This window comes from Ruditapes philippinarum, unplaced genomic scaffold (assembly GCF_026571515.1).
Source record: "Ruditapes philippinarum isolate M1 unplaced genomic scaffold, ASM2657151v2 ctg6104_1_1_1_1, whole genome shotgun sequence".
Taxonomy (NCBI): domain Eukaryota; kingdom Metazoa; phylum Mollusca; class Bivalvia; order Venerida; family Veneridae; genus Ruditapes; species Ruditapes philippinarum.
The window spans coordinates 1-52,732 of record NW_026855481.1 but is presented as its reverse complement, the minus strand read 5'-3'; the positions used below and the strand labels follow the sequence as shown (position 1 = coordinate 52,732).

The window sequence follows — 52,732 nt, the reverse complement described above, 5'->3', positions numbered from 1 at the left end:
GCTAGTATCTTCACTTTCCTCCTCCTATCATATATAAAGCTTTATCAATATTCATTTACATTTTCTTATGAAAAGAACCACACTCTAAGAAAAGTAATAAACAGACTCTGAAATTTTGTTATACAAAAACAAAACAATGATGTTTCTTGCAAAAATATGTGAAAATGTAGTAATATTTTTAGTAAAACTTGAATTATCAAACATTTTTATTGAATCATTTTGCAGTCATATGCAATAAGTATAAAAGTAACATTCTTGCTTTAGACTTTAAGTTATTAAATGAGTTAAATGTCATTAATATTATATTACATTCTGTAACCAGGTAACCATGGCATAGATATTTAGCAATATGAATTTCTCATTTACAGTGACATTGTATATTTCTACTTCCTAAATACAGAACAAATTGTAAAATTATAAAACAGACCTATTCATTTTAAAAATGTCACAAAAAACAAGATAAGTTTAGTATAAAATCTACACTCATTCAATAGCCTCTATGTACATGTTTACTCATATAAGAGTAATAATAATAACAACTTAATTCAAATGCAACATTCTTTCAAAACACAAAAAATGTGATGATGACTTTAGAATTAGAAACTTTGATGTAACTTATGTTCTATTCAATAAACTACAGGAGGATTGAACTGACCCCCTGACCTTACAAAAAAATTTTTTTCACAAGAACGTTCACATTACTATAACAATCCTTAATATTCTTAGTGTTCATTTTATTTTTATTATCCAAATTAACACAAATTTACATGCATGTTAATTACCTTCACACTGAAATCACAAACAAAAATTACAAAACACAGATAATTCATCCTCTTTTTGTCCATATAAGATTTACAAAAGTTATGACAGGCTTCTCCTACATGTACATGTATACAGCCAGGCCAGCCAGCAAATTTTCTAGTTCTCTTGTCACACTATACTGTCGGGAGCTCAAAGTTTGTATTTTAAGATTGAAATCTTTTACATTTACCATAACAAATGGATATTTCCATATTCCATAAACAGGAGTACGTATCCCATTACACAAATTTAACAACAATATTGGTTAACAACATATAAATGTAGTTAGCAATTTGGAAGATAACTTGAAGTATATTTATTCTATGAACAAAATAGATTGTCAGTCCAAGAAATTATTGAATATAATATGTTAGCTGGACTATCTATAATTATGATAAAATTATTCATAAAATCACAGAAAATTTATGCGAAGTCAGTGTAAAGTAGTATTGTTACTTAAGTGTATTAAAAGATGTTTTGTTTTCTTTTAGACACAAGTTTTCTATTTTTAGACATGAAAAAGATACATGCAGTTGTCAGAATTCAATACCTACCACTTCTTCTAACTCATGTAGTGTTCTCATCTGAATAATTGTAGGATTTGATGAGTTACAGTTAATTAACCTTTTTTCTTTCAATGTCATTAACTAAGCCTTAAGAGTTAACAGAACAGAACATATACTATATTTCTGACTTGGGCTCACCAACATTTAATAATAAGGCTAACCAAATTTCTACATAATATTATAAGGCTAACCAAATTTCTACATAGTAAGATAAAGGTAAAGTGTTATTAAAATGTTTCCAGTTCATTAACTGAGAGTGATTTATTATAAACACTGTTTCCAAGTAATGAACTGGTGGTAAACTGTTAATAAAAATTGTTTCCAAGTCACAGACTGTAGGAAAATTGTTATTAACATAATTTTCAAATCATAATCTGAGAACAAATTATTATTACCACAATGTTTCCTAAGTCATAAAATGAAATTGATTTATTAACATTGCTTCTAAATCATAAACTTAAGGTAAATTGTTTTAACATTGCTTCCAAATCATAAACTGAAGGTAAAGTTTCCAAATCATAAACTGTAGGCAAATTGTTAACAACATTACTTCCAAATCATAAATTGAAGGTAAGTTGTTATTAACATTACTTCCAAATCAAATTAACATTGCTTCCAAATCATAAACTAAAGATAAATTGTTATTCATATTGCCTCCAAATCATAAATTGAAGGTAAATTGTTAGTAACATTGCTTCCAAATCACAAATTAAAGGTTATTTGTTCCCAAATCATAAACTGACGGTAAACTGTTATTAACATTGTTCCCAAATCATAAACTGACGGTAAACTGTTATTAACATTGTTTCCAAATCATAAACTGAAGGTAAATTGTTATTAACATTGTTCCCAAGTTATAAACTGAGGATGATTTATTTTCCATCAATTGAAATGAAAACTATTATATTATATAATAAACTAACACAGAAAATATACCAATATGTCATTTGAAGGCTATCAATTTGTTCATAGGATTTAACATCGCTTGGTCAAGTGTTAACTATATAAAATAGTTACACCATTCCAAATTAATAGATTTGCAACTTAAGTGTTGAATTTTAGATAAAAAAAGATTAACTAATTTGCATGATTGACTACATTCTAAAGAATTGATATTTTGTCATATATGAGGGATTAAACTAATAGTAAGTTTAACAAAATAGCTAGCAAAGGTGTTTAACATAGTATGCAAAGAGAAACTGGATCTAAGAACCATATAAAATGTTGTACAAATTTATTGATAAAACTAGTAACAAAATTGAATGCTAAACAATATTGACTGCATTAGATACTCTTCATCCTATACAAACTAATCTAGTAGATGTGTAAAGTTGTAACTACTATATACAAGTGCTATATACATGTATTGGCATTTTAACTATGACCTACATGTCTCATTATCCATATACATGTAATATGTATATTTTTTAACCAATTAACCTGCTGGAACTGAAAATAATTTGCCATTGCCACCAGTATAGAGCCAGGTCAGTCTAACCAGACTCTAGATTTTTAAAAATTGGTAGGGCAAACCCCTTTATGAAAACCCGAGGTAAGGGCAACACATTCCCATTACCTCATAGAAAGTTTTAAAAGGCCTTTTTTCCCGTGTAATAGTGGTTTTCATCCCCTGCAAAAATTTTAGTTTTGTCTCCCTTTTTAACCCCCTTAGTTCTTTAGACACAGAATTCTCCCCTGCTGTACCCAAGCCTAAATTTTAGTAAAAATTTTATATATATCCCCAAATCTTTTGAATTTTGGCAACACATTTTTCATAATAAAATTTTTACATAAACCCCAGAATGTAAAAACATTTTAAAAACTAGATGCCCAAGGGGAACTTGTCAAGCCAACCCGTCACATCTGACCTTTAAAATTTACCAACAAAAATTCAGGATCGAAAAATTTGTGCAGGTTTTTGAAACAAGCAATTATCATAGTATTGCAAGCAATCCATAAGTCCCCTACCGGTTAGAACCCCATCAACATTCTGAAGGGCCATTGGCCATTCACTTATGTTTCAATTTTTCTCTATATTTTAAGTAAACTTTATTGGAAAAGTTCTTTTTAAAGTGATCACAGGAAACAGTTTTTATGAACAGACAGACAGACGGACTGAAGGACACTCTAAAGTTAATATTTGAAACATCCCTGTTACCAAAAATAACATTTTAAAAGCAGAATTCTTAAAGAGGAGATAACTCTTGAATTAAAGATGCAATTTCATAAAAATTTTCAGCTCTTTTTGACTATTCATAAATATTGTTATATTTGCCATGTTTTAAGCCTATTTGTTGCCAAGGCAACTGATATTTTTTCAAAATAGGAAGAACAGATAAGACATGCATAATCTCAACACTGCTATCTACCCATATGTCAAGTTTCATAAAAATATTTCCAGTACTTTTAGAGTTATCACTGGATTCAGTTTATGTGTAAAATTTGCCATATTTTCAGTCTATGTGTTGCCATAGCAACCAGACTTTTCAACATAGGAAGAAAAAAAAAAGACGTGCATAATCTCAAGACTGCCATCTACCCATATGTCAAGTTTCATAAAAATATTTCCAGTACTTTTTGCTTTATCACTGGATCCAGTTTATGTGTAAATTTTGCCATATTTTCAGCCTATTTGTTGTCATAGCAACCAGAATTTTCAACATAGGAAGAAAAGAAAAAAACATGCATAATTCCAAGACTGCCATCTACCCATATGTCAAGTTTCATAAAAATATTTTCAGTACTTTTTGCTTTTATCACTGGATCCAGATTATGTGTAAAATTTGCCATATTTTCAGCCAATTTGTTGCCATAGGCAACTAGAATTTTCAACATAGGAAGAAAAGAAAAAGACGTGCATAATTCCAAGACTGCCATCTACCCATATGTCAAGTTTCATAAAAATATTTCCAGAACTTTTTGAGTTATCACTGGATCCAGTTTATGTGTAAAATTTGCCATATTTTTAGCCTATTTGTTGCCATAGCAACCAGAATTTTCAACATAGGAAGAAAAGAAAAAGACGTGCGTAATCTCCATACTGCCATCTATCCATATACCAAGTTTCATAAAAATATTTTCAGTACTTTTCAAGTTATCGCGGGATCCAGTTTTGTGGACGGACGGACTGACGGACTGACAGACAGACGGACGGACGGACGGACAGACGGACGGACAGACGGACGGAGGGTAAACCTAAAGTCCCCTCCTGTAAACCGGTAGGGGACTAATTACACCAGCTTGTGCTAAGAGTTTTGGTGCTAGTAGTGTAATAATAGTGTGATATGGCATCATTTACATTTTATATAAATATAGCAATAAAGTGCACTGATGTCTAAGCATTACACTTTACAGGTGTCAATCAATAATGACTCTTTAACTGTATAAGGACATTCTTATTACATACATGTGCTAAATAGAATATTATATTCTGTAGAATCAATGCTAAATTTATTGAACTCGTTGAATGAAACAATAAGATTTTATTCAACTCATCAAATAAATATAGAATTAATCTACATTCATTCAAAACCCTCTATGTGTTACATATAAGGATGCCAAAAAGGTAAACAGTTCTTTCTCTGGATATGCAATAACAACAAACTACATCTGTGTAGCTTCATTACAAAAGGTATTGGAATCACTTAAAAAATCAAATAAAACAAAGCTGGCCAGAGGTTCACATGCTATTATTTCATTCAACTCATTCAATAAATTCATTATTGAACCTTCACACATTCCATATCATTTCTGAACTTCCCTACTTACATACTTATTTTATTTTTCATACACATGTCTGTCTAAAACTCAGAAGTTTCCACTAAAAATGTGATAATTTACTTATACCATTAACATATCTTACCTTTCTTTCCTCTCCTTGGCCAGCTGTTCCCTGTACTCTTCCACTTGTTTATTCAGTTGAGCCATTACAGCCCTGAAAAATAAAACAATAAAAGATCAAATGTTTGGCCAACTAAAATTGAAATTAGGTCCAAATGAAAAGTATATACGTTACATTATAGCAGGCTCAAAGTGTGCTAAATTTAAATGAAAATTCACTGACATTAATGAGTATATAATTGAGCATATATCATTATTTTAAAAAAAGCATCCTCAGTAGAATAAATACTATAGTAAACAAATTTTTACACAGAAAACAGAAAAGTAACAAAATTTGCAGTTCAATTTTTTTTTGGTTTACAGTGTTACAATTGGTAATTAAATTAATTACAAAGCTAATATTCTGACTAATTATAATTTACACCCAATCTATGTTATAACACTGACAATAATTTATAGAAAACACAAAATAATAATTTCTCATTAAAATATGATACATGTTTCAAAAAACAGTTTTTAAAACTATTTTCGGAACAGGTAACATACATGAACCTTGTCTAAACATTAACGCATTACTGGAAGTTACTAAAGAAGTAAAAGATAAAAAAAAAATAAGATTTTAATGCAAACAACAACAGTTGATCATACACCTACTATAACCCGAAAATTTATTTCAATAAAGCTTTTGCTGAAAAGCAAAGTATGAATATTGATGTTTAAGCATATTCAGCTAATGATGATGTTTTCAAAACAAGTGAACACAAATATCGCATGTAATGAAACTTTTTTATCTTCATTTATCCTAAGCTTGTGACTCACACTAAACAATTGTTTTTTGTGCTTGCCCATAATGTAATTTTTTCAGTGGCAAGGGTAAACAAATCTAAACATAACCACACACAATTGATTTTTACATAATCTTGAAAAGGGGGTAAACTTTGAAAAAAATATTTATCTTAGATATGTACCCAAGCCAGTTCTATTATAGTTACACATATTTCACAGCATATCTTCTCATACACCTAATTCAAACACAATATTGATTGGTTAAATTTACACATTACATATACATATGTTATGACATATAATCACACAACTACACGTAGATTCTCACGCCCTCTCTTCATCATCCATAAGTTCCAGGGCGGCCTTTTGCTCCTCTGTTAAACCCGGTGGTGATGGAGATCGAATACTTGCACGATGTTTTAATTCATTCTCCAGTCCCCTATTTTATTTTAACCATTAAAATAAATGTTAAATCTGGTATGTGACATGTATTTGTCCATATTTACCAAACTTGCCACATAAAAACACAGAAACAATTTATTAGAAATATGATAACTGAAGTGGAGGTCTACTCAACTTAGATTTATTTTTCAAATTGTGAGCATACTGATTTGAACTAACCTTAATTAAGGGTAAAAAAAAGGTGAAAAATAAACATGAATGTGTTTTGTTCCCTAACTGGTAAAGCAAATTTACTCAACTTCAAAAAAATAAATTTATAATGATAATCTCTTAAACAAGACCTGTCCACAGGCAGCCGCTCCACTTTTTTCAATGCCGGATAGTCAATAAGCAACAAAGAAAAGGGGGATTATTCTGAAAACATGTTTATCAGACTAACCTACCCTTGATAGCAAATATTTCAAGTTTGAAGCAAATACCTTCGACAGTTATTGAGAAAAATTGTGAATATTCTATGTCAAAAAAGGGAAATAACTGAACAAAGATTGCTTTCAGGACCATTAGCAATGCATTTCAAATTTGAAAGTGAACACGTTTTCTCATAGTTTGAAGTGAATATATATCATACTTTTTTTTCAAATAATTTTTTTAAACTCTCTCAAAATTGTAAAACTGATAGTAACATAATCATTGATATTTTCGGGGAAAATTGCTTGAACAAAAAAATAAAAATTTTTTAAAAAAGGGGAAACTTTAAAGTAAAAAAAATTTTTAGATTTATCGGAAAAAATTTTTTTTTTACAAATATAAACAAAAAGGGGAATTTAAAATCATACAAAAAAGCCCAACAAAAAAAACACAAACCCAAAATTTCTGTAACACACATATAAAAGCTTTAAATTTTAAAACATAAAAGTGTGCAAAGATGCAAAAAAAAAAAAAAAAGGGCTGAAATGTTTTTTTACTGACATTGTACAGCTACAAAACAGGGGCTCTTTCCTTTTTTGGGATCTTTTTAAATGAAGCCATCGAAAAAAACCCACGATAAAACAAGGCTGAAAAAAGGTAAAAAACAATTTTAAAAAAAAATAAATGCTTTTTTTTAAAAAATCAAAGAATGTCATGCCCAAAAACTTTTTTCTCACAGTTGGGTGCTTTTTCATAAGAATACCCCTAAAATAGTTGCTAAATTTTTACCAAATATAAAGGGGGGTTTTCCTTACGAGGAAACACTTTTTAAAGTGTTTTCCCTACCAAAGTAGATGCTCCCCATTTAACCGGCAAACGGGGAAACCTCCTTTTTGGACAACACAAAAACACAAAACTTTTTAAAAACCCAAATAATCACATTTTTATTATTGTGTCGGCATCGACAAGGTGCTGGCCCCCATCGAAATGTGAATGAGCCCCAAAAGTGTGGAGCCCAAAACATCATTTATTTTTTGGGTAAAGAATGTAACTGTTTATCTTATCTGATAACATATACAATTTCATATGCATCTTATCACTGGGGTGACATATTGAAATAAAAATACGCGATTTGATTATTCGAATTCATTAAAATTGAAGTAATACAGGTCACTTGTGTGCACAATTGAAAAATGTGATAGTCCACCATTCTGCACAAAGAAAGACAGAACGGACTACATACGGAAAAAAACACAATGTCAATAAGCTGAATAGTGGGAATTGTGAGAAAATTTTGCTTATGAACGCAACTTAAACTGACACCTCCAAAGATGCGTAAAAAGTATAAAGAAGAACCACACATGCAAGTATTGTACCAAACAGTTCTGTAGTCCAGAGGCATGTTTGCCGTATGTGGTCCATCCTGTCTTCCTTTGTGCAGAATGGACTATTGCATTCTTCAATCGTGTATGTACACGTTAAACGTGCCTTTTAACCTTTTCCCTCATGAGCATATTGTGAAAAATGGTAGTTTTCATTGAAAAGCCTCCTGTTACAAGTTCAAACTGTTATAAAACTGTAAAAAAATGCTTCAATACTAATCAAACTTGGCACAAATATTGACTGAACCATTGCCTTTGTAACAACATGCTCAGTCTTAAATTTCCTGTTACCAGGGCAACAAGGGGACATCTCAAAATTGTCAAAATCACTATTTTGCCTTGATTTTTTCCATCAAAATTTATTTCAAAGTGCTGCATCTTCTTAAGGGATTGAGATAGAGTCAAAGGCTTTTCGGCGTTGGTTACACGTTACCTTATAATCGACTTGAGGTCATTTTTAGCCTCTCACAAGTCCAAAATTTTCTTGGCAATGATGGGGACTACAGCCCACCTTCAAACCCCCTAAACAGAAGGGGGCACATCCCCCTTCTAGCAACCCCCTGATGTGTCTCTTGGATGGGGGAGGGCGCCGAAAAAGTGCTCACATTTTTTAGCAGCATTTCCCAAATGAAAACATTTGTAAGGGGCCCATTTAGGACATTTTTTCACTATTTGAGGCCTAAAAGAGGGGGGTCGAAAGTGGGTTGTTTCGCGCATATATGAGGTAAAGGGTTAAGAGAAGATGGTGTTGCGTATCCCCCATCACATTTACCGCATAATGTACTGGTCGCCGCCTGCTCATGATAGTTTTTTTTTTTAATGAAAATTAACCCTGGCCTTATTTCCGTACGTCTTTCCACAGACATCACATTGAAAATCGTTTTTGTATCCCCTTAATTCATGTCGAATTTCCACCTGAAATTTAAATATATTTTAAAATTAAAAACTGAAACTAAAAGTATAAAACTATTTTTGTATGCCTAGTCTGTTAATATTTTGTACATAGATGTTTTACTTCAATTTTAATGAATTCCAAAAATCAAATCGCGTATTTTATTTTAATATGTCATCCCGGTGATACGATGCATATGAAATTGTATATGTTAATCAGTTTATAGGTATAATAACAATTACACTCCATCATATTATTACAAAATGAATGATAGTGTTGGCTTCATCACATTTTCGAGGGCTCATTCACATTGCCAATGGTGCCAGCACCTTGTCAATGGCTCGATCACAATAATAAAAATGTGATTATTTGGTTTTCAACTAAGTTCTGTAAGTTATTTTTTGTGTTTGTCCAAAGAGGAGGTTGCCATAATGCTATTTGCACGATTAAATGGGCCAGCATCTACTTTACGGTAGGGAAATCACTCAAAATGTGTTTCCTCGTAAAGGAAAACCCACGATGTTATATTTGGTAAAAGTTCTAGCAACGTCATTTTAGTAGTGGTGCAACGATATACCGGTATACCGGTATATTGCAATACAGTCTCGGGTCGATACGTACCGCGGTGCAGCTGCCCTGTATTGCGGTTTTTTCTTTAATATTTATGCCGAAATAACATGAATGTAGAAACTTCAATTTTGAATCAGTAAGCAACGATTTACGACATCAAAAACAAAACATCAATGAAACATGAAAAGATTGCCGACACTAGTCGATCCCTGTGATGTATAAAGAAACGCCGCCGCGAACTTTTCCTGACGAAGCTCTTTGATCTTACCGCGCGAGTAGCAGAATCGTGTGACGTCATTTTCAGAGTGCGGCTTTGATCATGCTTTATTAAATTACACACAGTTACGCAATTTAAGTTAGGACTGATTAAAATTGTTGATTGACTGAAATAAAAAAATGGAAAAAGAAGATTTTGAACTAATTGAAAATGAGAAAGCTAAAAGTAAAATATGGGTGGAATTCAACTTAAAAAAAAGAAAATCTACAGGAAAAATTGAGGACGGCATAGCCGTTTGTAAAAAATGTAAGATGGATATTCGCTATAGCGGAGGGACCACAAATCTAAATACACATTTAACTAGACACCACAAAATCAATCTGCAACAAGGTGCATGCAAGTCTGGTACTAGTTTGATCGCGGCAACAGCGTCAACCGTAAAGCAGCCGACAATAATGAGTTCTTTTGGGCAGACTTCCAAATACAAGCCTACAAGTCAGCGGTATAAGGACATAACGCAAGCCGTCGGAAAATTCATTGTTAATGATCTTCGACCGTTTAGTGTTGTCTCAAATGATGGATTTAAGGATATGATTCGTGTTTTAGACCCTAGATACGACCTACCGTCACGTACGTACTTTTCTGAAACTGTTTATACCGAACATGTACAATGAACGCGTTGGATATGTTAAGTCATGCTTGAAAGAATCTACAGTCGCACTAACGACGGACGGCTGGACTAGTAGGTCCACCCAGTCCTACATCACAGTGACATGCTCTCAAATAACGAAGGACTGGGAATTGAAATCATTTGTCTTGCAAACGAGAGAGCTGCCCGAGAGTCACACTGGTGTAAACATAGCGAAAGTGTTGACGGACGCAGTTTCTGAGTGGGGTGTTAAACCTTCACCACCCCTTGTAAAACAGACAACGCTGCAGAACATGGTAATAGCAGCCAAAGAGGCAGGATGCACACCTCACATCGGTTGCTTTGCCCACACTCTCAACTTGGCTGCTCAGAAAGCCCTTAAGGTAACGACGGTGTCACGCATTTTGGGGAGAGTTCGTCGCGTAGTATCATTTTTCCACGAAGCACCACAGCCACTGCCTTATTGAAAGTGAAAACACAACAGTTAGGACTTAAAAAAAAACTTAAAGCTTTATGAATGATGTCCCGACTAGATGGAATTCTGCAGCAGACATGTTGCAGAGATTCTTGAAATTGCAACCTGCAGTAATATGCATCACTCATTGACAATCTGTTTGTGCCAATGCCGGGGATAATATCTACACTGTCGGACGCTGATATTACTATAGCAGAACAGATCATGACCTGCCTCTTGCCTCTAAAAAGCCATAACAACTGTACTTTGTTCTGAGACGATGCCAACTGTATCCATCATACTCCCTCTGCAGACAAAATTACTCTCGCACGATTTGATTGTAAAGGAAGGAGACATGGAAGTTATCAAAGCAGAATGAAGCAGGCTATGCGTAATGACTTGAACAGCAGGTAAGTTTTTATTTTTATTAACTTACACCGTTTACCCCATGTATATTATATACTTTTTATTGCTGAAATATTAAATTATTAATTGTGATGTATATCACAGTATGGACTTTGTAATGTAAATTATCAAGTAGCCTAGGTAACATAAAACCCATGAATTTTAGTTCTCGCAACATCAATTGTTTTGTAATGCAAGTAAAATAAATAATATTATTATCTGAAAAGATCCTGTAGAAGCATAGATTGGCAATCAGCATGTGGCATTTGAAAAAAAGTAGTAATTGCTTTTAAATTTCCGTTGTTGGTTAATTTAAACTGTACCTTAAAAATATTGATTTGTATTTCAGATACAACAGCATTAACGAGTTTTTACAGGAGTGTACAGTACTGGATCCTCGGTTTAAGGCTTCATGCCTTACACAACAGGAAGCCTTTGACACATACCACAGAATCTGTTCACTGGGCAGCCAACACAAGACCAGCGAAGGTTTAAGGTAGAACAGAGGCAGACGTGGTCACGAGAGAGGCATCTCATACACCCCCACTTCCAGTCATGCCAGATAATGACACTTCTTTGCAGGTAGTTAATTTGGCAGATTTTTTTAACCATCTATGACTGTTCAATTTCATCACTTTGTCTACATTTTGTTAGTATCTAAACACAATTATTTTTTTAGGTTTCCCCGGCTTGTTAAACTTGTTATACAGTTTGAGCATATCTAGTTGTGATGTACATTTGCTAGCTGACAACACTTGACCATATTTCATTTCAGATGTTAAGCCAGCAGTTCCCTCCTGTGAGTGAAATCAGAGCTTCAATTACTGGGACCCAGTCAGCTCCCAGTGAAAGTGGTGGTTAGCGTCTATCCTAGGAGATGTTATTTTGTGTGAGAGAGGACAGAACACAAATTAAAATCTGATATGGAACGTGCAAATGCTGAAATTGAAAACTTAAAACTGAACCACTTGTTCCAATGTCATCCGATCCATTTAGTGTGGTGGAAGAATAATGAATGGCAGTTCCCTTGTATCAAGCTTGGTACGTCAAAGACTGTGTATCCCTGCTACATCTGTCCCCTTCAGAACGTGTCTTTAGTACTGCTGGGGATATTGTAACTGCCCCAGAGGGCAGCTTTAAGTCCAGAAGTTGTTGACATGTTGATATTTCTTAAGAAAAACATTTAAAAGCCTCAAGGACACAGGGTACTTATTCATTATATAGATACATGTATGTGTTCTAAAAGAATAATAAGAAGAGTTGAAATATAGCATATGTTTTTCTGTTTTCTTTAATTATTTTAGTATACACTGTACCACAATACGTATCGCAATACAGGCTGTCTATATCGCAATATATCGCAATACGGGTTTGGCTGTATCGTTGCACCCCTACATTTTAGGGTATTTCTTATTGAAACTGCACCCAACATGATGAGAAAAATGTTCTACATGGCATGGCATTCTTCGATTTTTGAAAAACAAGCATGATCTTTTAAAATTGATATTTTTACTAAAATTTCTTACCTTTTTCAGCCTTGTTTTCATCGAGGGCTCTGCAACGGAAGTGTCAATGGCTCTCATTTAAACAGATCACCAAAATGTGAAAGAGCCACCGTTTAGTAGGCGTGTTGTAATGCAAATTTTCTTGCCTTCACTTGAAAATAGTATGTCTTTGTTAACTTAAATGTCGGAATATTGTCAAATTTCACTGTTGGAAAATCCTTGTACAGTCAGTTAAGTCTTGTACTTGTGTAAGAAGGCAGAGCTAATTTGAAAATGCTATGTATGGACAGAAAGCCAGACAGATATGCCAGGTAGTGGGTGGGAAAATATCTAAACTTATATGTAACACTTATTTTTTTCAGATATCAATTGTTGAATCCCTCTTAACAAATCTGTGCTTACACACATTTGTCAATGTTTAGATTAAGCATTAATATATTTTATAGTAAATTTATAAGTGAGGTGCAATATAAAATCAAACCTTGAAAAGGAGGTGAAAGGGGTGTGTTGTAAAAAATTATAGAGAGGCTTAGAAATCACAAATGAGGACATCAAATACATACTTGTGTGTTTCTCCAAGAGTTTTTTATATCTTTAACATTTAGAGTTTTACCTTTTCATTTCACCTATTCCTTGCCTTTGATGACAATTATTTTTTCTGCTTTTAATCTGAGTGAAAAAAAAACACCCTAAAAATTGTTTTAAAATAATTTAAATTTAAGGCAGTGTTATTGTAATGCTTTCACCGAAAAGAAAATCTAACATTAGCCAATATCATAGCAAATCAGTTATTTCTGGGTCATTATTTTTTATTAGATTATTTACAATGGCTTATCCTTCATCACATATGTCCTAAATTCCATTTATGAATAGTTAAAAACTATTAAATACAGAAGATTGTCAAAAATAACATTCCAGAAAAAACAGATTTATTACGATATGGGCCAATGATAGAAATTGACAGGAAAGCATTACAGTAAGACTACCTTAACTACAGTAGGAAAATCATAAGAATGCATAGTTTTGTGTGCTTTAAAGAGATTAATATCAAAGAATTTATGTTGTGTAGCAAACAGTATAGTCTAATGAGACTGTGAAAATGTGAACAATGATACACTAGTAGCTCTATACTATTGGTATAGGCCAATCATTTATTGCCCATTGTATGCTGAAGTGTTACCATAAAGAAAGAATCCTATGATAATCTCCCATGTCTACTGACCTCCGCTTTGTGAGTTCAAAAAGATTGCATGATACAGTTAACTAAGTAATTAGTCAGAAAAATACAGCATGTACAAAGCCATTCCTTTTTAACCCCTTAACCTGCTGAAATTTGTGTACTGGATTTGTCTTGATTTGAATTTGGAACAGTCCATTTTAAGATAACGGGATTTCAATATAAAAATACAAAAATAATGCACTACCAACAGTTCACAAGACTAGTCTGACTACATGCACAAGCAGGCTGGCCTGGCTTTATACTGGTGGCAAAGACTAATCAAGACTAATCATTTTCGATTCCAGTAGGAAAGGGTTTAATCTCTATCTTAGGTAATAAATAGGAAGCAGTCATCCATAAAATATTGCTTTAACATTGCTATAGTTTATATAAGTATTAGTTCATATAAGTATATCAATATGTGCTTTATCAATAATCAGCAAAACTTCTAGAATAAGGTTACAGGTTCAAACACTTACTGAGCATCAAGGTCTGCTACCCTCTCGGCATCATCACTCCTGACAATCATCATCTGTTCCAACTCTGAAATGGTAACATAGTATACAATAATTGAGATGTGTCTTCACAAAACCAACATAGTGGGTTTGCCACCAGCATGGATCCAGACCAGCCTGCGCATCCACGCAGTCTGGTCAGGAGCCATGCTGTTTGCTATCAGTTTCTCTACTTGTAATAGGGTTCGAAAACGAACAGCATGGATCCTGATCATTTGTTTGTTTGTTTGTTTGTTTCATTTTACGCCTTTTCCAACAGTATTTCAGTCATATAGGCAGGTAGTTTCCTAACCATCGTTCCTGGAGAGTTACACCAGTACTAGACTACCTTCCTCCGCGCCAAACTACCAAAGCATCTCCCGGGGATCAAACCCACAGAGTGTGCTGATGTGCAGGCTGGTCTGGATCTATGCTGGTTGCAAACCCATTATGTTGGTTTTGTCATGACGCGGATCAGTCATGTAATAAATGAAATTGAAAGAGTTTCTGTACAACATTAAAGGAACTCATCTGAGGTCCTAAAGCCTCAAACATAAAATTTGAATTTATTACACAGGTCAGCAAAAGCATCCAAAACAGAAATATAGATAAAAAGATAATAAGGAAATATACTCAGGATTAAATTTAAAACTGTAGTTTTGTGATATTCTTAGCCAGATTTGAGTGAAATGGGTTGCAATGCTTTTTTTATTTGGTAAAGTTTCACAATTAGAGTAATTATTCCAGAAAAACAAAATGAGATATCTGAAATCATGCACCAAGTTTGGTCTGTCAAATTTTTTTTTAAGTTTGATCATGTTAAAAAACCGTCAATGGAGTCCTTTTAATTAATACTGCTGATTATGTTGAGTTATGGGTCAATAAATAATTTGACCTTTGAAACAAGTGACAAGTTTCATAAGAATACTGTTCAAACTATGTGCATGTATTATGCTCACAATAACCCTAATGCCAGCGGCATTATTCTTCAAATATTCAACCTAACATAACAAGAAAATACAGTACAGAAATATCTCTGTCAAAAAAGAGACAGTCAAAAAAGAGACAAAAAATCCATTGTAAAATTTAATATCCAAGGTGTTTTAAAGCTTATTTCAAATTTTTATCATATGCTACGTAATGCTGGCATTGTGATACTTCAATTTTACTGGTAGAGTTAGATCTCAGGCACATCCAGGCACCTGAGTATTTTGTAAAATGGTAAGTTTTTGAGATTGAATTTCATTTGTCAAATTCTGTGGTATATTTGATTTATTTAATCCACAACAACTTGTCATATAGTACATTGTAACACTATTTCATTAAATCATTGTATCATATTTGCTCTTCATATTCAAATTTCAACCACCAAGAAAGTTAGTGTTCATTAAGTCAGCATTAATTTCATTAAATCTATCACTCATCACCCTTGTTTGACAGGCAAGACTGTTTCAATTTTATCAATGTTGAATAACAAATACTTATCTATCTTAATAATCTATACAAATTGTCATATAAAACTAAATAATAAAGTGTTTCTTAAATGTCTTATTGTTAACCAATACATACCTTCTGCTAAACCTTCCCTTTCTAAGTCAAGTTCATAAAACTTTTCTTCTTCTCTCACAATCTCATTTTCCATCTGATAAAGAAACAGTTATTTAATCATATCTTTTTATATAGCATTTAGTAATTTAATAAGCAGTTTGCACCCTTTTATTATATTTTAAAAAACATTTAAAATATAATAATAGGGATAGTGCAGTTTATTATCATTTTTGTTGGTATGCTATGAATACAGACACGATGGGAAAATGTTTCAAATTTGCAAAATTATTGCACACAGTGTGAATCTAAAATGGCCTTAATGTGTGTATCATGTCATAAGAATACAAATTTACAGTTAAACTCATTTAAACTTTATGTGAATTAAAGTTTACAGCAACAGAAATATTCTGATAATAACATAGAAGTCAGTAATATATGAAGTACAGATATAAAGTAGAATCCTACCCTTTTTAGTTTACTTGTTAGTTGTTTCTCATTTTCTATAAATTCTTTCTGTAATCTAGCGTCTTCAGCTAAAATTGATGCTCTGAAATTGAAAATATGAGGAAAAAAAAATAAGAAATTTTCATACAAGTCAAGAGTATCACAGCAATAATCTATACAGAATACTGGTTCACAGTATACTTTTGAACAATTTAATTTTTATTTGGTATCAAATGTTTATGGTTTGTAATCAATTGCTAAAATAAGTTTGGCTAACTTTGTCACTGTCAATTGTTAATTTATGGAATTTCAAGAATATTAAAATGTTTAACATTAATCCTTGCCTTTTTGGAAATGAAAGTGATTAGATATTGCAAACTGTATAGAGCTAGTTTTGCCTGCAGATCTGTACAGTCTGACCAATGTCTGAGGTTATGAAGAAATTATCTAAGCTCAAACTCAAAACTCAAGTATTTGATTGGTCTAAAGCTTGCAAAAGAATTGTACACTGACCAATAAAAATCCTGAGAATGTTTTATTTCCTCCAGCCAAGGCTCCATTCTGCTGATTTATTAACTTACAACTATCCAAGTGATAATGGAGAGTTCCAAAAATGGATACTGGATACATCTTCTTCAGAAGTTCAAGTTATAAAACTTTTATTCTGAGTTCTGTCTCAAATCTTAGGATTTTCATTGGTTATTGTACATTCCCTGGCAGTTTCTGACCAATCAAATACCTGAGATCAGAGTTTTACCTGGGAATAATAATAACTGTCATATGTTGCCGAGGGATGGATATTCCGATCCAAACCGCAAACATATGTAAGATATTTTTTCTTGCATATTCTGCCATTAATTTCATATTTGAAATATTTTACCTCAATAACATATTTGTTCATGGAAATTAAAGTCATTTCGTCCATAACTATTTTCTTACAATATCGTATGAATTTACAATTAATAACAACAGTGAAATGATGTCATCCTAAGCACATAGTTCCCTTCTAAAATGACAACGGTGAAATGATGTCATCCTACATACATAGTTCCCTTCTAAAATGACATCATATTAACCCGGTTCATTCATAAAATGCGCTAAAATGACGTTGTTGTAAGATACGCAACTCATCTGGCACCCCCATGCCAATGAAATTTAGGGCATGGTTAAAACTCACAGAAACGCCAGTCTGCAATGCAAGAAAATTTCTTTATTACCTCGGGCCCTGGTTAAGGATTTAAGCATACTAGAGTGAAGATTTCTGGTCAGACTATTGTTAGAATATAACAGTTAATACTTATTATCATGGATAACAATTAAAGAATTTAGTAAATACCCTTTCTGTCTTAATTCTTCATTTTGTTTGAGTTGTTTCTGTAATTGTGCAGTCAAAGCTCTTTCCTGACCTTCAAGCTTGGCTTTTGATGTCTCAAATCTACGTAAACTCTGTAATGTATAATGTTAAAAAATGATATACATGTACAGAAACAGCTGTAAAACTTTTATCTTGTTGATTTAGGGGGAAATGTTAATTAAGTTTGGATCATTTCTATAAGCTGATAATGAAAAGTTGTTTATTTGCAGGAGGAAGACTTTCATGTAGTTTAAAGGACTTCACTTTCGTGTTGTAATAAAAATTATATATTTAGAAAATAAGAACTTATACCTTTATCAGTTTTAATTAAAATTTAGCAATGAATAGGCAATAGAAGCTGATAATATTAGAGGGTTCATTCATTTCAATAATATTATAAATCCCACATCACTTTGGGTCTGTCAGCAATAATTTAAAGATCTTTGTGAATCAAAATCTAATACTTTTATGTTCTAAATATTTATTTACTTAAGCTATTTACCTTTCTCAAGGCATCAAGTTTTCCTTCACTATCTACTAACTTTTCATGCAATGCATCTAAATCTCTGTCAAAAAAGTACAGCAGATATGATTATGCAAATCAATAATATGATAAATCATATTATAGTTATATATTTCATTAAACAATTAAGAATATATTTGAATAAAAAATTGATCCTCCATTCAACAGCCACCTGTTTTAAGCAGCCAAAATGGCTGCTTCCCTTAGCTGGCTGATTTAGACAGCTTTGACTGAACATGACTCTACGGTCTACAGATCACAAAGACTTTCAATCTTATGGTCAACACATTTCAGCATCTGAATCCCAAAGAATGATATACTGCTAGCTCAAAGTAGATGGCTTTTCTAAAGTGCCTACATAGAGCATTGTCAGGTGAACTATGTAATAAGGTAAGAATGTCATGTTAATGTTATCTTCCACAACTAGTAAAGCTATTCACTTGCCACAGTCATAATCTTGTACCATCAGTTAAAATAAAAAAAAATACATTACTTAAATGTGTTTTCTAATCAAAATCTATATAAGCAAAGAGATCCATGGGATGGGGTCATTTTTCACTATAGAGACATGATTATAAATAATCACAAAGTATATAACTTATAAAAATTAATCTATAGAAATAAAAGTTAAATAGATTATACATTTGTAATAAATAAAACTTACTTTTTCTTTTCAACATTTAAAAGTTTTTGTTCCTTTGTTTTGTCTGTTGTACTTGCCTGAAATTAAAACAAGACCTTAATGCACTAAAAAGGCTATTATCTATATACAGAATATTATAATCAGTTTAAATTTACAAATTTTACAGTTTTATTTTCACTATCTAGTTTTATTTTCACTATCTAGTTTTATTTTCACTATCTGTTTCAAACATTTGTTCACTTATCTGCAGTACTTTTATTCTCTGTAGATTAAATGCAAATATTGCAATCAAAATACTTCTTCTACGTACCACAGCCTTCTTCAACTGTCTTTTCTCTGATCTTGCCTCCCCTCTTTCGTGTATTAAATCTTCCTTGAGTTGAAGAATACCATCTTCTAAATCTACAATCTGGGAATATACAAAATGATAAAGTTACAACTGTAATAAAACATTATTTTTCCAGGCATGGTAAATAACAGCAATTATGATACAGGAATTACCTTTAAATATGATATGAAAAATGATGTGTACAAAGTGTCTAGCAAATTAATCATTTTACCAGATGTTTATAGAGTATATAGATAATTGTAAATAAATCAGCATTCAAAATCTAAATAAGAATCTTTACACATACAGGCACTAACAAAAATTAGATATGAAAAATATCTCCACTGATGCAAGAAAATATCACAACTATCATAATGAGAATGAAAGTATTTCATGTTGTTAAAGGTGGGAGACAACATATTTATAATAATGGTCATTAGCTGCCCCGGTACAACATTAGACTCAACCTGGTTCTTGAACATTTTGAAATGCCAGAATTTAAATCATCTCTAGTTGGATTGTTCATATTTAAAGTATATTTATTGCATCTGTGTAGTTTTTTGTTTGTTATATGATCATTAAAAAGTTGTTTTTTATGTATTCTCCAGAGCGGAAGGATGAAAGATATACTACCCTCCAGGAGACAGGAGTTTTTAAAGAGGGCAAATTAAACAGTGTCCCAACAGAATGAAGATTTTTGAAAAAGGTATATGGGTATATTTTGGGCCTCATTTGAGTGGAATAGTATTGATGTTTAAAGTTGAAGACAGTGTATAATTCATCATGACTGATTTACTACAGAACATAGAGTACAAAATTTGACTATGCTGAGACCATGACCTGAAGTAACTTACATCTTGATTTGTCTGTCTAACTTGGTCTCTAGTCTCATTCAGGTGAATCTGCATGCTGCAATAGATACAGGAAGCTTATTTCATATTACAATTATACCGCAACATCAAATTAATTAAAACAACATGATTATTATTATCTAGGGATGGCAACGAGTAACCGGTTAAGCGAGTACTCCATCGAACGTCCGAATATCGATTAACAAAAATGATATTCGATTACTCGGAAAAAAATATTTATTTTCTACTTTTTTGCGATTTAGAAAGATTAGTTCAGAAATTCGGAAATGTACACGTATTATATAAATACTTGTTAAATGCAATCAAAACATCCTTGCAGAGGTGTGAAAATGATATCTTAAATTTAACGAGGCGATCAGTAGTTTGACACGCGTATGGGATTGAACACAGTCCTGCATCGTTTACGTTATTCGGCCTCTTATTATATTTAATCACATTTAATATTAGACAGTTGTAGCCGAAACTTGTAAATTATAAAAACGTAAATATCAATCGAGTACTCGATCGGAAAAATGACCGAGTACTCGAGTATTGATTTTGGTATTCGTTGCCATCCCTATTATTATCATTCAAATACTGTGTATGCTTTGACCTAACCCCTTTTCAAAGTTCAAAAAAAATACCAGGATGAACCCAGATTTTCCGCAAATATCACACATGCAAAAGGGGATATAATTCTGCCTAAATGGTAGTTTATGCCAAACTACATACCTTCATATACCAGTCTTTAATCAAGACAAAGTTTCTCATTGAAAATCTTGCTTAATAATATCATTGATATCATGTATGAATTTATTCATGTGTTCCTTGGAGATATCATGATTCAAACAATAACAAAATTTCAGGACGTACGGACATACGGACGGACGTACCAACTTTTGACATTTATGAGGCAAATCAGCTCATAAACACCACCTGGACCAACGTCCATAAGCAAAATTAGCTCATAAAAACAAAAAAATAGCTCTTAATTTGAATTTTATGAGTTTTTGTTCTTTATTTAACTACGGAATGAAGCTCATAAATATCAAATGTTTGCTCGGATGGACAGACGTACGGCATGACGGACACTCGGACGGACAAGTGCAACACTATATGCTCCCACTCTGTGGGGGCATAAAAACAATAGTATGGATGAATACCAAAGGAGTAGAAAAGGAAGATTTATATTGGAATAAAGTGAAGAAATTTTATTGAAAATGAATTCTGGAAATGCTCAATAATATAATAATTAAAAGACATTGGTACCTGGCTTTCTCGGCCATTCTTTGGTTAAGCTGTGAGATGATCTCCTCATGTTGTTGTCTAACTTGTTCTCTCTCCGGACTGAAATAATTATCATGATGATGTAAAGTTTTGTAAATCTTTGACAAATCACACAAAATATATAACACTTAAGAAATAAAAACATGTAATAACAAGTCATAAAACATCATTTATTGCATTTTAAAGGTAAGTAAATGTATTAGTATTGAATGGATGTTTATCATTAATCATCAAATTATACTAAATTAACAGGAGCAAGGCTTAATTCTTGAGTCATCCTAAACTGTGATTATAATTTCTCAGGTAAAATAATACAAATATAAATAAATATGTTTTTTTTTTACATTTACTAACTGAAACTATTTACACACACAAAAAATCAGAGGTACGTCAGTTTTAATAAGGGAATTTAAGAGGCTGGACATTTTGTCTTGCATCCTACATAACACAGCAAACCACACAAACACTCGAAAAAAGAAGATTCTAAATGGCCCTTTTTAAAGTTCAAATCTTGTAAAAACTAAAATCTTTCAAAAAATAAAGAAATGCAAATTAGTCATATTTTAATTCAGTAATCAGCCCTTATCATGCTTAATAAGTATATATAGGACTTGTCTTGCTTTGAACTTGAATTGACCATTTTCCATGCATAATAGTATAGAATTACTCATTGTAGGGGCAAATGTGTACAAGTGGCCCACTTGCTGAGACAGTAGAGCTGCAGAATGGTAATTATTGATGGTACAGACACAGGCTGTGTATTGTTCCCACCCTTTGACCCAAACATAAGGAGGAATTCTCATATCATAACACTAAAATTCGAAAGCCAACATAAAGTATACAGTAGGGTCTATTTGCAAGGGCATTCAGACTGGTCTAGCAGTACGTACAGGTGGTATATACTCTCAAAACTGAACTGGCTTTTAGATTTTCATGAGGTTGAGGTATCTTGATGGAATCAACTTTAAATATTCAGTTCTTAAATCCTTAAAACAAGTTTTTTGTTTGTTTGTAAGGTTTTGCATCACACCAACACAGAATGGGTCGTATGTTGACTTTCCAGTTTTACTGGTAAAGGAACACCTTAGGTGCACAACCATGTATTATGTCAGGCACAAGTGGGCACCTAAGCTGAACCACTTTTCCAGAACCTAGCTGGATAGCTTCCTCACAAAAAAAGAAATAAAACGTTAAGAAATTGTCAACAAAAATACCAGCAAAACACTCTTAACATAAGGTAATAGCCACACAATATCCTGGCATATTTCCTGTAACAGCTATAACATTTGCTCAGGAAACTCTAACTACTAAGAATGATAAATTTTAAGTAGATGGGCAGGAAGTAAAATCAACATTTAAGCCACTGAAAATTTTATACAGCATATTAAATTGTCTATTTGAGACATCCTGCAATATTCATTAAATGCAAGAATTTTAATTAAATTAGACTATCACTAAATGTGATTAACCCTTTCCCCCATGAGCATATTGTGAAAAATGGCCGTTTTCACTGAAAAGCCTCCTGTTACAAGTTCAAACTGCTATGAAACTATGAAAAATGCTTCAATACTAATCAAACTTGGCACCAATGTTGACTGGACCATTGCCTTTGTAACAACATGCTCAGTCTTAAATTTCCTGTTACCATGGCAACGAGGGGACATCTCAAAATTGCCAAAAATCACTATTTTGCCTCGATTTTTCCATCAAAATTTATTTCAAAGTGCTGTAACTGCTCAAGGGATTGAGATAGAGTCAAAGGCTTTTCAGCGTTGGTTAAACGTTACATTATGATCCACCTGGGGTCATTTTTAGCCTCTCACAAGTCCAAAATTTTCTTGGCGATGAGGGGGACTCCGCCCCCCTTCCAACCCCCCTAACAGAAGGGGGCACATCCCCCTTCTGGCAACCCCCTGATGTATCTTTTGGATGGGGGGCGGCGCCGAAAAAGTGCTCAATTTTTTTAGCAACATTTCTCAAACAAAAACTTATGTTGGGGGCCCAAATAGGACATTTTTTCACTATTTGAGGCCTAAAAAGGGGGGGGGGGGGTCGAAAGTGCGTTGTTTCGCGTATATATGTGGTAAAGGGTTAATACCCCCACAAGACTGCTTCAGAAATGAGGATGTTACTAGTAACAAAATAGAATTGAAATATAGAGTTATGGTTGTGGGCAATTAAACATAGTTGTGGTTCTTGTATGTTGCATTTCCTTTCAATGTGGTTGGCCATTGATAAATTTTATTGAATTACTCTGTAATAAGTCCAGAAAGACAAGGAAAAGAAACAAAGGGCAATAACTCTATAAGTACTGAAGATGGACTTATAGTTCTTGTGCACTGCACTTCCTGTTATTATGCTTGACCATTGTATGAAGTTGTTTTGAATTCCAACCAGTACTTTTTAAGTTATGCTCTGGACAAGGAAAACTATCAATGGGCAGTAACTCTGTATTTTGTCAAAATGGAGTTATGGCTCTTGTGCACTGCACTTCCTTTTAATGTCCTTGACAACTGTATGAAGTTGTACTGAATTCCAAACAGTAGTTTTCAAGTCATGCTATGGACAAGGAAAAGTAACAAAGGGCAGTAACTCTGTAATAAGTCAAGATGGAGTTAGGGTTCTTAAGCACTGCACTTTCTCTCTATGTGCTTGACCATTATATGTAGTTATATTGAATTCCAACCATTAGTCTTCAAGTTATGGTCCGTACAAAAGAAAGGAATGGAAAAGTAACAAAGGGCAATAACTTTGTAATTTCTTTAGATAGAGTTATGGTTCTTGTGCACTGCATTTCCCCTTATTGTGTTTGACAATTGTATGAAATTGTTTTGAATTCAACAAGTAGTTTTCAAGTTATGCCCCGGACAAGGGAAAGTAACAAAGGGCAATAACTCTGTAATTAGTCAAGATAGAGTTATGGTTCTTGTCCACTGCACTTCCTCTCAATGTGCTTGACCATTGTATGTAGTTATATTGAATTCCAACCGTTCGTCTTCAAGTTATGCTCGGGACAAAAAAGCAATGGAAAAGTTACAAAGGGCAATAACTCTGTAATTATTTTAGATAGAGTTATGGTTCTTGTGCACTGCACTTCCCTTTATTGTGTTTGACAATTGTATGAAGTTGTTTTGAATTCCAACCAGTAGTTTTCAAGTTATGCCCCAGATAAGGAAAAGTTACAAAGGGCAATAACTCTGTAATTAGTCAAGATAGAGTTATGGTTATTGTCCACTGCACTTCCTCTCAATGTGCTTGACCATTGTATGTAGTTATATTGAATTCCAACCATTAGTCTTCAAGTTATGCTCCAGACAAAAAAAGCAATGGAAAAGTAACAAAGGGCAATAACTCTGTAATTATTTTAGATAGAGTTATGGTTCTTGTGCACTGCACTTCCCTTTATTGTGTTTGACAATTGTATGAAGTTGTTTTGAATTCCAACCAGTAGTTTTCGAGTTATGCCCCGGACAAGAAAAAGTAACAAAGGGCAATAACTCTGTAATTAGGCAAGATAGAGTTATGGTTCTTGTGCACTGCACTTCCTCTCAATAAGCTTGGCCATTGTATGTAGTTATATTGAATTCCAACCATTAGTCTCCAAGTTATGCTCCGGACAAAAAAAGCAATGGAAAAGTAACAAAGGGCAATAACTCTGTAATTACTTAAGATAGAGTTATGGTTCTTGTGCACCGCACTTCCCTTTATTGTGTTTGACAATAGTATGAAGTTGTTTTGATTTCCAACCAGTAGTTTTCAAGTTATGCCCCGGACAAGGAAAAGTAACAAAGGGCAATAACTCTGTAATAAGTCAAGATAGAGTTATGGTTCTTGTGCACTGCACTTCCTCTCAATGTGCTTGACAATTGTGTGTAGTTATATTGAATTCCAATCATCAGTCTTCAAGTTATGCTCTTGACAAGGAAAATGCAACGGACGTCTGGACCCACCGACCGCCCGACCGACCAACCGACCACCGGGTGACTCCCATATACCCCCAAACTTCGTTTTTGGGGGTATAAAAAGGTGATAGAAGAAACAGCTAGCAAATAACTACATGAATTTATCGATTTCAAATAAATAGACCAATGTCTTTTCTACATTGTTTTGAAACTATAGTCTAAATGTCTTTAGCTACAGGAACTCAATATACCATTGTCTGAATAAAGAAAAAAGATCAAGATATTTTAAATTACACCAATAAAGACTGTATAATCTAACAAACTTTTAATCAAGTCAATTAAAAATGTAAACTTACAACCAAAGTAAAATATATATTTTTTATTTTAGAACAAGCCATATAAATCTTATTGATAAAGACAACCTTAAAAATCAAAATCCATTCAATTAAACTCTAATACAATACATTAATAAATTTGTATGATGAACATCTACGACTTTGCATACAACAGATTTGGCTATTGTTATTTAGAAGGTTTAAAGTACAGAAAAAAAACCACCTAAAATTAACAAACAACATCATAAAGTCTTGTTATATATCACAGATGTGCTGGCTGGCCTGACCTGTATATAACAATACTAGTATTTATAGAATTAAGGAAGAAAATAATGATAACTTTAAATATAAATGTTTTGTTGTAATTAAAAGATAAATTTACATTTTATAATAGATTCAGAGTACATGTACTTTATGTACTTTACTTTTTTTAGTAAGTCATTCAGTAAATCCATCCTGATTCAGAAATGGAAACAAATGAAGAGTTATGCCCCCTAATGTGCCTAATTAGTTAAAATAATCAGTTTCCAGAACCATGAAGAAAAAAAGGTTGTAGAAATATGCAAAGAATGGCTTACTGTAGTTGTGCATTTTCCTCATCAAGCTGTTTCTGGTAACCCTCGAGGTAAACTATGTTTTTGTTGACTTTTACTAATTGATTCTTCAAGTATTCTATGGCATCAGCATTTGATTTTTTGGCAGAGTTAATAGCATCTGTATGATAAAAATTATCATGTAAATTATTTTCCTAAGAGTGTGATTAAAAATGTTTAAATGCTAGTATAAAAAGCTTTTTTTCAAAGTTAACAAATTAGTAGGGACGGTTATTTAAAATCTAAAATTAAAAAAAGGTTTTATTTGCTGCTATAACCATGTAAAATGATGATGATACCTTCCATCAAAATGTTACTAGATTTTAATTTCCCAGGACACATTTATTCAGCAAGTGATGCAAAATAAAATCAAGGAGTAGTAGTAAGAAAACAGTTTGATTACATTCATAATATCAGGTTCAAATATTAATATTAAAAAAATCCAGTTGTTGATTTTGTTGTTGTTTTTTAAGGTACCTGTGATTTCCTGGGTGATCCGTCCTGGTAGAAACTGCAGTGTATGTCTCTGTATACTGGCACGGATAGTCTCCGCTTCCAACCTGTCGTGTGCCTCAGACCGTAATATTTCCTACATATACAGAATAAACTTTATAAGACAGAGAAATCAGTTTTTTATTTGAATCCATGTTCCTATACAACTGTTGAACAGATATACTGGTATATTGAAACATGCAGAATTTAGTCTGTATTCCAAGCATAGTTTCTTAGCATAAATCAATCTTAAGAAGCACCCTTGAATATTACGGCTTATTAAAACTGTGTGACATAAATATAGATATAGATATATAAGATTTCTAAATATAAGATGCAAACAATAATAAAAATGTTATTAAGTCAATACCTGATATCTATTGTAAGATCATAAATAAGTTGGTTCAATATAAAGTGTTTTTTTTCACCAAAATATTCGGCGAAATTCAGCCCCATTCCGCCCTCAAAATAGTATGTTTCCCCCCCCATAAAGCCAAAAAATTTCCCCCTATAATATGACAGCCCAAATTTGCCTGCAATGAATATCATATTTTTAGAAAATGCTTTATTTTATGCCTGTAAGACTTACTGTTAAGCAAGGTTGTTTACAAATCTTTCACATATGGGTAAGGGGACTTGCCCAAAATTGACCGAACCCCTTCCCCTAAAATTGAGAAAAAAACAGTGATATATTTTTGTAAATAAACCTACCAGTTCCTTAAGCGCTTCAATCACTTGATCTATATTACACACATCTGTCTCACTAAAACCAAAATCATGTCTCATCCGATCACCTGCAAAAACATTATAAATTAAGTTAAGAAATACATAAATAGAATGTAATGCCTATCTACGTATAGTGGAACCCCATTGTATCGTGCTATTCATTGTATCAATCTATTTACAAATCTTTAGATTTTTTGCAAAATACGTCACCTACTGATTGTTAACATTTACAACAGTGTCACGAAAATCTTTCGCATTTATTTTTGTGCAGTAAAATGATCAAAAACATGTTTCCAGTACCGTAAGATGTTGTAGATAATAAATAGACTTATAAATAATGTGTTCTTATTAAAAGTACATTTGCTGTCTGTTAAAAGTTCCTAAATTTATGCTGACATTTTAAAACAGACATCTATGTAACTATGTTATTAATTGACTAATTTATCTAACATAAAGATGGTTAATGTTTCCCAAACTTTGACTAACTGAGCGATTCTCACAATGCATCGATATAATGGCGTGACCTAATTCTTCAACCTGTTTGACATGTCTGTAAATATCCGTATATTCCAAAGCTAAAAACTATATATCAGTGATGTTTGCCATGTAAATATTATGGCAAAAGGATCAAAATAAATGATACAAAATAAATATTCAGGGAGATTTGAATTTTTTAAATGCAGTTGTGATTTATGGGTTAATAGATCGATACAACGGGGTTCCAGGCTATACAGAACCAAAAATGTAGAATAACTTATCACTTATTAGGGGAAGTCAAAGGCAATAGCAAAGCTATTGTTTTCCTGATAACATCCAACAATTAATCATGTAAGGCATTCCTGCAAGTGTTTTCGTTAATATACCATGTGACTTTATCCAATTTAGATGGTGTGAAGAAACTTTTAAAAGACCTAAACCCAAATAAAGCTTCTGGTCCTGACCAAATATCCCCTAGGTTATTAAAAGAGCTCCATCAAGAGGTTACTCCCATATACTGACCCACATCTTCCAGATCTCACTAAAAACAGATATTGTCCCAGAAGACTGGAAGCATGCTATAATTGCGCCAGTTTACAAAAAAGGCCCAAAATGCAAACCCAGCAATTATAGACCTCTCTCCCCGATATGTATAGCGTCCAAATTAATGGAGCACATCTTAGTGTCCAATATTATGTCCTTTTATGATAAACACAACATCCTTAGCCCCTATCAACATGGCTTCAGGTCAAAACGGAGTTGTGAGTCCCAGCTAGTAAGCTTCTCCCTGGAAATTCATGACAATCTTGAAAGTGGCCAACAAACTGATGTCATAGTCATGGATTTCAGTAAGGCATTTGATAAGGTGGACCATCACAAACTTGTGAGTAAACTAGAAAGATTGGGTATAAGTTATGAGGTTACAAATTGGGTCCATTCCTTCCTTAAGTCACGCTCCCAGCAAGTTGTAGTTGAAGGTCAAAAATCAGGAATTCTACCAGTTCTCTCAGGTGTCCCCAAGGGCTCGGTATTAGGTCCCTGTCTTTTCCTTTCTTACATCAATGACCTCCCAGATAGTGTCAAAGGTAAGGTTAGACTCTTTTCAGATGATACTGTTGTCTACCTAACCATCAGATCTAAACAAGATGCCCAAACCCTCCAAGATGACCTTCATGCTTTAGAAAAATGGGAAAAAGACTGGTCCATGGAATTCAACCCTGACAAATGTGAAGTTCTCAGGATAACAAGAAAAAGAAACCCTGTAATATTTCCTTATACCCTCCATAACATCCAACTTAACTCAACTCAAGAAGCGAAATACTTAGGAGTCACTATTAGTCAAGACCTTTCATGGACCAAACATATAAACAACATCACATCAAAAGCAAATAACTCCCTCAGATTCATTAGAAGAAATGTTAAAACCAATAAAAAGATAAAAGAAACTGCATATAAGACCTATGTTAGACCTCAGGTTGAATATTGCTCCATAGTTTGGCATCCTTGGCAGAAATACTTAATTTATAAGATAGAGCAAGTACAAAGATCAGCTGCTAGATACATTTTTAATGATTATGACTATACAAGTAGTGTCTCAAAAATGAAAAATGATCTTAATTGGCAAACCCTTGAACAGCGTCGAAACATCAGTGCTGTAACCTACTTGTATAAAATCCAAAACAACATTGTTTTTGTTGACCACCAACACCTTACCCAAACAAGAAATCTGAACTACCTGATACCCTACTCGAGGACACAATATCATCAAAATTCTTTCTTTCCTAGGAGCATACGTCTTTGGAATAGCCTTCCCCTAACTGTTCAGTCCAGCCCCAGTTTAAACATCTTTACTGAGAGGCTTGACCCATTCTATAAATTCTAAACTGCACACTATGTTTTTAAATTAATAGCGAGCTCGACGAGCTGGCCCAAAGGGCCTGCTCGCAAAGCGAGCTTTACGGTAACGCGAGTACCTGCTAAGTGATGGTTTTGAAAACTTTCGTCCAAAGTAACGAATTTGACACATCGCAACCTTTCGAATTGAAAGATAACGATAAAAACTGAGGAATTCTGACTGAAAACGGATGTGTAGACTGGTCACCCGCGCACGTCTATGGGAACCATAATTGGACAGGGAACCAGAATAACGGAAGCTGTGTATAAAAAATGAAAATCGAAGGCGCCATTTTGTTTGAAAAATCTGATAAATAAAAACATTTTTTTTGTCAAATTTTGTTGTGAAAACTATCTAGAATGAAAGAAAATGGTCTAACTAAGAAAATGAATCCGAACACCAATATCTTTTATTCAGTCGTTAACGCTGTACAGACGTTTAAAGTATTGTTTACGTGACGTCACAGCGTAGCGCCAAACAGCACGTGCAAAACAAACAAATCAAGTACACTAATTTAATGTCGCAAACGTGTTAAGTATTACATTTATTTCACTTAAAAAAATCTTTATTTCGCTTGAAAAATTATAGAATGAAATAAAATAAACAAAGTTTTATCAACGTTTTCAAAACTCGTTATTCATTTCACGACAGGGGCGGAGCCATATTTAACACAGTACGTGTGACGTCACACGCACTCGTCACTGCATTTGAAATAAAAATGAGCTTTCATACAAGTACATCAAGCTCGCTTTGAGTTTGAGGCTTTGCCTTTTTCATATTAGTCTTGTAGAACTTTTATTCTTTTAACTTTTTAATTTGCATATAAATAAATTCTTTTATTAACAGTTCCCTGACAACGCGCCTGCTAGTCATAATCAGAATTGATTGTTAAGCAGTATGATGTAGATGTAGATGTAGAATTTAGTCAGACATATCAGGCCGCTTTGAATTTAGGTTGTGAATGAAAATTGGTTCCTATAGTCTTTACCCTACTTTTTCGTTCATTTCAAAAATAAATCAATACCTAGCTCTTGTAAATGTTCGACAGCATTATTTACACCAGTAGTCTCTACTTGCGATGACATTTTTCCTAATATACTGATAAATTAGCTGGCCTGCGCTCATCTCACTTTCGACGCCATTTGTAAACAATTTACTTGATATACTTCGGTTATTTCCGTTGATTTGTTGCAACCTAGGTTGGTTCCTAGCTTCATGTTAAAACCCGTTTTGATTCCCGTTTTTTTTACCGTTTATCCGGTGTCACCAAGGTACGGAACTAGTTCTGGTCGGTGATTTTGTCCCTATCTGTCTATTTCTGGATACTGCCAACCCCTCTTACGAGTGTTAAAGGCAGGAATTAAGTGCACGTCGGATTGTTAGTAAAAGGTGAAAAGAAAAGCTAAAAAAGAAAAGTCCAAACATTGACATGCTTGGAAGGTGAGACTGAAAATGTCTTCTAGTCATGGTTAAAATGTTAATAGTGAAACAAGATGATAAGAGATAAAATAGTTTAAAAAACTGGGAGTAAGACTAGTACTAGTCCCCGCCTTTTCGAAGAAAAAAGAGGGATATAGAAATAGGCTCCGTCCGTCTGTCCGTTCGTCCGTCTGTCACATTTCGTGTCCGGTCCATAACTTTGTAATTTATCAAAGGAATTTGAAATTACTTTGCACGAATGTAAGGTCCGAAACAGGTACGTATATTTATATATATACGTACCTGGTCCTATTAAGTTTATTTTTTGTTTTTGTTGAAAAATATTAGATCTACTTTTTTCAAAAGTTCTTGTAGAATATATCCACGAAATGTCGGCGGTAACTCGGTCAAATACGGTTAACAGTGTCTCGCTTTAATTAAATATATTCTATGCCCGCGGTGTGTGCATGCTCTTAGCTGCCATAAACATGTGTGTATATGTAACTAATCGCGTGATATTTTGTCAAATATAGAAATGCATACAGTATAATATGCACAGCTAAAATATACACCTTCATTTCCTTTTCCGTTGTACAAAGTTTTGAAGCGGGAACATTTGAAATTCATCTTTTAATATCTACGTTGATTCAAGCGATCTGTACTCATGGAAAACAGATTAACTTATCTTAATCATACATATTAACACATGCCTAAGTTAAACATTCGAAAACGGCTTAACATGTGTTTTAATAAGAAGTCGTTTTAGACAGTTTTTTTAAACCATGGAACGCCATTACCACTTTTTTAATTGCGACGAATTAAGTACAATGAATTCTGAATACTTTCATGTTTTATTGTTAAATGAGTCTTCTAGGTTTTTCTTTCTTATTTTTTAATAGTTTATTTTAATTGTTTTGCATATATGTAATGATATTATTATTTCAGGGGTACGGCGTTAACTTCATTTTGATTTTGAAAAGATGTTGTCATAAAGCCAAAATCCAATTAACAATATGTACACTAAATAAGTAAGTTTGCTTACCTCTGCTTATATTTGCATTATTTTTACATAATTATATGACACAACTATTTGTTTCCACATTATTTTTACCAGTTTTAATGAATATTGTATATGGACGAAATAGATGGTCTTCTGCTTTTAGCATAATTTTATAATTCTGAAATTATTTTCACTTTTTAATATACACTCAACAAAAATAGAAACCTGACAGTGTATATTTTATTACTATTTTCAAGAAATCGATGACGGAAATGTAAAAACGAATGTTGGGCATGAAAAAGAGATGCATGCACAACATTGATATGCATTTTGTTGTTTATTAATTATGTTTAAGTTAGTTAAATTATGCTAGTTCTAAGGAAAGGGTCAAATTCAATTTATCAATTTTGTGGCTATAGCGTTCTGACTACGTGTAGATAGGTTTTAGTCATTTCATTAACATGCATGCGATTTTTTCCTTTTAATTTAATTCAATATCGGTTGTGGCCCTCTCTGGCTTTCATTAGTGTGTCAACGCGTCGACGAATAGAATTGACGTAACGTTGAACAAGGTTATTTGGAAGATTGTTCAATTCCGCTATCAATGCATTTGTCAGTTGGAGGATATTCTGTGGGGCGTGATGTCGTCGGACATTTCTGCCAAGCACATCCCACATATGCTCTATCGGGAGACATTGCTGGCCATTACTTGGTATTGACGTTTACAATGTTATACTAGAATTAAATTTAAAGTCAGTTTTTTAGCAATTCTACATACGTAAGTATGATTTGAGCTCAAAATAGTGTTTTAACTTTTTATTTTATTTTGGGCCAATTTGCATGCAATATTGATGATTCTAAGAAACTAAAGTGCATGCATGCTGTGAAATATGTTTCAAATAAAAAATTAAAGTAAAATACTATGAAATCCTCAAAAATCCTGATTTGACTGAATTAAATGCCTCTCTACACACCCCGCCATGCCCCCATGGACACAAATTTGTTTTTATGCTTTTAAAGGCATCCTTGTGCTTTTGCAGAATGTTAATGCTCATAAAAATACTAATTATGGCACAGTTAGTTCTGATTTGCATAAAGGCCCTAAGCTTGTCAGTGATAAATTACAAAGCATCTGTATTATGGGCTAATAATATCTGCTCAGATCGGAATATCGGTTCCGAGGGGAACCGCCAATTAGGCAGTAAAACTCCCATGAGCGGCTTCCCAGGAGAAGGATATTCCAATCCGAACCACAAATATAATTATGTCAGATATTTTTTCTTGCATTATTCTACCATATTCAATCATATTTTAAATTCTTTACCTTAATAAAACAATATTTTAATGGAAATATATGTCATTCAACACACATAACCGTTTTCTTACAACAGCATATGATATTACTTCATTCATAACGGTGAATTAACACCATCCTATGAATGTCATTGTATAGCATGTGACTCGTCTGGCACCCTCCATGCCAAATGAAATTTCCGTCATGAGTAAAACTAACAGAATCACCAGTCTGAAATGCAAGAAAGTGCATTTCCACATGATGACAAAATTGATATTGATTTCCATTACGATTTTGTTATAGAAGATGAATTATTAAAATTATATTTAGATGAGAATGAGGTAATTTACTGGACATCATTATATTAATTGATGTCATCAATGTTTCTTTTCTTAACTTGACATATTTAAATGCATTCTTAACATATAATACAGTATATTTATGTTATATAATTAATGCCATCAAAGTCTTAGTTAGATTAAGAAATAATGGGAATCATGATTGAAACGGAATAAAGAAAACTTTTGAAAAAGCATAAATGTTAATAATATACTTAGAGTATGATTTTTATCTCTATTTTCAGTGTGATCAGCTGTCTTTTAATAAAGCCATAAATAACAAAGGCAAGACTTCTATGGACATAATTTAACTTCAAGTAGTAAGAATTGTTTCTCTAAAGACAGTTTTCACGATGAATGATAAAATATTATTTCATTTTCAGGACGCATTCTTGCTGGACAAGCTGTTAAACATTTGAGTAAGTATTTCCATGTGAATTGATACTGTGACATGAAGCATGGTAGCTGTCTGAGAAATACAGCTTGTTGTTCCAATTGTGTTCCATGCAAAAAAAGTTATAATAGAATCCATATAGACATTGTTTATGATTGGTACTGACCATAAACTATGAAAGACTATAAATGAAACATTCGTTATTATATTGTCTTCTTAAATTCGTAATAAGTAAAAGGAACAATACAAAGATGAAGCATTTTGATTGGTTTAGAAACCTGAGACCAATATTGTGAGAGTCAAAATGTCTGTATCATCGTTAAATAAAACCTTAAAACTTATTCTGTGTTGATTGTTTGTTCCACTTTTATTCATTTTGTTTAGTATTCTAATTATTAAGTTAATTTGAAATATAAATATATTTTTTGTGTCATCTGCTACAGAGTAATGGTGACATATAGGGATCACTTCTCCGTCGTCTGTCACAAAACTTGTCTGGGTTACTTCAAAAAAACAACTGGTGCAATTTCAACTTAAATTTATGGGAACAATTGGTACCAAGTTAAGTTGAGCACATCATCAGCATTTTTCTACGGAATGCCGTTAGGGCCATTGCCTATGAATGTGTTGATCTGAAACGCGATAGTCGATAGTACGATGGTGAAAACGCGAAATCACGAAACTACGATGGTGAAAACGCGAAAGTACGATGATGAAAACGCGAAAGTACGATGATGAAAACGCGACAGTACGATACTACGATGATGAAAACGCGATAAACTATCGTGTTTTCACCATCGTACTGTCGCGTTTTCACCATCGTAGTTTCGTGATTTCGCGTTTTCATCATCGTACTGTCGTGTTTTCATCATCGTACTATCGCGTTTTCACCATCGTACTATCGCGTTTTCATCATCGTACTGTCGTGTTTTCATCATCGTACTATCGCGTTTTCACCATCGTACTGTCGTGTTTTCATCATCGTACTATCGCGTTTTCATCATCGTACTATCGCGTTTTCATCATCGTACTATCGTGTTTTCACCATCGTAGTTTCGTGATTTCGTGCTTTCATCATCGTACTATCGACTATCGCGTTTCAGATTAACACATTCATAGGCGATGGCCCTAACGGCATTCCGTATTTTTCAGTTCATTCATTTTTGTCAAAGTGATTGCTCTTTAATAATTTTTACTTTTTAAAGATTTGTGTGGACTGCTTCTTACATGTATATTCTACTAATGCAATTTCATGGAAACTTTACTGGATTGATTGGTACCTCAAGTACTTGCACACATGAATGATTTATGGCTGGCTGAGTTTTGGCCCTTGCATAAAGAAGTGTTTTGGCCTATAAATTTTAATGACTTTAGGGAACAAACTGTTCAATATCGCCATTTTAGCCGCGTCACGACAAACCAACATAATGGGTTTGCGACCAGCATGGATCCAGACCAGCCTGCGCATCTGCGCAGTCTGATCAGGATCCATGGTGTTCGCTATCAGTTTCTCTACTTGTAAGAGTTGGTAAGCGAACAGCGTGGATCCTGATCAGACTGCGCGGGAGCGCAGGCTGGTCTGGATCCATGCTGGTCGCAAACGCATTACGTTGGTTTTGTCATGACACGGCTCAATATTTTTATGTTTATTCCTGTGCTTCCCAGAAATGTTTCATCAGATCAAATAATAACAAAATTGAATGGGTATGAAATCATGATAATTTAGAAATTTCTTGACAGCAAAATGAAACATTCTGTTAATATTTATTATTCAAAACAAACAACACAGGAAGATGTTCAGATAGTAAATATTAAATACACATATTTCCTTCGTTAAATTTTGTGTGTTCTTACTATAATTTTTTTTTATATACAGTATAGATGTATAAAATTTTTTGTATGAATTGTAATAACATTACAACCTCTGTATAGCAACCACCCTTTTGGAGACACAAATTTTGGTTGCTGCTGAGTGATGCTACTATACAGAATATTAAATCATTGTGAAGTTTTACTTTGGGAATAAAAATGATACTGTTGTTGTAGAGAGAGGATTGTTCTTCAGAGGTTTGATTTATTGTGAAGTCTTACATTGGGAAAGAAATGATACTGTTGTAGAGAGAGGATGTTTTTTCAGAGGTTGTGTTGTAATTCCTGTCATTATTATACATTAATCACATATAAAACAAGAAGATTTAGTTTGAAAATGTATGAACAGTGTTGAAAATAAATAAAATTGATATTCAAGGGGTGATTTCTTATCAACTTATTATTTGTTCTCAGGCACACAGGTGTTCGGCACTTTGATTGGTCACTAACCCCCCTCCCCCTTTCACCCATTACAACCCTCCTATCTCTCCAAAACAATGTAAACTGCAGTATTTTTCACATGGATGTTTGATATATGCTTTTAATTCAATTTCCTTCACTCTCTGCAAAAAAAGAGAAATGATAACCAATCAATGCACCGACACCTGTGGTCAGACATCCATGTACTCATTTTGATGCCTGTCTTATGGCCAATACAAATATCTTTGACCAGTTAACTGAACCAGAATAAAATCGCTGTATTAATACTAAAAGTCCTTTAGATAATAATTGTTGTACAAATCATCATTAACACTGCATGTGGAAGATAGATATGGGTTATCTAAAGGGGTTGATATGACTAAATTGGGATACTTGAAATTATTCAATAAAACACTCATTGATCTGAAATGGGTTTGAAAAGAGTACATGTATTTCATTTTGTATCATGTATGGAATGTCTTGCATGATTGATAAAATGCCCTAGTTGAGTAGCTGTGAATGCTATAGGCCAAAACAAATTTGTTTGTTGTTCTTTGTTTAAAGGTCATTAAGAGACCAAGTCAACAATTTTGTTTCAAAAAAGTTTTGCAGGTTTAGCCCTTTGTATGTTAAAGGTCATTAAGAGATCAAGTCTACATTAATTTAACCTGGGTTACATTCCAGAAAAGTTGTGAAGGTTTAAGTACTCTGGAACTGAAAGTGGTTATCCACTACATACAGCAAGGAAGCCTGCCTGTGTAACACTAAATTTTGACTCTGTTGAAAATTGATGCCTTCCCATTATTTAATGACTACCCACCATAAAAATTCCCAACTAGTGATCAAAATAATAATGCTAAATATTCCTGTCAGATTATTTATTCATTTTAATCAAGAGGAGCTAATTACAATTTGGCAATTACTGATAATGGACAGCTATATGGTACTTAAGGAATGAATTATACAGCCGTTCAACATTTCTGTGCTGATCAGGGGGAGTAACCGTTGCGAGATGTGTATTGTATCGGCAACGGTTACCACCCGTGTTTAGGGTGTAGCAGACTTGTGAATGTCACAAGCTAAAATGCACAACTTTGAATAGTTTCAGCAAACTTGAATTGGGTCATACTGCGACAATGTAATACCTTCAGAAGATATTATTTATCACCTGGTATATCATACAAAAAGATGTTTAACTAAAATTTAACTAAATGTTATAAAATGACCGTAATTTGATCAAAATTTAATGAATGCTTTTTTGATCAAACTTTAATATTGAATAGTAGGCAGGGCCAATTCTCAACGTCGAAAAATGGCCGAGGTTCAGTTCTCAACATTGAAAAATGACCTTTTAACGGGGTCAAAATTTATTACATGTTCACACCGGAACATCCAGGATCTACATAGTGTTGTTTGCATATTTTTATATTTTGATCGTGATTGAAATGCCTTCAACATTTAAGTAATGGACTGTTCTAAATTCATAGCAGGGCACGCTCAATACAAATAATTAAGGCATTTCAATCAAGGAATACTTCCAAATTCATGCATGACAGAAATGTGCTAGTGTATTGAATGTGACATTATAATGCAAATGCATGATGCTGTTACACCCGGAAAATATTTTTGTTATTAGATATGAAAAAATGCATTTAATTCTCTAATGTTTTTTTTAACTATTATAAACATTTAATTAGTTCTGATTTCTACTACTGCACATTGGTTTGGCTTTTATGTTTCTAAACGAATACCGGAAAGCTGTACCGCAGAGTTCTTAGAATCATTTTCAATGACTTGAACTCTGCCTATAACTAGCTGTTAAAGAAAATAAACAATTTCTCAATATTACATCTAGCCCAAAGAAACCATCAATTAGCATTTGTTGTTAATTACCATATGTACCATTTTAAACGATACAGTTCAATTTAAAATTCAATTCTATCGCAAAATAGCAGCAAAACAAAAACTTAAGGCATTCCAAGGGTCAGTATTTATGAACTCATTTAGGTTTGAGGACGCGCAGATCTCGAATAATCCTAAAATGATTTCTACAATGAGAAAAATATTGCCTCAGTTTTCAAGAGGAAAGTAAAAAACGGTATTTGTATATTCTTTTATAAAACATGACTAACGATAAACTACAAGACTGGTCTGACTTAATATTTACTTTCAGACCAGTCATTATTGAACAAATTATATATATCATCTCAGGAAGATAATTCTGTTCATGTATATTAACATGTACCTAGTGTTGCTTTAATGCTTTATTCTCAAAACACAATAGCCTGCATTTCAATCTATTTAGTACGTGTTATCTAAATATTACACTTCATATAATCATATATGAATAATAGGTAGGTAACTATATTGGTACGTTGGATGTCACAGGTTTGAACACTGTCATATGTGATTTGGTTGATAAATAGTAAGAAACAATTAAAAAAATTTGAAAAGTTTCTTCAGGTAAAGCGTAGGTAAATTAAAACATGGACAAAATGTTCAATAGAAAATAATTCTTTTAATTAATGTAGGGGAATGAGTTATGAACCTAGTCATTTTAGGTCAAGTAGTATAGCTTTGGTTTAAACATATTTATCTAAGCTCAATTGCGAAACAATTTTTTGCAACTTATATTAATCATTTTCGAGTCTGCCTCCTGAAAGAACCAGTACTGGTCATTAATCGATGAGGACTCGAACCCATGATCCCTGGTTGAGAGGCAGACACCTTAACCACGATTTAGGGTATATTTAATTATTTCAGGTACACGCAGGCAGCTGCGTAGACCGACCGACTCTCGTAAATTAGCTGGAGAGTTTCATCTAATGTCCCTTAACTGGAAAACAAAAACAGCCATCGAAACCAAACTATACTTGTAAGCAAAAAGCAAGTGCTGAGGTATTATATTGTATATTGTATGAGAGGTTTGCGTAAGTTCCCTAACGAAAAATACCAATTACATGTACTTTGATTGAATTCGATACTTGTGCGCCATAACACGTCAAAAGTCACGTGATTTACATCAATGAAATATGTAAGTACAAATGTTACTGGTATTCATAGGTTGAAGTTTTATCAGAGCGAAAAGAAAGTGAAACGTTGTACATATCTATCAAGGTCATTTGTGGAGCTTTGCAATCACTATTAACCTCAGTTAAAATAAACTGTTACAGAAAACTCTTGTGAATAGAAAGGTTGAATTAGATACACGTACGGATATTAAAACTAAACTCCATTGATTCAATTTTTAAATAATAAATACGTGCAAAACTAATTTTCACAATAAATTGGTAACATTAATAACAAGTGTATGATGAAAAATTAAAGAAAAGTACGAGATATTATTTGTTATGCAAGATGATCTATATAAAATGTTCTTAAACTATTCTATTTCAGGTCGCAGAGATGCTTATTCATATCGCTTATTTACTTCTTATTGGCGGGTAAGGATAGCTAAAGATAATTATTAAGATTAAAATAAAATTGAAGGTGAAAAAAAACAAAACCGCATTTTATATGTTTTGATATGAAAAAGATAACAAAAGAACGCAATTCACATATATGTATATATATAATTTATACATTTTGTATTTTTCCTTCCGGCTTGTTTTGTTCATGTAAAACACAGAATTTTATAGCTTACTGTTACGGCTTTTATGCGCTCGTCATACAAATATATTTGCTTAGCCTATTTATGCCATTATAGTTATTGAATAATAGTACCCGAGCTGATTCTTTGAAGGTGAACATATGTGTGAATTTCAATAAATAGCATTTTAATAAAATGGCTCTTTTCGTAGATTCTATACTATTATCAAATTTAAATATAGTTTGACACTGAACTTTAAAAAACTACTTATGCAAGTAAGTGAAATTTTAGGAGGATGATAAATTTTGTACAATAGATAGTTCATTACATATGTGAAATATTTTGACAGAGTAACATGCTTGAAACGCCAAAATGCTGGCAGTACTGCAGCTGAATTGAATGAATTTAATAAGAACTTAAACAAGAATTTCCAAGAGTTGGACTATGACAATAACGGACTTGTTGAACTGGTGGACTTTGAAAACCGCATTCAAAGACAAGACTATGATAGTAAGTGTTCATATACTCGTGCATATAAGTGTTTTATTAATGATTTATTCGATATTTTTATCTATGCTGGTAAAAAGCCTGTCGGTTGAAATTATATATATATTCAACATATGATAATTCTTGCCAGTTTTAAAACGCACGTGCACGCTATGTTATATCTTTTAAAATCCACATTTTGAATCACGTGGACAATACAGAAAATTAATATAAACACAGCCTGTCAATATTTATTTAGTTCCCATTAAATGTATGTCTCAAACGAAATTAATCATCATCATAATATCTAACAATAACAAAATAATTATCAATAAGTAGAAAATCTACACAATAACCAATGCAAATAGACATTGGTTTAGCAATTGTTTTAATATGTTATTGTTAAATATTTTGTAGAGGATGGCTGCGTTAGCTTTCATGAGTTCTTAAGGATACGACAGCACGAGTCTCTTAAGTTTGCATGGTCAGTGTTTAACCACTTTGACCATGATCATGATGACTGTTTGGAAGTGCGAGATGAGATTGAAGAATTTCATGAAATTGATATCAACCGTATGTTTTTTTAAATACTTTTTATGCAAATTAATATACATAGAAAATGTCTCATATTTAGTCTGTTCACATCAATTCGATAACACTTATGAAAGCGTATTTTCATTTTTTCAATGGCAACATAGAGGTAAACAATGCAATAATATACTGTCCGTGTCACCATGCTTTTACTCGACTCCATTGAGTTTTCTCTTTACATGAAAGGACTGGATTGTCTTCAGGATTTGATGTAGGTTTTGACCAATGACTTGTGTGCAAAATTACAGATCATTCATTCACTCCAATTTTCTAGATTTGTCATTTTAACAAAAAAACAAATGACACAGAAATGCTAAGAATCATAAATAATAATAACAATAACAAAAGATTTTGACTTCAATTCTGACTATCGGCGTTATATTTCTTTATTATCTGTCACATATTTTCCTGTTCTTATATGCCCCTGTTGATCTGTATAAGAATTTTAAGTTTTATGATTTTGGATCTCAGTAGAGCTCCTTTAACACCCCCCCCCCCCCCCCAAAAAAAAAGAACATTTCGGTAAGCAATGTGACATGCGAAATAAGCTGTAAAATAAAACTGTCAAAAATATTTTCAGCAAAAGATGGAGAAATTTCTATTCAAGAACTGGACTCTTATTATGACAAGGTATGTTGTCGAGTTTGCCTTGTGTACATATATTTATCCTGATATAAGTAATTGAGTAAGTAGCATATCTATTATTTAATACACACACAAAAAAAAAAACGGTTCTTCATTTTTGACATAGAGAGATTGCAGTTACTGGAATATTTTACGCATATCATAGAAATGAAAGAAAATAAATTGCAAACAGTGACGACACAGTGGCTTAGAAATGAAAACATCATTAATAATTTGAAGAAAAAAAATGTGTTTCAGTTTATTGCGAAATACATTTTATTTTGTAGCTCTTCGAGAAGATTATGGTGTACCTCCACACTCCTTAGAGAACGAACATACTGAAATTAATGTTTGTTTAAAACTGAATCAATCAGTTTGAAATAAATTTCAGAGACCTTCTCATTTTGTTTCTCTTAATTTGATGTTATGCTTAATTTATATCGTCTTTTTTTAAATTTTCTATAGGATCTTATTTAATATTTTAACAATCAATACGTAATTTCTCATAAATAAAATTCTATTCAGCAACTATTTTAACATTTACCAGAACTGTATGGATGCGTTATATGGAACTACTCTATTCTGTTGATTAACTAAAATTGCCACTGTCATGGCGTGCCCGCATACAACTTTGTCAGAATCAACAGTGTCCATTAAGAGATCAAGGACATCCTCTCTGCCAAATTTGAGGTTACTAAGCCAATGCATTGCTAAGTTATGTATTCTACATGCTTCAAATATAAAAATGTCAAAATCAAAACACTGCGGACAGACATTCTTAAGCATTTGAGCAGACAAGCTTATAAAGTAAAAATCCCCGTGACCTTGTCACCTAAAAATCAATAGGGGTTATCTACTAGTCATAAATCTACTAGTCATAAATCGTTATATCATGAAAGAGATGATTTATTCTCCTTTATTCATTTCGACAGAGATCCAAATTAAAATCGAATACGTTTTATATGGATATTAGGTCTAGAATGGAAATAAGATTTTCACGACAAAGCTGTCTCGCATAATAGATATCATATATTTTCTTTAATAACTATTGTTTTTTCCAATAAAAATCTTATTTGCATTCTAGACCTAATATCTACATAAAACGTATTCGATTTTTATTTGGATCTCTGTTTAAATGAAAAAAAGGGAGAATAAATCATCTCTTTCATGATAAAACGGTCCATTTCAACGCTAAATTCGCTGACTGGGAAACGTCGCTACAACTACATTTCAAACACACATTTATCAACTTTACTCCTACTGGAAACTTAAATCAAATTGACATAGTATAGAATTCTTAGAATTTCGATATTTGGTGTAGTGTTTACAAAACATATGAAAAAGAAAACACTTTACCTTTGTTGACAGCTGATTCTAGCGACAAGCACTAGCTCGGAAGTAGCGACAGAGCGATTTACCGTATACCTCCGAAAGAGGTAGCTCTATCATTTACCAGGCGTGCGGAAGTCCGAAACAGATAAGCCAGCCCGCATAGCTCAAGCGGTTAGAGCGCGAGACCTATAATCTCGACATTGTTGGTTCGATGCCCGGGCTGTCCAACTAAAGTTACTAATTAGTCTTTCGGATGAGACATTAAACCGAGGACCCTTGTATAAGGCTAAAACACTTGGCGTGTTAAAGAAGCAGGGGAAGCTTCTCGAATTGGGTCACCTTTCTATATCTGTTTCTTACACTAACCTCCAAAATATAAAATGACTTATACTCTCCTAGGGACTCGCTAATACGGACAACCATTGGCTAGTATATAGATACATACAGTTAATGCAAACCAAAAATGTACTAACCTTATGCTAACATCGTGATCAAAATCCGACATAATTACTTCTTTGTAATGTATCCTTGGTAAAAAAAAATTAATCCGTTATTATGACCTCTGTGAACATGCCAGACAGGACAGATAAGATGTCGATGATGAAGGGTCGAAAATACGATAGTGAAAAGTCGAAACTACGATGATGAAAATAAGACAAAATATAAGATGTTTCATGCGCAACATCCCGACCTTACTTTCAACGCAGCAGCCAAACACCGTCCACCAAAGTAAAGGTCATACTTAGAGGTCAAAGCTATGGTCAGTATTTTCCTTGTCCAGAGAATTACTCCTGAGGTTTTAGAGAAATTGAAGTGAAACTAAAATATAAATAGTCAGGGAGAGAACACTGCAAAAGATCCACAACCCAATGTTATTTTTTAAAAAATTAACTCCCTTTATATACTTATTTTGAGTGAAATAAACTGTTTAAATCTATTTCTATTGACAAATACACAGAAGTTATTTCATTATATTTCTATGATGAATTATTGCTGCATGTTGCATGTGCAGATATAGCATTTAGATCCATATCTCAAACGTTTGAAAAAAATGCTATTATGTGCTTTATGTAAACTTTTCCTAGGCAGGAGACGTTGATCACTTTTTTACAAGTTATTGTTGCTTTAAATAGATTGGCTAATCTTTAGTTTAAGTACATTTCTCAAAAAGTATCAAAATGATTAAATTTAAACTATGAGTACTTATTTACTATCAAACTTGAAATTCACTTATAGAGGACATATAATTCTGGAAGCCATTCTGCCTAATTATTTTCCCCTTTGAATCTATAATATTTTTATTTTCTCCAAACTAATATACTTTCAAATTTTTTCCGCTTTAATTTTAAAATATTTGTTAACTACTAGTATCAAGGGTAAGTAAGTCTGCTGTTTAAGCACTGGAGTTGCTGTTCGCAGAAGGTCTCGTTCTATTCTAAATAAAAATATAGTTAACGTGTATGAAAAGGTTTGTAATAAATTAATATAATAATATATAAAAAAAATAAATTATTTAGTTTATATTTACATTAAAATAGCATTATGCAATTTGTTTGTCATCCGCTTTTCAGGTTTTAATTATATAAAATTAATCTGGTTTCTTTTAATTTCCATATATTTTACCATCATATCAGTTTAGTGATTTAGACAACTTAGTCTTTTCATTTGTCGCGCGAGCATCATCATTTCGCATATATATTGTCAAATAATGGGATGTACTTTTCATTTATCTTAACTTTGAAAATATTTATACATTCTACGTTGTTGTATGTAAACTTTTGTAAAGCATCTGGAAAAGGTCAATCAATCGGGAGGAATGGGAACAAAATACAAATAGCAAGTTAAATAACATACTTTGTTTTACCGTTCATGATAGGTAATGGAATGTGCAACAACTCACACGCCAGTGGTATAAGTTATGCGTTGTATTTATACACCAATAATATGGCAACATCTGGGTCCATTTTGTTAGCTTCCATTTAGCTAAACGTTTTCATTGCGTACCAAATTGCTTGATTTTCTTAACGTAAATTTGCATTATTCAAGAAAGCCTTAACCGTAGTAATCTTTATTTACATTTCAAAAATAATATTCATAGACAAAAGATTACAGCATAAAAGTACGATTCCATTCCAATGTGGAGCTTTAAGAGATGAACAGCAGTGTGTGACATATATAATATTTGAGGGTATCGACTGATGAATTATGTTAACAGGTTCAAGGTTATTATAAAAGTAAATCAATTAAAAAAAGAATAACTTTATGATTTTAGTTCCAAGTAATTTTTTCATATATAGGGCATTTTCATTAAAGTCTGTTGTTACTGTTAGTAAAATTGATACACATATTAATATTTTCGTAGAAACTTTTCACCTGAAATTATTACCAAGACTTGATTTCCATGCATTAGAGGTGTATGCTAAAATGCCACCAGCGGAAGCATTAACTACACAAATAATAGATATAAGAGATCAGAGTCGTGTATTAGTAGTATCTCTATGTCATTTCGACACTGATTAACATATTGGCAAAATACCATTTGCACCGTAAGTTTGTGATGAAAGTAAAAACGGTACATCTAGTATGATAAAAAAAGTAGTGTGATTGCACAACAACCACCTGACGTAACCAATATTCATTTCTAAATTGTCAGGTCAAATAGTAATAAAATAGCTTGTGTTAGATATATATGCTGGTTTATTTTGTTGTTTTTTAGGGGGGAGTAGTAATAGATACAAATTGATAATGACACTGTGACATCGCATTCATTTTCCTTATGATTGATGCCTAAACTTGTATTTAAAACTGACTGTCGCATTATAAGGGCTTATAGCACTTTTATGTGAGATGAAGTGTTATACTCGTATAATTACTTAAGTACTTTCCATTTAACTTTAATTGTTAAAGCTCTTATCTAATTATTCTTAAAGCCTATCCTTGAAAGAACATATGTACTAGGTCAATTCCTTTTTTGAAATACATGTAATATATAATTGTGTCAAAAGTTTATAAAATGTTACTCAACTGATTGCCCCTATCATTGCCTACGTGAATTGGTATGACTGAATAGTAAACATTGCTTTTAGTCGGGTTATAAATACATACATATTGCGCATGTCTAGTCAGCGTCTCGATGTTGGGATTTGGAGGATTTGGAGAAAAAAAAAACATCTTGTAGCGTGTACATGTGTTTTTATTATATCACTATTTTGTAAAGGTCACTTGTTTATAACATAACTATTATTATATCTTATTTATGCTTTTTAGTGGATTACTGATTTATCCGTGAAAATTATATTTGATAATTTCACAGTGAAAATTATCAAAATATAACTTCACACTTTTCAGAGATGAGGCTACTTTTTAAGATTTTCCCCATGCGGTACCTCAATTTTATTATTGTTGACAATTCTGACATTTTCAGGGCTGTTTAGAGAAAAACAAAGCTGAAATTGATAAACAACTGAAATTTCAAAAGTAATAAAAAAGATGAAAACTTACTACAATTCATTCAAATTACCAATCACCAAATATTGTCTCTTAATTTTTGTTTCATGTTTACAGTCTGAAAAATACAATTTCTTCCACACGCAGAACTGCTCTTGATGACTTTTGGTACCCTACGAGCAATAATTGCCTAATAACTTGAAAATCAAAGACAGACATCAGCCCGAAGAATAAGTAAATAACCCAGCGTTCGTAAGTTTGTAAGGCAGCCTTTCAAAAATTCCATGTGTTCCAATTTCCTAGCCGCTAAATTTGAATGTTTACACACCTGTCAACACTTATTAATTGTCTGTAACAATCCTCAAATAAGTTTTTTTTGCTTCTTAAAAGATGTATGACTAACAAATGATATCCCTCTGAATCAAACACAATTATTTTCCTCCCATGAAATACACAACTATTAAAAATCGCGGCCGCTTACATTTCACAGAGCCAAATCTAATATAATATATGGATGGATGGTTTGACTTTTTCTCCTACTAGAATTGTTTGTTTTTATTATTAAAAGAGGCGCTCTTTCATATTAATTGAATAAATTGAATAATATCATCGCCATTTAACGTTGATTGTCGAACTTTTTCAGCCCAAGACTTCTTGTATTTTATGAGAAAGACGACTAGTAGAGAGGCTACCAATGGGGAAAACAGATTTTGATATTAAAGTTGATATCAAGGAAATTCGTTTTAACTTGTTTTTAAGCATAAAATAAAAAGAAAATTTGTTTGTTTGTTGTGTAAGATGAAACTTTATGTCATCGAGTGAACTTTAAAAGCAGTATTCTCACTCGTGGCTACGCCACTCATGAGAGTACTGTTTTTAAAGCTCACTCGATGAAATAAAATTTCATCTTATACACAAACAAATATCCTCTGTATTAATATAGTTTACCCTAAAAAATTGCTAGCTTTAATTTTTTCTATCTGGGCATAACCAATTTTTGTCTGTGTCAATGTATATGACACAAAAGCTATTGGTTTATCCACTTGGGCGCAGGTAACCCCTAAACTTATGCTTCTCGAATCAACTTGAAGCTTGACTGGTTGTTAATGATCGCAGGAAGCTAATATAGGTGATTGCGTAATAGCTTGCTTAAAGTGACATTATGCCCATCCAAGAGTATATAGTGAGTGAACTGGTGAAAGTTTAAATAAATTTACATTTTGCCATTATTCCTTTCAATTTTATAAATTTTTTTGCATGAAAGATAAATAATTAACATGGCCTAGGAAATTTCTAAAGATATCTTTCAGAAATAACCTGACACATTCAATTTTCAAAAAAGTGTGGGGCAGTCTTTTTATATTTTAAACAGATTTATATTTTATTCTAAACATTTTTCAATATCAAGTGTTGGACAATCTATATTATAACAGTCAATGTTCTGATACATATATTTAAGTTAATTCAGCTCATCTTGAAGATGACAAAATGAGCATAATGTCACTTTAATCTCCTCAGTTTGTGCACAGTTGTATTGAATCCTACGTTTTTTAAGCAAGCCCGGCATAGAACAAATAATTCCTGACAATTTAAACTTAGGTAGCTCAGCTCTGTTTTTAGTAGGCTTCATGCCTATAATTGCTGGAACTTTGTCAGGTTCCATTCCGTTTGAGTTCAGTATGTGACCAAAATATTAAACCTCGTTTGCACTTTATATGCATTTTTCTGATTTAAAGTTCATACCTTTTTACCTAGCCCGTCAGAGCACATTTGAAAGATTTCCATCCTGCTTTGTCCATCAGTACACTAAAATGTCATCAGCGTTTGATGTGACACCGGCCAAAACATCGGAAAATTAACCAAATTGTCTTGATGCCGATTTTAATATTTAAACGGAAGAACCGATATCGTCCAAATGAGTTATTAAAGGTAGTATGTCAATTTAACGGACCTGTATCCTTTAGAAGCGTTAAGAACGTTAAATATTTGGCAGCTACGTCCTCAATTTTACGAATTGGGTATAGCGGTATTTGAATATTATAATTGAGTGCTTTTGGATCTAATTATATGTTTCTTATTGCGAGTTTTACAACAATCACAAGTGCACTTACCCATTCAGTCAGTTCCGTAACGTTTTTAATAACGAGTTTTACCGATCGAAGTTATTTTATAAGCCTCTCTTGTAATAAACTTGTTTCGGTGGACATGCTACAAGCAATGCGCTGCATTTTCTTTTAAATACAAAAAGAAACACGTCTATCGTTTTTCGCATGTGTTGCATCAAGGTCTTTCAGATTCTTTATTTGAAAGACCCTGGTCGATAACATTACCTTTTATTAAACAAAAACATTAGTGGCACTAATATCAAGATTAAATTATTTTCATGTTTTCATGAGAAACCATTCAACTGGCTGTCAAATATGAGATAGCCAAGGCGACTCACTGCATAAGCAACTGTTCAAATGCTATTGAGAAATAACTCATTTAAATCATGATGTTTCCCCCCTCATTTTAGTGTGTACATAAATAATTTTGGCCTATTTTTTTGTGCTTTAAATGGACGAGTTAGGTGTCTATTTAATCATTTTTAGTTTAAAGCAGTCTTCATATGTACACTTTTAGGATCAATAATTGCTGTTCTATTGTTATCGATTCTTTATACATTTATTCTCGTTCAAAATCTTACATTTTGCCAGGTTGATCCATACAGGTCGCTGGTATAATGTACGTCAATGTTTTCTGACGTAAATGACTGAGCTCAATTCTTTCATAAAAGTTTTAAAATAATATAAATACATTTCACAATACGCAATCATTCTAAGACTCTCATATGTATACCAATCCTCGGCTAATTGAAACTAAGCAAGTTCTCATTCGTAACAGAGATGGAAACGAAAGAAAACTGCAAGCAGTACATTCCTTCTTATTATGATGATGTAAATTTGGACAACAACGCTGATGTATCAGAGAAAAAGGTTCTGGTTTTACACATTTTCTTTTATTAACTGCATTGTATTGTCATCAACAATTTTAATTTACCATCATGAATAAAGTAGCAAAGATTTTCACATTATTAAAAACCTTGTATGGACACAAGAGGTAAGCAAGTCAAACAGTTAATATTAGCTTCAACTTATGAAATGCCATTCTTTTACAGTAAGACATGACACTGACGTATCTTATACGTATTGTGAATTTTATATTCTTTATCACAAATATGTGTCAAATTGTCAGGATTGTAGGAATATATTTTGCATGACAATTCAGGTGCAAATAAAGAATATTTATTATAAACGTACTCTCTGGATTAACTCTACAACTTTTGATTTCATTTGTTTTGCTAATTATTGGTGCTCTCTCTTTTTTAAAGAAAGACTGGCACCCGTGTCTTGAACTTTGTTTCTTTTGGAAAAGGGGATGTTTGCCCAAACGGAAGTGTTTTTATGCACGGGGGGATTTTGCATGTAAGAGTGTAAGGTATACTGTCAATGAATGTCAAAACAGTGAGTTAATATAATACCCTCGACCTTTTGCTGAACAGGACAATGTAAGTATTTTATATCTTGTATACATATGGATAGTCACTGTTCAAAGTACGTTTTGGATATTTTAGGTCAAAATCCAGATTATAATCTATTTCCTTAATACTTTTCTATATTTGTTGTTAGCTAAATGACAGTAATCAGTGAAATAATGTTTATGAGAAGTTAGCTATCAAACGATTATACATGTACGTGTATACATCTTTTTAGCAATATGCTGGACGGCACCTTAGAATAATATCTGGCCGCTTTTGTTAAGAAAATTTGATTGATAATTTCTGATGCATAAAATATTAATTGGAATAAGGTTAACATCATTATATTTTATTCTATTTATTTGTTTACTGTTTTTGATACTGATAACTGAGTATATAACAGTAAATCAATCAGATAAATATAGTCTTTAAACATACAGAGTCTGCAATTTTTCATGTTATTCTGTTGTGATTAATGCTTCCAAGGGATCACTCTCCAGATTTTGTTACACCAAATATGTACGTATACACACACCCTTTATGTGTAAGGAGCGGCTGTCAGTAAAAAATCTGACTGATATTAATAATCATTATAATATTTGAGTGGACAATTTTCTACGCGCCAGTTAGATTAATTTACATCGTCTTCAAGTTTTACACCGATGCCACCTGAAGCTTTAGTACTGGTCTGTCAATCGTTACGAAAAAGAGCGAACAAAAGAGGCGACAGATTCTCACTTTGACGGATTCCATTCATGCATGAAAAATGGGGACAAATCACCACTAAGTGTAAAGCAAGATTTAATGACTTTAAGAACCTTACCATTGATGTTATTATTTAACAACTTTAGCCAAAGACTAGTCTTAATTACTTTATAAATTGCCGCAGAAAAAAAATCTTTAAATGCGCAAAACAATTTTTTCTTGTTATGTTCCAAGATGTTGATTATTGAATGAAGGGTAAAAATATGATGCTGACAAGAAAATCCTTTTCGAAAATCAGCCTGATTTGCTTTAAGAATATTATTAGATTTTAGATATTTAGTTAATCTACAGTTAAGTATTGAGGTGAAAAATTTCCAAAGACAACTAAGTAAAGTTATGGGCTTGTAATTGGATGGTTCCTTTGGATAACCTTTGTTTTTGAATAATGGAACGATAACTACATTAAGCCATGATGAGGGCATTTTACTTGTGTCTAAAACAATGTTCAAAAGTGTTGTGTAAATTGGTAAAACATGTCCTGTGTATTTTTGAAAGAAAAGTTTGTTTAATAAGACATAACTTATTTTAAGTTCGTTTGATTTGTAAAGGTATTTTGAGAAATATATTCACTTATACTTTTTATTTTTTAAGATAATCTTCTTACTATAACCAAAATAAAATGTCTCGAGTTTTGTTTATTCCAAACATAAATCTTCCCTCATCTTAAGAATATATCTTATGGTGATTCAACTCATACATTATACACATCTTCGCTTAATAAACAAGGAAATTACGTGGAAACATTTTGGGAAACAGATCCATTTCATGTCAGCATATTCTGCGAAAACCAGTCCAAACCATGGTTTTTGCAGTCGTTTTCATTATAATTATTAAAGTAAATCTAAGTGCTTAATGTTTTTTTCCTCAAAATCACCTTATAAGTCAGTAAAGATTTTGGGGTTATGCTCTTTACTTTCTTCTTTCTGTCTGTTCATGTTAGAAAAAAAATCTTATAACCTCATGTGTATTGCCTTGCGCCTTTTTACACGAACACATTTCAGAGTCGAACGATGGATTGTATGCATAAATTAACACAATAAACTAGCAAAATTAACCTGTCATCATCCGTCTTGAAGTTCGTAATTTCAAAATACGAGGGTTTTCCAAAAATTAAGTTGACTCTAGATTTACTATGAATTAAACAGTGTTTTCCTGAGACAAAAACATTTGTAAAAGGGTTATATAATACCTTTGATGGTGTATATTCTCAAGTTAAAATTATACAGTGGTGCAAAAAGCGAGATAGCACGTCGTTAATGCGTCATTGTAATACATACTAATTCTAATATCCTAATTATAATTTAAATATATTGACCACAAAAAGGGCCTTGAAATACTCTTTGATTGAGGTTTGGAAATTGATAACGTGATCTATATAGCATATAGACATAGATCATGATATAAACATCTGATTCCTTTAGACATAATTTCAAGACACACCATTTAAAAGACATTTGTGTTAGATCGTCTGCCATTTGGGTCACTTTAATCAGCAAAATTTGTAGTTCTTCATCAAATATCTGCAGAATTAATTTAGGTCACTTCTCAAAATGCACCGTGCAAAAATATTTTGATGTTTAATTAAAATTGTTCAAACATAGGTGTACATGCGTCTGTATAATAAGTTGTGCAGGCATAATACTTAAAAACATATTTTCAT

At 32.7% G+C, this 52,732-nt stretch overlaps 2 protein-coding genes across 2 annotated transcripts; one reads left to right on the top strand and one right to left on the bottom strand.

Annotated features, from left to right (window-relative positions):
- Positions 1-14,571: 14,571 nt before the first annotated feature.
- Positions 14,572-31,168, bottom strand: LOC132743512 (M protein, serotype 2.1-like). The gene is made up of 13 exons (XM_060732043.1): positions 31,012-31,168; positions 27,602-27,684; positions 26,876-26,987; positions 26,384-26,519; positions 21,551-21,628; positions 20,285-20,339; positions 19,413-19,511; positions 19,124-19,179; positions 18,439-18,502; positions 17,919-18,028; positions 16,604-16,685; positions 16,160-16,232; positions 14,572-14,639 (listed from the first exon to the last, which is right to left on the bottom strand). The coding sequence occupies exons 1-13, from the start codon at positions 31,070-31,072 to the stop codon at positions 14,572-14,574; spliced, it is 1,077 nt and encodes a 358-aa protein (XP_060588026.1). The 5' UTR covers positions 31,073-31,168.
- An 8,617-nt stretch (positions 31,169-39,785) lies between these two features.
- On the top strand, positions 39,786-42,408 carry LOC132743513 (uncharacterized). Its single transcript, XM_060732044.1, has 6 exons — positions 39,786-39,838; positions 40,118-40,164; positions 40,660-40,820; positions 41,214-41,369; positions 41,968-42,017; positions 42,299-42,408. Exons 2-6 carry the CDS (start codon positions 40,127-40,129, stop codon positions 42,335-42,337), a joined length of 444 nt encoding a protein of 147 aa, XP_060588027.1. The 5' UTR covers positions 39,786-39,838; positions 40,118-40,126; the 3' UTR covers positions 42,338-42,408.
- The last annotated feature ends 10,324 nt before the right edge of the window (positions 42,409-52,732 follow it).

Bases quoted from the DNA above. Each gene is read 5' to 3' on its own strand.
- LOC132743513 (XM_060732044.1), top strand. From the start codon at position 40,127: ATGCTTATTCATATCGCTTATTTACTTCTTATTGGCGG. The intron at 40,165-40,659 runs GTAAGGATAGCT...ATATTTTGACAG, and splicing joins TATTTACTTCTTATTGGCGG to AGTAACATGCTTGAAACGCC. The intron at 42,018-42,298 runs GTATGTTGTCGA...TTTATTTTGTAG, and splicing joins TGGACTCTTATTATGACAAG to CTCTTCGAGAAGATTATGGT.
- LOC132743512 (XM_060732043.1), bottom strand. From the start codon at position 31,072: ATGTCATCGCAAGTAGAGACTACTGGTGTAAATAATGCTGTCGAACAT. The intron at 27,685-31,011 runs GTATTGATTTAT...ATGTTTTTGCAG, and splicing joins CGAACATTTACAAGAGCTAG to GTGATCGGATGAGACATGAT. The intron at 20,340-21,550 runs GTACCAATGTCT...TATCTATTGCAG, and splicing joins AGAATGGCCGAGAAAGCCAG to CATGCAGATTCACCTGAATG.